A 72,089-nucleotide genomic window follows, 5' to 3' on the forward strand; every position below is an offset into this window, starting at 1 on the left:
TTTATTACTAAATGACTAAAATACCCTTCACTTAAAAATATCCTATTTCAGTTATCTCATGTCCATTTTTGCCCACAATTTAACCAATGGTCTAATTCCATTTAAGGACCTCCAATTTAAAATTTCATAACAATTGGACACCTCTAACATGTAGAACTCAACTTTTGCACTTTTTACAATTTTGTCCTTTTGACTAAACTGAGTGCCCAAACGTCAAAATTTTCGAACGAAATTTTCAAAGAATCATTCTGTGAAATTGTAGACCATAAAAATATAATAAAATAATTTTTTTCTCATCAGATATGTGGTCCGGAAACCACTATTTCGACTAGGCCCGAAATCGGGATGTTACATGTGATCTCCATGTCTAGCAAATGGGTAACCACATGAATACAGAAGGAAATGAGCCAGTTGCAGCAAGAAGTCAGTGTTGGAAAAAAAGGGTTTGAAAATCGGTTTTTTTGCATAGTGAAAAATAAAAATTTTGCAAACTAACATGGTTTGTGATATTTATAGCAATAAAATTTATACCGAAATCGTACCTGTGTTTTGGATAAGCGGATCCTTGATGGTTTCCAGTTTTCAACTAAACGATCTTCTCTGCTATTCTCGTACTATGAACTGCTTCGAGTGTGAAGTCGAACCTATTGAATCAAAACATGGAACTAGAAAGAAAATTTCTTTTGGGGTGAAAACAAAAATTCTCTCTTCTATATTAGAAATATGTAAAATTGTTATTCTGAAAAATATATTTATAAGTTGAGAATAAATTCTCTTTAATTTTCGACAGAATAACAATATCTCAAAAGTTGTCTAAATAGCTCTATCGGTGCCATCTATTTATAGGAAGAAAAGGTAGAACCCTTGTAAAGTTGTAGAAGTTTATTTCCACTAGAAAAACAATTTCCTAGTTTAGGGGGCGACAACCTTAGTTAATGATACTAGGGTTTTGCCATCCCACCTCCTTACATGAGAGGTTTTGGTTCTCTCTCAGATTGGGTCCAATTACGAGTACTTCTTAAATACTATTCATGTTCCCAGCTTAAAGTATGCACAACCCTAATAACAATATTCATGTTCATAACTTAAAAGTATGCACTACCATTGTATTCATACCCAATGGAAAAGTCCAAAATGTACCCAAACTCATATATATATATTCATTACATGGTCACGTAAAAATATGAAAAATATTAAATTTTATATTCATTGGATTACAACCACTTTCACCTTAGTGGCAAGATTCATATTAGTAAAACATGCTTATATGTATACTACTGTATTAATCTCAATGGTAGGGTCTAGAACTTTGCCAAAATAAAGAAACATTTAGCTATAGTTACTTTAACCCTAATGGCAAGGTCTATATTCATAAATAAACCTTACAGATGTTTACTCCAACGCAAGGATATACACCATGTATTCATCTCCAATGGTAGGGTCTAGAATGTAGTTGAGTCAAGTTTAAAACCAATAATCATTCATACATAATTCATATATAAAATTTTCGAACCATATCACAAATATTTCGCACAATCATAGCTAGATTCAATGTATTCCCATTGAAAACCTAAATACAAGTTCAAGTAATTAAGCTAGTTGTTTTAGGCAAAATCTACAAATATATTGAAACATATGTATTCATGCTCGTACGTTGATGGAATAATTAGAGATACGAAAAATCACTTATCTTTCAATTTCCATCTACTAGCAAACTTGAAATCTAGTTAAAGTTTACTTCAATAACTTAAAATCCAGATAAACCAAAATTTCTATTATTCTAGCCAATCTAACATATATGTAATGTAAATGCACTTAATGATTTCGTACAATTAATCAACAAACTTGGACTTATCAAAATCACTCACGTACTAAAATATATCCAACTTTAGTTATACAACTATCTTTTAATACTAAAAGTATTTAAATCAATTGATTGTTTGAAATAAAGCCTTCAGTTTTTTTTTTGAAAAATTAAATAAAATATATAATGATATTCTAAAATTTTAGTAAAAATCTATTGAAGTATTAGTATAATACATTTTAAACACTTAAAAGTATGAATTTTAAATGTTTTCAAATTTTCAATTTCGTGTTGATCTAACCTACTTCTATCCCTTCTAACCCACGTTATGCAAGGCTCTAGGTGTGCCCTTTATACCAAAATGAAGATCACATATCATGACTGAAATTGGAATACTATGTATATAAGGGATGGATTTTGTAATGATCCGAAAGTTAGTGGTGTTGGAAAATGTGGTTTCAGAACTCTGTTTCTATAAATCGAACTCGTAAATATTTTTATTAAATATTTACGGAGTGATATATGAAGTGAATTGGATTTCAATCAGGTAATTTTTTCGAATTAGTGTTTAATTACGGTTCAGGGACTATATTCTTAAATTCGTCAAAAATTCAATTAATAAGAAATCTTTGATTAGAATTTAAGTAACGAGGCTTATATAATAATTATACCCCTTAAGAGTTATAATGACCGGTTGGTAAACTATTATATGTATAAAATGTTATAAAATTTTAACTTAAAACTAATAATATAATAAAACATAAACTAAGTTAAGAATTATAAAACATGAGTGGGAGGAAAGAGAGTATTTTCTCTTAAACACCATTAATAATTCGAAACAAAGAATAAGAAAGGGGGACGAACGGCCTAGGATTTTGATACTTTTGAAGCTTAATTGGTATGTTGAATTTAGTCTTTTTCTTATAATTTTTATATTTTTGAAATCTCGGAATTTTTTCTAACTTTTCTGAGATTTTTATGAGCAGTCTTTTTAATTTCATTGTAAAAAATTATTAGTTTTGACAGGTTGCCTCTAGTCATAAACCAAAAGAACCTGTAAGAATCAAATAAAAGAAAAATTAAAATGTAACAAATAAATTAAAACAAAAATATAAAAATAAAATAAAAATAAATAAATTAATAGAAATAAAGTTTTCCTAATATTCTAGTCTTGGCAACCGCGTAAAAAATTTGATGCGTTGCGAAACTGACTAAAAATTTGACTATGACAAGTGCACCTATCAATTAGTAGTATAGCTATAGTGAACAAAGATATTGTTTCCATGAAAACTAAAAATACTAGTAATTACCGTCTTTTTATTATTTAACCAATAAATTTGAGTGATTGATTAAAACTAAAATTACCTAATTTAATTGCTAACGAACACGAAAAAAAACAAATTGGGAAAATAATCAAATAATAACCAAGAAGTGAAACAATACGTAGGAAAGAATTCACCTCGATTTCATCAGTCACTATCAATCTAAATTACGAAATTTCTTTTTCTTAGTAACTGATCCATTGAAATATCTAAAGTATACTAATATTTCTTTCGAGAGTAAGAGCAACTGACTGTAGGTTGATTAATTGAAATGTCTTTCTAATTAAAACCCCTATTATCACATTAACTTGTGCTATGGATTGCCCTATTAGATTTGACTCTATTCCTATAACACCCCTTACCCGAGACCGTTTCCGGAGTCGAGCATGAGGCGTTACTTGACTTAACTTAAAAGTTCGAGGCATAAAATTTTACTTTTGAAATTAATTTCACTATTCACAAGAAATCTGTCCACCTGCGCAGCAGTTACTAAATTAATTATAACTCGAGCTACGAAACTCGAAATTTAGATCTGTAAATTTTCCCTAAAACTAAACTCATATATATTTTTACCATAAATGTTTCAGAAATTTTTGGTTTAGCAAATTAGTAGAGTTTATTAGTTAAAGTATCCCCTGTTTCATTGATCGACTGTCCTGACCTCTTGTCACTAAAATTTAATTATCTCATTGTACAGACTTCATATGGTGTTCTCACTTCTTTCTACAGAAAATAGACTCAATAAAAAATCTAGACATATAAATTACAATTCATAAGTATTTTTTTACAATTTTTAATTATTTTACAAAGTCAGAACTAGGGATTCCGAAAATCACTTTGACCTTGTCTAACTAAAATGCAAATATCTCAGAATACATAATTCCTTTGTCTACATATTATTTTTCTATGAAAATAGACTCAATAAGCTTTAATTATATATCTCATACACCCTCTAATTCATTTTCTACTATCCTTGGTGATTTTTCAAAATCACGTCACCACTGCTGCCTCAAAACTGATTCACTACCAATTTTTACTTTTTCAAGTTTTCTAGGCATAATTTATCACCTAGACTTTTATAACAACAAACACCTTCATACTTAGCCATTTTAATAACTATTCATCATCAAATATTTACATATCATCTTTTGGTCATAATTTAAGAATATACAGTCGAAATGACTAAGTCCCTATACATGCCATAGCTCGAAACATTTATCGTCTTAAAATACCGAGTTGTGGTGGTTGATAGTGTGAACGCTCTCCGACGTCTTCAAGATCCTGACTATGCTTGATAATAGTATGTGAAAGAAAAAAAAATAAAAGAAGTAAGCATAAAGTTTAGTAAACTTACAAGTAAATAAATAAGACCATTTATCATAAACCATCATACTCATAAATTTTCATCAAGCACTAGGATCATTACTTTCTTCTTTACTTACTCATTTACTTGTTTACTTACTTGCTTGCTTAAATAACTCACGATTATAACTTACTCTTCACTTACTGAAATTCTTTTTCTGAACTGATAACTGAGATATTTTAAATCCTTTATAACTCACCTGAATCTAGTTATCATGGTTTTGCTTGAACTTTCATGTAACTTAATTCATTTCCTAGCCCGTTGAATCACTTGGAACACTAAGGATACTCGGGTCTCTTGTCTGAATATAACATGCCAAAGCTATGTCCCAGACATAGTCTTACATGGGATGTTTCCAGTATTGCCAATGCCATATCCCAGATATGGTCTTACATGGGAGTTCTCATATCGGTGCCCATGCCATGTCCAAGACATGGTCTTACGGGGGACCTCTCATCTCGGTGCCAATGCCATGTCCCAGACATGATCTTACATGAGACCTCTCATCTCGGTGCCAACGCCATGACCCCGACATGGTCTTACATGAGATCTCTTTACCCAAATGTCATGACATTTGTATCCGATACATTCCTTATGTTTCAACGGGGCTTTTTAACACCGATTCTCTATCATCTCATACTTGAGTCAACATTAAATAAATTCATAAAATAAATGCATAATTTCTGGAAAATAACAATATTAATAATAATTATTGAAATATTGTATTTATTTACCGTAAACTTACCTCGGTACAAAATTTGACCAAATCTAGCAACTTAGTCCTCTATCTTTTTCTTTCCTCAGTCTAACTCCGAATTTCATTCTTCTTGATCTATAACAACAAATTTAGCTTATTTAATACTCACATTCATCAAAACAATCCTTGACTCAAACTTTGGAAAAATTACGATTTTACCGCTAAACTTTTGCAGAATTACACTTTTTCCCCAAAGCTCGGAAATTAAACTTCATCTCTTATTCTTATGTTTTATGACATGCTGAACATTTTTCCCTTCTATGACAACATCAAATTCCCACTCTAGCATGTACTTATGAACATTAGGTATTTTTACCGATTTTGTCGTTTTACTTGTTTTCACTTAAAATCGCTTAGCAAAAGTTGTTTAACATAATTTCAAGCTTCGTATAATACCGTAAAACATCAAAATAAACACATTTCAGCTATGGGTATTTTTCCAAATATAAACTCTAGGTGAAATTATTGCTAGAATAAGCTAAATCTAGTTACCGAGACTACAAAAAACGTAAAGAACATTAAAAACGGGGCTTGGAATCACTTACCATGGAGCTTGGAAGCTTGAAAAACCTAACCATGGCTTCCCCTTGCTATTTTCGTTTATCATGGAGAAGATGAGCACATTTTGCCATCTTTTTCCCTTTTAATTATTTTTATTACTAAATTACCAAATTGTCCCTAACTTATAAATTTCCTATTTCACTTATCTCATGTCCAATTTTGTCTACCAACTTAACCAATGGTCTAATTATCATATAAGGACCTCCAATTTAAAGTTTCATAAAAATTGGACACCTCTAACATGTAGAATCCAACTTTTGCACTTTTTACAATTTAGTCCTTTTGACTAAATTGAGTGCCCAAACGTCAAAATTTTTGAAAGAAAATTTCACAAAATCATTCCGTGAAATCATAGACCATAAAAATATAAGAAAAATAAATTTTTCCTCATCATATTTGTGGTCCCAAAGCCACTGTTCTGACTAGGCCCAAAATCGGGATGTTACATTTCTCCCCCATGATAGGGATTTTCATCCCCGAAAATCTTACCTGTGAAGAGATTTGGGTACTATTTTCTCATAGCCTCTTCAGGCTTCCATTTAGCCTCATCAACTCTATGCCTATTCTATAATACTTTCACAAGTGCAATACTCTTGTTCCTTAGTTGCTTAATCTCTCTATCTAGAATTTTTACCGGTTCTTCAACATAAGTTATGTCTGGCTGAATCTCAACCTCTGTCGGTAAGATCACATGTGACGGATCAGAACGGTAACGACGTAACATAGACACATGGAATACATTATGAATCTTCTCTAACTCAGTTTGCAAAGTTAACCGATATGCTAGGGGCCCAATTCTTTCAGTCACCTCGAACGGTCCAATGAAACGTGGACTTAGTTTGCCTTTCTTGCCAAATCTGAAAATTTTCTTCCACGAGGATACTTTCAAAAACACTTTGTCACCAACTTGATACTCGATCTCTTTTCTTTTTAAATTTGCATAAGACTTTTGTCTATCTGAAGCTGCTTTTAAACAATCTCTGATAACTTTTACTTTCTTTTCCGTTTCTTTGACTAAATCAACCCCGTAAATCTGATTTTCCTTAAGTTCTGTCCAATATAAAGGCATACAAAATTTACGTCCATACAAAGCTTCATAAGGTGCCATCTTCAAACTCGACTGATAATTATTATGATAGACAAACTCTACCAACGGCAAATATTTCTCCCAACTACCTTGAAATTCTAAAACACAACATCTGAGCATATCTTCAAGTAACTAAATAGCTCTCTCTAACTGACCATCGGTTTGAGGATGAAAAGTTGTACTAAAATTTAACTTTGTACCCAAAGCTTCCTGCAATTTCCTCCAAAATCGCGATGTAAATCTCGGATCTCTGTCTTAGATAATCGATAACGGTACTCCATGTAGTCTAACTATCTCTGAAACATACAAGTCAAGCAACTTTTCAAGTGAATAATCCATACGAGCCGGAATAAAATGAGCTGACTTCGTTAGCTTATCAATTACAACCCATACTGCATTTTTCTTTTTCGGTGTCAACGGTAACCCTGTTACAAAATTCATGGTAACTCGGTCCCATTTCCACTCAGGAACTAACACAGGCTGCAATAAACCTGAAGGTATCTGATGTTCAGCCTTTACCTGTTGGTAGATCAAACATCTAGAAACAAATTCTGAAATATCTCTTTTCATTCCTGCCCACCAGTACACTTTCTTTAAATCGTTATACATCTTTGTACTACATGGATGAATAGACAAAGAACTGATATGTGCTTCCTGTAAGATCTTCTGAATAAGCTCATCATTCTTTGGTACACATACTTTGTCTCTGAACATCAAACAACCATCAAAACCGATCTGAAAATCAGACTCTATTCCTGACTCGCATTGAGCTCTTTTAGCTTACAACTCACTGTCATTTTTCTGAGCTTCATAGATTTCTTCGAGAAACATCGGTTTAGTCATCAACTCAGCTAAAATGGAACCATCATCAGATAAAGTCAAACTAGTATTCAAAGCTCTCAATATAAATAAAGACTTTCTACTCAAGGCATCAACAACAATATTTGCCTTACCCGGGTGATAATTGATCACTAGCTCATAATCTTTAATCAAATCTAGCCATCTTCTTTGCCTCAAGTTCAAATATTTCTGATTCATCAAGTATTTCAAACTTTTATGGTCAGTGAATATTCGACACTTCTCATTATACAAGTGATGTCTCCAAATCTTCAACGCAAATACAATGGCAGCTAGCTCATGTAGCTTTTCTCATGTAGCTTTAACTGTCTGGAAGCATATGCTATTACTTTACCTTCCTGCATAAGTACACAACCCAATCCATTCAAGGATGCATCACTGTAAATCACAAATTCTTTACCCGGTTCTAGTTCTACTAAAACAGGAGCTTCATTCAACAATACCTTTAACTTGTCAAAACTCTGCTGACACTTCTCAGTCCATTCAAACTTGACATCTTTTTGCAACAATCTTGTCAATGTGGTAACTATCATGGAAATTCCCTTCACAAACCGTCTGTAATAACCAACTAATCCAAGAAAACTTCTAACCTCTAATACATTCCTGGGTTGTTTCCACTCAAGAATTGCTGAAATTTTACTCGGATCAACTGTAATACCATCACCTGAGACAGTGTGCCCAAGGAATCCGACTTCTTGAAGCTAGAACTCACTTTTGCTAAACTTGGCATACAACTGATTATCCCTCAAAATCTGTAAAATTGTTCTCAAATGTTCGGCATGTTCAGTCTCATCAGGAGAATAAATCAGAATATCATCAATAAACACAACTACAAACTTGTCCAAGTACGGTCGAAAGGTTCGGTTCATTAAATCCATGAATATGGCAGGAGCATTAGTCAAACCAAATGACATAACAAGAAACTCATAGTGACCATACCTAGTCCGGAAAGCAGTCTTCGGAACATTTGGTTCTTTAAACCGCAACTGATAGTAACCGGATTTCAAATCTATCTTAGAGAACACAGTGGCTCCCTTCAATTGGTCAAACAGATAATCAATTCTAGGCAGTGGATATTTATTTTTTTATTGTCACTTTGTTTAGCTGCCGATAATCTATACACAACCTCATCGTACAGTCTTTCTTTTTCACAAAAAGCACTGGTGCACCCCACGGAGAACAACTAGGCCTTACAAAACCTTTATCAGTTAATTCTTGCAACTGAGCTTTCAATTCTTTCAATTCCATCGGAGCCATTCTATAAGGAGCAATAAAAATGGGAGTGGTACCTGGAATCAACTCCATACCAAACTCAACTTCTCTAATAGGAAACAAACCTGGCAATTCTTCCGGAAACACATCGAAAAACTCTCAAACTACTGGCACTAATTCAATTTTCAAATTTGGATCTTTAGTATTCAATACAAAAGCAAGATAAGCTTCATACCCTTTTCTCAAACATTTCTGAGCAGACATAACAGAAATCATGACAAGAGAACTATCTGACTCATCTGCATTTTCTTCGAGTCCTAAACTTCAATTTCAGCTTTGCCTTTTTCTTTTTTTTAACAACTCCTCTGCCTTACAAGCTCTCTCAACTAGAACAACAAACTCTTTTATCTTTAGAACACCAATGACAGTCAGATATCATCATTGAGCCCATCCTCAAATCTTTTATAGATAATAGCTTCTGTAGATACACACTCTCGAGCATACTTGTAGAGTTTGACAAATTCATGTTCATACTTAGTAACAGTCATCTTACCCTGCTTTAACTCAAGGAATTCTTTTCTTTTCTGATCAATAAACCTCTGACTGATATACTTTTTACGAAACTCCTCCTGGAAGAAATCCCAAGTAACTCTCTCACTCAGTACAACTGACACAAGAGTCTTCCACCAATGATAGGCCGAATCTCTAAGGAGTGAGACAACACACTTCAACATTTCTCAGGTGTACAGGATAACTCATCAAATACTCTGATAGTATTCTCAAGCCAAAATTCTGCTCTCTCTGCATCATCATCTTTAGTAGCCTAAAACTCTTCTGCCCTTTGTTTTCTGATCTTATCAACTGGTGGCCTTTCTCTTATAACTGTACATGTAACTGTAACTGGAGGAGCTACATGGGGAATCTGAAAATCATGAGGGTTTGGAGGTCTAACAGCCAGATTCGTATGAACGAACTCGGCAAACCAATCATTCATAGCTTGGAAGAAGGCTTCTCGAGCCCCTCCTCCTAACTAACTAATACGGGCCTTTCACTTCTATCATGTGGCACCGTCCCTTCTATGGGAGCAGGCGTATTACTCTCTACATCATCTACACCAGCTCGTTCGGGATCCATAACTATAAAAGAAAACATTTTAAAATCGTTAGGAGTCGTCACACTATCAAAATATAAGTATGGCATGTATAGCTAGACTCTTATTCACACTGAATGTTCCGAGAACCGACTAAACCTGCTCTGATACCAATAAATGTAACACCTCTTACCCAAGACCATTTCTAGATTCGAGCATGAGGCGTTACTTGACTTAACTTAAAAGTTTGGGGCATAAAATTTCACTATTCACAACAAATTTGTCCACCTGTGCAACAGTTACTAAATTAATTATAAATCGAGCTAAGAAACTCAAAATTTAGATCCATAATTTTTTCTTGAAACTAGACTAATATATATTTTTACCATAAAATTTCAGAATTTTTGGTTTAGCCAATTAGTACAGTTTATTAGTTAAAGTCTCCCCTATTTCACTGGCCGACTGTCCTGACCTCTTGTCACTAAAATTTAATTATCTCATTGTACAGACTTCATATGGTGTTCTCACTTGTTTCTATAGAAAATAAACTCAATAAGAAATCTATAAATATAAAATACAACTCATAACTATTTTTTTACAATTTTTAATTATTTTCCAAAGTCAGAACAGGGGATTCCAAAAACCACTTTGACCTTGTCTAACTAAAATGCAAATATCTCAGAATACATAATTCCTTTGTCTACACTGTTATTTTTCTATAAAAATTGACTCGAAAAGCTTTAATTCTATATCTCATCCACCCTCTAATTCGTTTTCTACTATCCTAGGTGATTTTTCAAAATCATGTCACTACTGTTGTCTCAAAACTGATTCACTACCAATTTTTACTTTTTCATGATATCTAGGCATAATTTATCACCTAGACTTTTATAACAACAAACACCTTCATACTTAGCCATTTTAATAACTATTCATCATCAAATATTTACATATCATCTTTTGGTCATAATTTAAAAATATACAATCGAAATGACTAAGTCCCTATACATGCCATTGCTCGAAACATTTATCGTCTTAAAATACCGAGTTGTGGTGGTTGATAGTGTGAACACTCTCCGATGTCTTCAAGATCCCGACTATGCTTGATAATACTATGTGAAAGAATAAGAAATAAACGAAGTAAGCATAAATTTTAGTAAGTTTACAAGTAAATAAATAACAACATTTATCATAAAACATCATACTCATAAATTTTCATCAAGCACTAGGATCTTTACTTTCTTCTTTACTTACTCACTTACTTGTTTACTTACTTGCTTGCTTAAATAACTCACGATTATAACTTACTCTTCACTTACTAAAATTTTTTTTCTCAACTGATAACTGAGATATTTTCAATCCTTTATAACTCATCTGAATCTAGTTATCATGCTTTTGCTTGAACTTTCATGTAACTTAATTCATTTCCTAGCCCGTTGAATCACTTGGAATCCTAAGGATACTCGGGTCTCTTGTCTGAATATAACATGCCAAAGCTATGTCCCAGACATAGTCTTACATGGGATGTTTCCAGTATTGCCAATGCCAGATCCTAGATATGGTCTTACATGGGAGTTCTCATATCGGTGCCCATGCCATGTCCAAGACATGGTCTTACGGGGGAGCTCTCATCTCGGTGCCAACGCCATGTCCCAAACATGGTCTTACATGGGACCTCTCATGCCAACGCCATGTCTCAGACATGGTCTTACATAGGACCTCTCATATCGGTACCAACGCCATGTCCCAGACATGGTCTTACATGAGATCTCTTTACCCAAATGTCATGACTTTGTATCTGATACATTCCTCATGTTTCAACAGGGCTTTTTAACACCGATTCTCTGTCATCTCATACTTGAGTCAACATTAAATAAATTTATAAAATAAATGCTGGAAAATAACAATATTAATAATAATTATTGAAATATTGTATTTATTTACCGTAAACTTACCTCGGTACAAAATTTGACCAAATCTAGCAACTTAGTCCTCTACTTGTTTCTTTCCTCGGTCTAACTCTGAATTTCATTCTTCTTGATCTATAATAGCAAATTTAGGTTATTTAATACTCACATTCATCAAAACAATCCTTGACTCAAACTTTTGAAAAATTATGATTTTGCCCCTAAACTTTTGCATAATTACACTTTTGCCCCAAAGCTCGGAAATTAAACTTCATCTCTTATTTTTATGTTTTATGAAATGCCGAACATTTTTCCCTTCTATGACAACATCAAATTACCACTCTAGCATGTACTTATGAACATTAGGTATTTTTACCGATTAGGTCGTTTTACTCGTTTTTACTTAAAATCGCTTAGCAAAAGTTGTTTAACATAATTTCAAGCTTCATATTCTACCATAAAACATCGAAATAAACACATGTCACTGATGGGTATTTTTTGAAATATAAACCCTAGGTTAAATTATTTCTAGAATAAGCTAAATCAAGTTACCGGGACTACAAAAACGTAAAGAACATTAAAAACGGGGCTTGGAATCACTTACTATGGAGCTTGGAAGCTTGAAAACCCAAACCACGGCTTCCCCCTTGCTATTTTTGTTTATCATGGAGAAGATGAGCACATTTTGCCATCTTTTTCCCTTTTTAATTATTTTTATTACTACATTACCATATTGTCCCTAACTTAAAATTTTCGTATTTCACTTATCTCATGTCCATTTTTGTCTACCAACTTAACCAATGGTCTAATTATTATATAAGGACCTCCAATTTAAAGTTTCGTAATAGTTTGACACCTCTAACATGAAAAACTCAACTTTTGCACTTTTACAATTTAGTCCTTTTTACTAAATTGAGTGCCCAAACGTCGAAATTTTTGAACAAAATTTTCACAAAATCATTTTGTGAAATCATAGACCATAAAAATATAAGAAAAATAAATTTTTTTCATCGAATTGGTGGTCACAAAACCACTGTTCTGACTAGGCCCAAAATCGGAATGTTACAATTCCGGTAGATTTATGTCGCCCTATTTCTAGGATTGCATGTAACTCCACTCAATTATGCAAGATCTACTCTTAAACAACGTCTATTCCTCCTCTGATTTGAGCACATCAAATATGGACAAATAATCTAGAAATATCAAACCAAAAATTAAGCACACATAATTGAGAACAAGAAACTAAGTATTTATTGCATAAAATAAAAATCAAACTTGTGAATCCATCATAGGGTTCATATCCCCTAGGTTTTTATAAAATTAGTTTATGCTTAAAAATAAAAACATCCAAGATACAGTATAACTAAAAGAAATAAAATAACTCATGATATCTCCTAAGAGATCAATTGGGAGTCTTCAATCTTAACGAAAATCTGCTCCATAATCGGCCTGAATGGTGTTTTTCGAGTTGTTTTCTTGAATATTCTATGACGGCTCCCTCACATCTTTTTTGTGTCATATATGTCTTAGAATACCCTCAAAACCTAAAAAAATGACGATTTTTTTGTTCAAAGTGAAAATCCGTGCAATCGACACAACTAGCCATATGGTGTGGGTCACACGGTCGTGTGGAATGAGTCAGCCTGTGTGGCTCCTATAGTTGGCTCTGATTTTTTGATTTTTACTCATTTTTCACTCATTTTTCTCCTAAATTTTCTATTAAGTATCAAAACATGAATGTAAAAGATTAGGAGCATAAAATTCAAAATTAACAACGAATAATCACCCAAAAGCATATTAAGAATGGAATTAAAATATGTTACTTTTAACATTTATCAATTGTTATGGTGAAAAAGGAGGATGGGAGTTGGCATTTATGTGTAAACTACATATAATTAAATCAGCTTACAATCAAGGATAAGTTTCCTATACCTGTGATCGAAGAACTACTCAATGAGCTTGGTGAGGCAACCTTTTTCTTCAAGATGGACCTGAGATCTGGCTATCACTAGATCAGAATGAAGGAGGGAGACATACACAAAACTACATTTAGGACACATGAGGGCCATTAAGAGTTTCTGGTCATGCCCTTTGGCCTCACGAACGCACCCTCGTGTTTTTAGTGTTTGATGAATATCTTCAAAACACTTATCAAAAAATCGGTGCTTATTTTATTTTTATGACATCCTAGTGTATCCAATGGACTGGTCAGCTCATTTGGTACATTTAAAGGAGGTCTTTTAGTTACTTTGAGAGCATCAATTATTTGCCAAAAAAAAAGCAAATGTACTATTGGTACGACTAAGATATTGTACCTGGGACACATCATTTCCAAAGGCTTAGTATCTATAGATGTTACTAAGGTGGATAGTGTGTTGAACTGGCCAACACCAAATTCAGCAAAGGAATTAAGAGTTTTTTTGGGTCTGTCTGGCTATTATAAACGGTTCATTCAACATTATGGGAAAATGGCTAAGCCACTTACAACATTGTTAAAGAAGAAAGTCAGATTGGAGTGGACCAAAACAACCAATGATGCTTTTTTATAGCTCAAGTAAGCCATATGTACAACACCTGTTCTTACACTACTAATTTCAATTTAAAATTTTGCCTAGACACTAATGCTAGTGGTCATGGCATTGAAGTTGTAATGCAACAACATGAAAAGCCAATTGCCTTCTTTAGCAAGGCTTTAGGAGTGAAGCATCAAGCACTATCCGTTTACGAAAAGAAAATGATTGCTGTCCTTCTGGTAGTAAAAAAATGTCACTCCTATTTGGTTGGTAGAAGATTTCAGATTAGACCCGCCTATCAAAGTCTGATGTTCCTATTTGATAAGCAAACCGTTACTCCCTATCAACAGAAATGAGTTTAAAAAAGCTTGGGTATGATTATGTTGTGACTTACAGAAAAGGCATTCATGACCTAGTTGTAGATGCCTTATCTAGGAGGCCATAGGAGGAAGAGGATCAGTTCTTTCAATGTCTTGGCAGTTTCAATTAGTCTTATCTTCAGACAATGGTACTAGATTCTTTTGTAAATGATCCTGAAATGCAAAAATTGTGTGCCAAAGTTCAACAACAGCCCCATTTGCATCCTAAATACTCTTGGGATGATAGAGTTTTAAGAAGAAAAGGAAAGACTATTGTGAGAGATAGTGACACTCTAAGAGAGACTTGTTTCAGTATTTTCATGTGGAGCTATTGGTGGCTACTCGAGGGTACAAACCACCAGACACAAAATGGCTAGTTTTTTTTTCTATTGGAAGGGACTTTCCAAGGATGTTCGACAGTAGGTGCATGAATGTATGACATGTCAATAGTGCAACGTTGATAATTCGCCATATCTTTGCCTTCTACAACCTTTACCAATCCCTGCTCAAGCCTAGTCATTAGTTATTATGGACTTTATAGAGGGATTGCCAGCTTCAAGGGGCAAGAACACCATTTTTGTGGTTGTAGACCATTTGACCAAGTATGTACATTTCTTGGCCTTAATTCACCTCTTCTGTAACATCTCATTTTTTAGTGGTGTTGGGACCACAACTCTAGCTAGTAAGTTAGTATATTATTGACTATTTAATATCTATAAGAATTATATAGTGTCGTAATAGAGTTTGAATAAGAAATTTTAATGTTTAGTTAGGTAATTAAGTAAAAAGGACTAAATCAGTAACAATGCAAAAGTTAGTGGTTATTAGTTAAAATTATTAAACGGTTTTAAAACTTGATTTGATGGCCTTATTTGATGATTAGATCATCATTTATTTTAGTGAATGGTCTTGGGGTCAATTACATGAAGAAAATGGATAACGAATGAAGGGTAATTTAGTAAATTAATTAATAAGTAATATTAGAATAAACAAAAGATGAATTTAGTGTCATCTATTTCTTTGGAATTGAAGCAAGAACCGAAACCCCATAGCTTAAGGTAGCAAGCTTTTGGCCAATCTTTCCTCTTTTGCATGGTATGATTTTTAAGTTTGTTTTTTGTAATTTTTATGCTTTCGGCATCATCTTAGCTTAATTTAGCTAACCCGAGGTTTAATTTGTGAAATAGTTAAACATTTGTGATCATACCATTGATGAACTTGATATGTTTGTGGAGTTTGATGTTAGATTATTTAACTTGGTTGTTAATTAGAACTATTTTGTAAAGTGAATTCTTGTGATTTTGATGTTTAGGGATTTAATTGCTAAATTATATAAGTACATGAATTTTTGAGGAAATGGTGAATTTTGTGGGCTAATATGGAATTATAAGAAAATTTTGGTTAACTTGATTTAACTTTAATTATGCTTAATTTAATATTTTTGAAGGATTAAACTATTTAAAAGTAAATTATTGAGGATTAATGTGTACAAAATATTTAAAGGGTGTGTGATATGAATTAAAGTATTATTTGGTGTTGGAATCAGTTAATTGAATTAATTTATTACGTTTAGATCAAGAGACGAGTGCAACGATTGTTAATCGTGGGAAATGGAAGGTTGTCCAGTAATCGTCTTTGGTTTTGGTAAATATCACAGTTTAGTAAGTTTCTACTGATGTCTAGGTTATAATTTGATATTAATATTATTAACTATACTTATATATATATTCAGTTTTCACTATGATGAATAATTTGATTTGTAAGAATGTAGAAATGAATTTTTGAAAAGATTTCAATGGATCGAGTAAAAGCTTCATACATGAAATTTGTATTTGAATATATGTTCTAGATTGAGCTCCTATATGTGTTGCGAACTCACGTTAACATGAGACTCAGAGTTAGCCTGATTTAGCTATCTGTTGTCATTTAACATGCTTACTTAGCTCTGGCCAAGCTAGTTTATCTATGCTATCATTGGTTTAACCCAAAATGGTAACCTAAAGCAACCCATCTATACCTAATTGGCTCTTATGAGCTTTATATGTTTCTGGACTTACATGTTGAATACTTTTACAAATATCCATCGGAATAATAAAACTGATCTAATATGGAATTGTTTCAACGAAGGATAACAAGTTACGAATTCTGAGTATCTGTATGTTTAAATGTTACTGACTTTGAAATTCTTAATCATGTTGAGAAAAGGTTAAAGTTCAATTGATTATATGCTCGTAGCTATTTAATGAACATAGTAAGTAGAGTATTGATTTTTGTGGAAGCTTACTAAGTACTTATACTTACTTTGGTTATTATCTTCTTATGTAGACTTTGAACTTTTGGATCATGTTGTTTAGATCGTCGGAGCACACACATATCTTCCTTAACCATTTTACGGTAGATTTTGAAGTCATGACTTTTGGTTAAACATTGCATGTAATTAGGGTGTTGTTATGCAAATGTGTGAACATGATTTAGGATCTTGTTTGTTTATAATCTTAATACTAGTTTAGTGTTTATACTAACATTATAATTGGTCTTTTGATAATATTTGAAGTAGCTCATGATGGTTTAGTTTTGGTGTGATGGATAATATGAAGATATATTGTATAGTTTAGTAGAAATTAATGGTTGAATGAATGCTTAGATAAGTTTAGTAAAATTATCATGGATGAATGTGATTTGTGTAGTTTTTGAGATGTGGTGTCAATGAGGGTACATTGGTTAGTTATTTAGGTGATTAGATGGATAAATTATTGTCTTTTGTGGTAAAGTGACTTTTTGGCATGAATTAAATATGCTAAGATAAGATTTTTACCAGTTTTGAGATAAGTATCGATACTTTGGCATTTGGTATCAATACTTGACCAAATGAACAGTATCTAAATAAAATAGAATGCCAAAATGGTATCGATTTTTAGTTGAGCATTGATACTTTTCATAAAATATCGATACCACCAACTAATTATTGATACCATTGCTTTCCAAAGTAAAAAAAATTGAAATTTGGTATTGATTTTCTAAAAGGTATCGATTAGGTATCGATAACAACCACGGGACTTTCATTTTTAGCTTTAAAACTTATTTTTTTAAGATTTAATTCTATTATATGATTGAAGTTTGCAAATAGATCCTCTTGGAGTTCTAAAATTAAATTATATATATTAGTTTACATGTAATTGATGTTCTAAACTGTTTTGTAACCTTAATCTGATTGAAGTAGGTCATTCTAGTAATATCATTAAAGGTAGATATCATAAAGTGGTTTAATTCTTAGATGTTTATAATTGAAATGATCTTGTTATGTATCCAACTACTAGCTTTCAAGAGGGGATAAATAGTGATAATTGTTATTGTTTGAAAATGTAAAAGTTCTGAATTATACTGTAATGCCCGTAACTCTAATCCGATGATGTAGGCGGGTTAGGGGGTGTTACACCTTCACTTCATTGGTTATTGCTTAAGAGTACCTTAACCAGGTCTATATGCTTTATGGCCTTCTTGATTCAGTAGTGTCTAATAGATATCAGATTTTTACAAGCAAATTTTGGCAAGAATTGTTTAAAAGTTTAGGCACGAACTTGCACTTGTCAACACCCTACCATCTAGAGATTGATGGGTAGAAAGAGGTTCTAAATAGGTGCCTTGAGGGATACCTCGGTGCATGACAGGCAAAAGGCCAAGTGACTGTGTGTTATGGCTACCATTGGTAAAGTAGTGGTACAACACCACCCATCACACTGCCATCTAGTGCACCCGTTATGAGGCATTATATGGTTAGGAAAATCCTAACCATTTACCTTACTTAACCAGATCTTCACTTATAGAAACCGTGGACAAAATTTTACAACACCGAGAGGTAGCCATACAATTGCTTAAGTTCCACCTTAAAAGAGCATAAGGTAGAATGAAACAGATAGAAAATTGGAAAAAAAGTGACCAAAAATTTCAGGAAGGGGACTTGGTGTATCTGAAATTGCAGCCCTATGGACAACACTTTATGAGACGAGTCATGAACCAGAAGCTCTCACCAAGGTATTTTGTCTTCTACATAGTAGAAGCACGAATTGGGAAAATGTCCTATCTGTTAAAGCTGCCACCTAACTCCAAAATCCACTCGACCTTACATGTATCTCAGTTAAAAAATCATGTGGGGAAGGCTCTAAGCCAAATCAGTCTGCCACTAGTTGACAATGATGGAGCTTTGTCCAAAGAGCCATTGAGAGTACTCCAGCTGAGGTTTTAGTTCAGTGGGCCAATACCTTCCCTAAGGACTCAACTAAGGAGGTGCTCCATGACTTGTATAAAAAATGACCCCATTTTGATCCTTGAGAACAAGGATCTTTCGAGGAACGCAGTACTTTTATGGCATGAAAATATTTTTGTTATTTTCTATTATTTTCTGTTTTATTTTTCTTTTATTGCTCGTTGGTGCTGCATACCGTTTCGGTTAGTAGGACTTAAGTGAAACGATGTTGTTTGATGATGTTATAGAGTAGCCAGAAACGCTGCGTTTTGGGCCACATTATTAGTTAATTGAAACAGTGCAGTTTGAGGGAAGGTTACAGCTATTAATAACAGCTCGTGGCAACCAACCCCTTGGCCATTATGCAGTTCTATTTCTAGTGGAAAGGGTATAAAGGGATGGATATGGAATATTATGAATTTCTCTTATTTTCCTCTCAACTCTCTGCTTCTTTCTTCTCTCATCTCTGTCAGTTTTCTCATTCACTAAATATCACACATCACTTTTTTGCATTTTTTTATGTTTTTTTTAGTTTTTAAAGAATTTTGAGTTTTTACATGTAGCAACTTTTGATTGGATGAAGTACTCTATTTAATGAAAATTATAAATAGGGAACGATGATTATAGAATAAATGTACAAGGACCAAACTAATAAAAAAATTAATACATATATTAGAGTGATAATTTACCTATTGTATAAATAAACCTGATAATGGGCTGGGCAACCCGACCCGACCGAAAGACCCACCCGAAAAGTGAGATGGTTTGGACAAAAATATAGGCCCGAAAAATTAGTTTAGGAAAAAAATGAGGCCTGTTTTTTAAATGAGTTGGGCCTCTGGTAAAAGATTTTCAACTCGAGCCTGGCCCAAATAAATTTACTAAATTTTAAATAAATAATTTATATTATTAGGGTGTAATAATATTTTTTTTAGATGTTGGTTTAGTTGTTTTACACCACACGTGATATGACCACAAGAGTGTAAACCCTTTAGGCCTTTATCGTATCCCTTATTCAGTTGATCAGTTCCCCAGGTCCCCCATTTTTCAAATCAGTTCCTTTTTTCTAAAAAAAAGAAAACCCTAAGTGCCCAGTACCACCTCCACATGTCTAGCGCCACTACCTGTTGACAACCATCTCCACTTCAGTAGCCACTCTGTCTCTTGCTTCCTCTATCTTCGGTGCTTATTATTGTTGCGTCATCCCACTCATTCTTTCACCAAGACACTATCGTTGTTCCAGTCAAGCTGGTGCTTCTTCTATCACTGACGTTCACCACTATCGTCGCCTTCTCTACTCTAGCCTTCAGTCCTGGCTGTCACGTTATGCCGCCAGTCAATCTCATCTAATCCCAAGTAAACTCAATTTCTGAAGAAATTTCAATTCTTTGAACTCCAAGTATTATATTCAAGAACACCAACTTTGTTCTTCATATGCCATTGTGGAAGACAAGTGGTTTCATTTGACTTTGTTGGTTTTGTTTCCTGGTATGGGCAGTTTAAAAAACATGAAGCAAAGAAGAGGAAGGGTACTTACAAGCTTTTGAGTTTGAGAAAGAATAATACTAAAAAAACAAGTGTTTTTGGATTATTCATGGATGAACTAAACTTTTTTCTTTTCTTACAATCAATGGAAATGTTAGTCACTGAGAGAGATTGAAGAAGAGAAGCTTTGTTATGCCCTTATATTTATATTTATTATTAGGGATAAATATCAAAATTATACATGAACTATGGTTTCTTGTGTAATTGTATACATGAATTTTGATTTTGTGCAATTTCATACATGAAAATTTGATTTGATCCAATTCTTGTAAATTATTAACACAATTATTGATATAACATCATTTTATGTTTATATATATTGCATACATAAATAAATATATTTATCCAATATAAAAAAATTGATATATTTATTTCTTTAAATATGTATGATTAAATCAAAATTAAAGTTTTAAGTATACATTTGAACCACAATTAAAGTTTCACGTGTATAATTACACCAAATTAAAATTCAAATACACAATTATACATTAAATCAATATTCATAGACTATTTTACTAAAAAAAGGCTCATTTCCAACTTTATTTATGGAAATGGACCACTTTAAACTTTATTTACCAGAATGGGCCAAAAAACCAAAAACGCTTCCACGTAGGCACATTTTAAGGAGAAATTTTAGAAAAGTGCATCCTTAGGGGAGCGCTTTTGCCATGTTAGCATAAAATGCACTAATGTTGACATGGAAAAAGCGATCCCTTAGGGACGCACTTTAGCCTGTGTTTTTTCTAGGGTTTAGGGTTATTTACATGTTTAAGGTTTTTGTTAAAACAAATTAGGGTTTTATTTTTTTAGGGTTTATGGTTTTGGAGAAAACAAATTTGTGTTTAGGGTTTTAGGGTTTTTGTAATAGGTTTAGGGATGAGTTCTGAAAAAATTACTTTGACGAGATGGATTTTTTTTATTCATTCAGCCAAAGTATTGAAAAAAACTTCCAGCTAGACGCTCTTTTTCTAGAGTAGTTTCTGAAAAAATAATTTTGAGCAGATGATTCTGAAAAAATAGGGTCAAAAACGCTTCAAGCAGGATGCACTGTCAGCAAAAGTACTGAAAAAAGCTCCCACCTCGATGCTCTCTTTCCATAGTAGTTTCTTTAAAAATAATTTTGAGAAGATTGTTCTAAAAAAATAGGGTAGAAAAAGCTTCAAACAGGATGCACTGTCAACAAAAGTACTGAAAAAAGCTCCCACTTGGACGCTCTTTTTCTACAATACATCCTGCTTGACCTTAGGCTATAAATGAGCCAAATTTTATTCTCATGTTGCATAAGTTACAACAAGAGAAATTAGAGAAGTTTAGAAGAATAGAAATTGAAGAAGTTCAGAAAAATATAAATTGAAGAAGTTGAAAAGGTATAAGTTGGTTTATTGTATTAATATTTATATGAATCATTATATTTTTGCATAATGTTTTTTGTTTTGAATTTCTTTTGACAAATCATTTAGTTGAAAATGAGTGAACGTATTAGTGCTATTATTTACTACGATGGTGAGGTCCATGACACTGAGAACGGCGTTGTTTTTTAATCGGAGCACACAGCGCGACTGGTTTTTAACCAGAACCTAGATTTGACAGAACTTCGTAAAAGAATTAGGTGCAAAATCTTCGGATCAATGCCAATGAGAGTTTCGACTATTAAGTATCGATTTTGTGCTTCGATTGATCCTGTGACATATGACTCATCTAATATCAAAGGTGGTCGTATCTTGGAGGCGATGGTGCAGACTCATCTCGCTAGTGGATCACCTTGAGTTATATGTACAATCCAAATGAAGCACTTGTGACTTCAACATCTACTGCTGTTCGAGAGGAATACATGACCCTTGCCCGACACTCTGTTAGTGGGAGTTAGAACACGGAAGCACCTGTGTTTGGTGGCAGTATGGAATACACACCCCTGCACGACACTCCGTTAGTGGATGGGACATACGCCTTGGTGGGTCGATGTTCAATGCTAGAAATACTTACTGGGGAATGGCATCAACTTCTAGTGGTTGGCAATCCACAGTTGATTGGGGACGTTATGAAATGTGCATGATAAGCGATAATGTACTCCCTACGACATCTACTGGCGAGGGGACCTTGTACGTTACAATTGATGGTGGGTCAGATGATGAGTCTGATATGGATCCACGTCGAGAGCCCAACCCCGATGATACAAAAGTTGCATTATTTTTTGAACCAGAGCCTGTTCCAATCAAACCTGAAGACAGTGAAAGGGGTTTATATGAAGAAGAAGATCCACGATTCACGGCATACTCTCACCTCCAGCCCACATGCAAAATATTGATCTATCGGTAGATGATTTTTTGGAGTTTCTAAATCTACCACACAGAAGGCATGACCATACAAGTTTGTCATTGGATTCGGGTGAATTGGAAGTTGGTAAGGAGTTTTCCAGTAAGGATCGTTTTCTAGGTGCATTGAAACAATATAGCATCATGAATAGGGTTAACTACCACGTGGTTAAATCCAAATCTAGAAAGTTCAAGGCTAAGTGTGCAGTGCGAGACGATACATGTTCATGGAAAATCATGACTTCGATTAAGAAAAGGACAGGGTTGTGGGAGATAAAGAAGTTCACAGGTCCACATATGTTGTTTTGCCGGTACAATATCACTGGGTGTTTAGGGTTTTTGAATATTATTGTTATTATTTAATGTTGCATTATTTAACGTACTCATGAGTTGACAGGTGTTTCACAAGATCATCCAAGACGGATTCAGATATGATAGCGGGCTTAATACTACCGATGGTGAAGGTGGATCCTAAGACTTTTGTGTCGGTCTTAATTGCCAATATTCATAGCCAATTCAAGTACACACTTTTATACCGCAAGGCTGGATAGCCAAGCAGAAAGCGTTGGATAAGATGCACAGTGGGTGGGACGCTTCATATAATGAGGTGTGGCAGTGGTGTCAGGTGCTAGAGAGGTACGTCTCAGGTTGCGTAACAGACCTTGAAACGGGCAGTGCATACTACAACGAATGCTTGCTTCGTGGATGCCAAGTGTTCAAGCATTTGTTTTGGAGCTTTAAGCAATGCTGCGACGCATTTTTGTACTGCAATCCATTGGTACAAATTGACGGTACTTTTATGTATAGTAGATATACCCATCGACTATTCCTAGCTATGGCACAGGATGGTGGTGGGAGAATCCTTCCAATTGCGTTTGCAATAACACCGGGGGAGTTAGGTGACGATTGGGATTTCTTTCTTTCTAGGTTGGGGAGGCATGTCTGCCCCAACCTGAAATCTGCATTATATCGGATCAGGGCACTAGAATACTAGTCGTAATTGAGCGATAGCACACCATCAATATTGTCTAAGGCACGTTGCGTCCAAGTACTATAGGAAATATCGATTTACCACTGAAAGAACGACAAGTGACCAACAAAGGTATTTAATCGCCACTAATATTATTTCATTTGTAATATTCAATTTGTTCTGAATGGAAGAGTGGTATGTAATTATCGCTATCCACTTATATTGACAGATTACGAGATCAATAAGGACCGTCTTCATGAGACGTTGGTGCTTTCGCGGTCAATTAACAATCAAGGTCTACCTCTGTAACATAACTTTCGATCAGTGGACACAAGCATACGATGACAGTCTACGATATGGTCATATGACCTCAAACTTGGTGAAATGTATAAATTCTGTTCTAAAAGGAACACACTATTTGCCTATAATCTCCATTGTGCGGGAGACATACTTTTATTTGGTGACACTATTTCCAAAGTGATTAGCGAGTTATAAAGGCCAAATGCAGGAAGGTATGGTGCCGGAAGGTAGTGTAAGAAATTAACAGGCGTATGTCTTAGCCCCTGCAGTTTGAAAATTTTTTTATCTTTTTTCGAAAAATTCTATATGTTTCCGATTTAGTCCCAACTTGTTTCTAATGTGTTTTTAGGGCCTCGAGGGCTTGTATAAGGGACAATATGTATGTTATTGATTGACTTTGCTATGATTGATGTTGTGATATTAAATGTTTAAAATTTTTAATAATTTTGAAATGTAAACTTCGGTAATGCTTCGTAACCCTATTGTAACGACGAATACGGGTTAAGGGAGTTACAATGTCAACTATCTTATACGAAGATAATGCAGCATGTATAGCTCAATTGAATAGAGGTTATATCAAAGGTGACAAAATGAAACATATTTCACCAAAATTATTCTTCACCCATGATCTTGAGAAAATAGGTGATATAAATGTTCAACAAATTCGTTCTAGTGAGAATTTAGCAGATCTTTTTACTAAGGCATTACAAACTTCAACATTTGAAAGACTACTACAGAAGATTGGAATGCGTCGACTCAAAGATGTAATGTATTGTTGCCATAAGGGGGATTCTATAAACAAGTTTACTCTTTTCCTTTAACCAATTTTTTGTCCCATTGGGTTTTCCTGGTAAAGGTTTTTAACGAGGCAGCTTGTAATAGAAGATTGTGCACTCTTTTTCCTTCATTAGGTTTTTTATCCCACCGAGTTTTTCCTAATAAAGTTTTAACAAGGCACATTATCTAACAATAGACATCCAACGGGGAGTGTTATGAATATCTTATTAAGTGGATGTCCATCGTGATTAAGATAAAGTTTTGATGTATTTTAAATTTTAATAGTTATTAGGATTAGATCTCTACTTCTTTTATACTTTTATACCTATAAATACGCACTACGATGAAGTATTGTAATCATCCCTTTCATATTTTTTTTGTTATTTGTTCTTTATTCTCTCCATCTCTCTTTATTTTATAACAGATAATTATTATATAATTATTTTGGCTAGTTAGTTAATTTAAATGTAATTGATTATAAATTAATTATTTAGTTTTATAAGGACTAAAACTGATGATATAACTTAATTGTAATCGGTTAAAATTTTCAACTTTTAGCTACTAATCAACTGGTTCAATTTATTTTATATATATATATACACACACTTGCGTAATGAAGATTATGATTGCAGACGATGCCAAAATTAGAATTGGCCGACATCTTATCATCTTTTTCCTTTTCCGTTATATAAGTCAAAATCTGACATCTCCCATATGACATTGATGAACTTAACATAATAATAAAAAGAAAAAAAAAACACAGTTCCTGGTTAGCATTATCTGCAAACGATGAATTCCATGGCAAACGTATCTGTCCTTGTTGTAGGCGTTGTTTGCCTCTCTCTGGTTATAGCTCTAATCAAAGTCCTACACAAATATTGGTGGAAGCCACTTCGGATCCAAAGTTTACTGAGTAGGCAAGGAATCAATGGACCCCCTTACAGATTCATCCATGGAAACAACAAAGAGACCATCAAAATGAAACAGGAAGCCTTGAGAAACCCCATGCCTACTTTATCACATGATATACTGCCCAGGGTTCAACCTCAAATTTGGTCAAGGATCAAGTTATATGGTGAGCTTTAAACACCTTTTTTTTTTTTTTCCGTATGTCGTTTTCTTTTTATTTGGGGAAATAAGTTAACCTTCTTTTACTACTGTGGGGTTAGGGAAAAACTATCTAAGTTGGACAGGTTCTAGAGCTATGCTTGTTATTACAGAACCGGAGCTTATCAAAGAGTTACTTAAAAATAGTGAAAGAGCTTTCCCAAAGAGGACTAGCAGAGAAAGGAAGAAAGAAGACGATTTCGTTCTTAAGATACTAGGGGATGGGCTTGTGACATCAGAAGGTGAGAAATGGGCAAAGAAAAGGAAATTGGCAAATCATGCTTTTCATGGGGAGACCTTGAAAGTATACTTCTAAAACAATTTCTGGAATTATCTCTTCTTATAAATTGTTTATTGAAGATACTTTATTTAACTTTATTGTGTGAATGATGGTTTTGGCAGAGCATGACCCCTGCAGTGATTGCTAGTGTTGAGACGATGCTGGAGAGGTGGAAACTATTAGAAGGCAAAGAAATTGAGGTGTTTGGAGAATTTAGATTGCTGACATCAGAAGTGATATCCAGAACTGCTTTTGGTAGCAGTTATTTGGATGGGGAAAAGATTTTTGACATGTTGATGAAGTTGTCTGTCATAACAAACAGAAACATGTTTAAGGCTAGATTTCTTGTCATCAGGTAATAATTTCCTCTTTTAAGTTAATCTCAAATTAACTAGGAAATTAGTATGTATATTTAGCTCATTTTTTATGTTATTTTATTTTATTTTTGCAGCAAGTTCTGGAAAAGTGCTGATCAAATTGAAGCAGACAAACTTGAGAAAGAGATACACAATTGTGTGATGAAGATAGTGAAGAAAAGAGAAGAGAAAGTAGCTAATGGAGATGCCAACAGCTTCGGCACTGATTTTCTTGGATTACTTTTAAATGCTTACCATGATACAGACAAGAAAAACAGGATTTCACAGCAAGATCTGGTTGATGAATGCAAGACATTTTACTTTGCTGGACAAGAAACAACTAATTCTTCACTTGCATGGACTGTCTTGCTTCTTGCAATCCATCCAGAATGGCAAGAGAAAGCGAGGCAAGAAGTGATCAAGATCTTCGGTAATCAAAATCCGAATCCTGAAGGCATTGGCAAACTCAAGATTGTAAGCAAATATAATCTTCTACCACGTTTAGTTGAATGAATGTCGTGTTCTGACATGTTTATTTTTCCTTGTTTGCATACAGATGACTATGATCATTAATGAAACACTAAGATTATATCCTCCAGTAAGTTCCATGGTAAGGAAGGTAGCAACTGGCGTTCAATTGGGAAAGCTGATTCTACCAGCTGATTTGGAGTTGCTTGTCCCAAATCTTGTACTTCACCATGACCCTCACTTATGGGGAGATGATGTAAATGTTTTCAAACCCGAGAGGTTTGCAGAAGGGATTGCCAATGCTACGAAACATAATTCAGCTGCATTTATTCCGTTCGGGTTGGGACCTCGATCTTGTGTGGGAATGAGCTTTGCGTTGATGGAAATGAAGATGGCTCTTTCGATGATTCTACAACGCTTCACCATTTTTCTTTCTCCTACCTACAGCCACTCACCATTTACCCTTCTTTTGCTTCAACCACAACATGGAATTCAGGTAATGCTTCATTCTCTGTGAATTAAAGCCTAGACATGTGAATAGAATAGTGCTTAAAAAATAAATGAAAATGATATGTAGTTTCTATTTTATAGTTATGTTCATTAAAAACTCAATGGAACAATGCACTATCACTAATATGTCCTGGCAAAAGATTTCTAACATGCAGTGTTTAAAAAAGAAAGAAAAAAGTGAAACCCTGGTTGCCAATAAAACAACAGCAAACAGCATTGTAGTAACAAAATTGGAACCTTTGATAGCATTCAGTGTCATGAAATCACTAAAAATTCCCCCTTCATGCGAGAAATAGGCTTAAAGTTTTCCTCTGCCTCATCCTGCTGCCTGATATCAGTTTTTGATGCTCTATCAGGATGAAATCTTAGCAATGCTCATTTATAAGCTGCTTGCACCTGAGATGACCATTAATCTTTGTTAGAAGAATTTGATATTTTAAGATGGAATAAAATTGATCCCCTCACGATCTCACAGCATAAGAACTATATCCAGAAGTTAATGAAACAATAATGTGATTATTAATTTAACTGCTGAAACAAAATGAGGCAGACCACCTGATTTGATAATCGATGCAATTTGTTAGATTGATAACAAGATATATATAAATCAATCAAAATCCTTCTTTGGATCACTGAAAAGAAAACATACTAATGTCGATAGGATATAAACAAATTCCAGTTTCACTCACCTCATTACCCGAGCTACAAAGTAATGTGGCCATATCGATGCATGAGTTGTCCAATTAAGTAAGCTACTTTCTTACTTTGTCCAATTAAGTAAGCTACTTTCTTACTTCAATCCGTAGTTGCTCTTTGAAGTTCATATCTTCCTCATTGTGAAGCATAAATCATTTAAAAAGTGAAGACATGATTAGTCAAATATAAGGAAAAACAAATGAAGTTTCAGCAAGTTGCAAAGGGAGAACAAGATATATATTTATGTACCTTCTTTTGAGCCTCCCTTCATTTCTTCCAGGGTGTTGCTTTTGCTGTCTCTCCATATTTAATAGACACATTTCAGCCTTTTTTTTGTTGGAAATGTGATGAGGGAAAGGTTGAAACAGAAGCAAAAAATGATCAAAAATGGAGAAGAATAAGTTTAGATGAGCTTGTTTCGTTAAAAAAGTGATACAAAATTTACATGAAGGATTAAGCTTAAATAAGCTGAAAATAATAATAAAATATTACAACTTGGCTTAATTAGTGACTAGATTCATATAACTTCTTTTTTATTGGCTAGTTTCTGTCTAATCACCTGTCAAAATGTCTAATCAAAATTTATCACAAGTTTAGTGCAAGTTGGCAAGTTGACAACTTGCTGAGTGAAGAGCTCGCAAGTGAGCTCTCAAGTTTGGTGAGTTCGCAGTGCTGGTGAGCTCGCACTTTTCTAGTGAGCTCATAGTTTTGTAGAGCTTGTATATTTGGTGACCTCGTGGTTTTGGTGAGCTCGCAGTTCGTAGTTTATAGCTCGCAATTCACATGGATGGTCATTTCGCAACACTCCTCCTTGACCTCTATACTTTGAACTCCAATATCATAACATAGCTTTTCAAACCTCATTTTCCCAAGAGGTTTTGTTAAAATGTCAGCCAACTGATCTTGTGAATTGTAGTGAACTAATGTGACTTCCTTGGCTTGCTCCACTTCTCTCACAAAATGATACTTGATTTTGAAGTGTTTTGTTATACCATGGAACACCAGATTTTTTACAATTGCAACAGTACATTGGTTATCACACTTGATCTCTATTGCTTCTTCTTGCTTCAAATTTAAATCATTCAGCAGTTTTCTCAACCAAATAGCTTGATTTACAACTACTGCAGTTGCAACATACTCAGCTTCTACAGTTGACTGTGCTACTGTTTCTTACTTCTTCAAGCTCCAACAAAACACACTCGATCCTAGAGTGAAGAAATAGCCTGAAGTACTCTGCATATCTTTAGAAGATTCAACCCAATCATTATCTGAATATCCAAGTAGCTTGACCTTTTCTGTCCTCATAAACTTTACTCCATGATCTAAAGTTCTACTTATGTAACGTAAAACTCTTTTTGCTGCTTTGTAGTTTTTCATATTACAACAATGCATGAACTTTGATAACAGACTTACAGTAAACATGATGTTAGATCTGAATGCTGTCAAGTAAAGCATACATCACAATAAGCTACTATAGCTTGTTTTATCAACCTTTTCAACATCTTCTTGTTGGTGAGCTTCTCACCTTGAGCGATGAGAGTGCTCGCAGGTTTGCAATTCTCCATACCATATCTCCGCAGGATTTTTATCGCGAACCCCTTCTAGTTTATGAAGATTGCATTTTGAGCTTGGTTCACCTCTAGACTGAGGAAGTATGTCATTTGACCTAAGTCTGACATTTCAAACTTATCTTGCATCTGGTCCTTGAATACAATCACCAATTTGTTGTTGCTGCCAATCACAAGTAAATCATCAATATATAATAAAATAATGAGGAGTGTTTCATTACCAATTTTATTTACATATAATGTGGGTTCACTGATGGTTCTTTCAAAACCCATCTTTGTAAGATGCCTGTTAATTTTTTCATACCACGCTTTTGGTGCTTGCTTAAAACCATACAAGACTCTATGCAGTTTGTACACCTTGGCCTCGCAACCAGGTATTGTGAACCCTTGTGGTTGTTCGACATAAATCTCTTCCTTCAGAAAACCATTTAGGAAGGCTGACTTCACATCCATCTGATGTATTCTCCAACCTTTTTGAGCAGCAAAATTCAATAGTAGCCTTATAGTGTCTAACCTTGCAATAGGGGCAAAGGTTTCAGTGAAGTCCACTCCATAGTACTCGCTAAACCCCTTCACAACCAACCTCACATTATATTTGTTGACTAATCCATCAGGATTCATCTTGATTCTGAACAACCACTTAACTCCAATCACTTTCTTGTGAATTGGTTTATCCACAAGCTTCCAAGTTTCATTTTTGTTGATCATGGTGATATAATCTTTTATAGTTGTTCCCTATTCAGCTTCTTGAGTAGCTTCTTCAAAAGTGACTGGTTCTAGCTTTGCCAAATTACACTGTTGATAGATTTCAATGATGGACCTGGTTCCTTGTACTGGTTGTTAATAAACTTCATCATTTTCAGTTTGGTTCCTAATGGTTTGCAGATTAGGTCTTGGACTCCCTTGTCCACACATCTCTTCCTCTACTGTAGTCCAATTCTAGATTTTTGTTTTATCAAACTTCACATCTCTTCTTATGATCATTTTCTTGGTGAAAGGATTATAGATTTTGTATCATTTCTTAACATTGGAATATCCAACAAATATCCTTGGCTGCGATCTACTTTCTAGCTTGCTTCTTTTCTATTCTAGAACATGAACAAAACATGTGCAACCAAATACTTTTAAATGTGAAACAGAAGGTTTAAAATCATACCAGGCTTCGAATGGTGTTTTCCCTTCAACCACTTTTGTAGGTAGTCTATTTAGTAGATAAACAATAGTGTTTACTGCCTCTGCCCAGAAATCATTTGGCAATTTACTTTCAAACAGTAAGTAGCAAGCCATGTTCATCATAGTTCTATTTTTTCTTTCACTTACACCATTATGTTGTGGAGTGTGCATATTGCTTAGTTGATGATAGGAACCAGTTTCTTTGCATAATTTTTCAAACTTTTATGAGGTGTATTCTACCCTATTGTCTGATCTTACCATTTTGAGCTTGTAGTCACTTTGGTTTTCAACCATGGCTTTAAACTTGAAGAAGATTTTAGCTACATTAGACTTGTTCTTCATAAAGTACACCCAATAAAACCTTGTACTGTCATCTATAAATAACACAAAGTATCTACTTCTATTTAGCAAACTTGTTTTCATGGGTCCACAAGTGTTAGTATGTACTAAGTGCAATTTTTCAGTGGCTCACCATACTGTGTTTGCGGAAAATAGAGACCTCCCCTATTTTCCAAGCTAGCATACCTCACATAATCTTCATGTTCCACTATATTTGATAAGTTTTCAACCAAGTTATTCTTGGACATTTAAGGTAAGGATTTGTAGTCAACATGTCCCATTCTTCTGTGCCACAATTTTGTTTCATCCAGCGAGCTAGTATATGCTGTTGAAGTTGCTAAGTTCCAGTTCACAGCAAAACTTCTGTCTATCATCTTTGTTGATATGAGCTCGCATCCACTTGGATCAAGAATTAAACATTTGTATTCCTTGAGAACAACAGAATAGTTTTTCTCAAGTAGCTATCCTACACTTAACAGATTTTAATCTATGTCAAGAACTAAAAGAACATCTGTGACAAGTTTAGTACCTGATGCAGTTTTGATCAAAACATCTCCCTTTCCAACTACTTCAATATACTGGTCGTTTCCAACTTTCACCTTGGAATATAACCTTTTGTCCACATTCTTAAAGATGCTCACATCTCCTGTCATGGTGTTGCGAGCTGGGCTTCATAGGAAACTATGAACATGAGTTCTTCTACTTCTACTGTCTAAGATTCAACATTTTGTTGTTGAGTATGCCCTTTGTTTTTGCATACTTTCTCTATATAGGCAAACTGCTTGCAATTTTTGAATTGAGCGTTAGGCCTGAACTAGCAAAACTTCTCAAAATGCCCTAACTTTTTACAGTGTAAGCATGGTTGATATTTTTTCTTTCCACCTTCTTTCTTTGACTTCTCTTTCTTATCTGACCAGTTTTTTTCTTTCTGACTTGAGAAGCTCACATTTTATTTTTGGCTTGAAAAGCTCCTTCAACATGTCCTTCTTTGCTTGCCCTTCTTTGTTCTAGAGCATATAGAACATTGATTAGCTCTAAGAGTGAGATGGTTGATAGATACCTTGAATCTTCCAGTGAGGATATTTTTGATTCGTATCTCTCAGGAAGTGTGAAAATGACCTTTTCAACTACTCGACTATCCACAACTGGTCACTTAACAGTCTTATCTGGTTCACCACTACCATGATTCAATCTGAATATTGCTTCATAGTCTCAACTTCCTTCATCTTGAGGTTTTCAAAATCTAGTCTGAGATTGATCATCTGTTGTTTCCTTGTCTTCTGTGATCCCTGGAACTCCCCCTTGAGCTTATCCCAAGCTTTTTTGGAAGTTTCACAAGCCATAATTCTTGTAAAGATCACGCCTGAAACATCATTTTGTAGACAGGACATCGTGTTGTGTTTTTGGCACATTCCTCATTGCGATGTTTCATTTGAGCGAGTCTGAGAGTCGGCCTCAACACTGGTGGTTCTATTTAAGCATTTACAACCTCCCAAAAATCAAAGGCTTAAAGATAAGTTTTCATTTTTACTACCCAAATGTGGTAGTTTTCTCCTAAAAAAATAGAGGTTGGTGGTGGTGTAAAGTTTGCTACGTTTTCATGAAAACAAACCCTCAAAGTTAAAATGACTCTTGATACCAATTGTTGGTAATTTGTTGAAGGAAAGGTTGAAATAGAAGCAAAAATTGATCAAAAATAGAGAAGAATAAGTTTAAGATGAATTTGTTTCGTTAAAAAGTGATACAAAATTTACATGAAGGATTAAGCTTAAATAAGCTGAAAATAATAATAAAATATTACAACTTGGCTTAATTAAATGACTAGATTCATATAACTTTCTTTTTTATTGGTTGGTTTTGTCTAATCACCTGCCAAAATATCTAATTAAAATTTATTACAATTTCAGTGCAAGTTGGCAAGCTGGCAGCTTGCAGAAGAGCTCGCAGGTCTAGTGAGCTTGCACTTTTTTGGTGTGCTCATAGTTTTGTAGAGTTTGCATATTTGGTGAGCTTGTGGTTCTGGTCAACTCGTAGGTCACAGTTCGCAGTTTGCAACTCGCAGTTCGCATGGATGGTCATTTTGCAACATTTTTCCTTTTTCCACAATCTTTGAGACACTTCTGTCTAGAAAAGAACTTAGTTAAATCTATCTTAAGCAAGCAATTATTCCTTATATTGCAACAAGAACAACCAAAAAGATTGCATTTCATGCAACATTAAAAATCTTTCTATTTAAAAGGTACTATAGAAGCCCAAATTCACCCGGGCCCATAAAATTAAACAAACCTAATCCATTACCCCAGGGCCCGATAAGCCCAAAACACTTAAAATTTTTAGAAAATCCTAGCCCCTAGCAACCCTTCTGGCGCTGCTCCTTTGTCCTCCACGTGAATGGACACATCTCCCGAGGTTTGACGCGTCTTTGCCGCCGGTCACTTGCAAAAGAGAACAGTGCACAACAGTAACAAAGTTATATAAAAATATAGTGTAAAATCGGCTATAAATGGCCTGAAAAATATTGAAAAAAGGGGGATTTTGTATGAAAAGAGATTAAAAAATAGAATACAAAAAGAGTTGGTTTTTCGTTTCTTACGATTCTGTTCTTATTTTTTTTTGAGATCTACTTTTTTTATTTATTTTGTTTTAAGAAAGTAAAAATAAAAAAGGAGAAAAGGAAAAGCTTACCTGAATCGGCCCTTTGCTGCCGATGGTTTCAGATTTAGGGAAGGGCTAAGACCTTTTTTCCTCCTTGTTTCCCCGTTCTAAAATTTTGGTCTTCGAATGCGTTTCAAAACCCTGATCGGGAATGCCCTCGTGTGACGACCGAACGTCTGTTACGGCGGCTCAAGCAATGGCATTGTTGGCCAGACTTTGAGAGAACGAGAGAGAGTTTTCAAACTCTCTGTTTCTTTTTCAAAAGGGGTGGCTAAACTGATTTGTTTCCTCTGTTTTTTTGGTTTTTTATATGGGGTAAATACGACGCCGTTTTGAGCCCTTGATCAGTGGCCAAAACGACGCCGTTTTGTCTTAGACCCGAGATTGATCCCACCCACTCCAGGATCCGCGTGTTTTTAGCGGAAGGGCTAATTCGCTTTCAGCCCTTCCGTTTTTTAATGATTTTAAAATTAGGTATTCATAGTTTTTTTAATTTTGCCCCATGATTTGTTTTACATTTTCAAGTTAATCCTTGCTCGAACTACAGCGCTTTGGGGAAGGGAAAATTCCCATTTTGATCCCCCTTGTCATGCACGTGTTTAGAGTAGTCCCTCCTCTTAATTATTTACGGATTTCTTCCCCGAAGTTCTGTCTTAAGTTCAAATTAGTCCCCTTTTTGTATATTATTGCTATTAATTAATTTTAATAATGTTATCATTATTTGTACTATTATTATTATGTTTAATACTGTTATTACTATTACCTTTTTATTTATATATTTTTACTATTATTATTTATCTATTTAATATTATTGTTCATTTATTAATGCATGATTATTTATTGTATTTCTTATTTATTATTATCACCATGTATTTATATGTACTTTTGATCCCAAGCTTCATTATATATACATGTACATACAAACATGTTTGTCTTTTATGTTTTATATATGTGTATATATATATACGCATACGTATGTTACCACCCATACATATATCTTTTGCATTTTTTCTTTATAATTTGAAATACATATATACATATATTTTTAATATACGTTCATATGAGTATTTTATATTTCATATGTTTTACCTATTTTGTAGCTTCAAAATACATTTATATACATACTAGTATATTTTCATACATTTCATAATTTTATACATACACATGCATTTTTATAAAATATATATCTATATATAAACATATACATATTTTTATAATTTAATTTTATATATATACGCATACTTATATATTTTTATATATGTATATATTCACACATTTTATCATTTATAATTTAAATGTATTGATATACATACATAAATATTTTATCTTTGATAATTAGTATTGTCATCGTTGTTTTATTTGTCATTTATTCATTCATTTATTTATATATTTGTCATTACTTTTAAGAAGTTCTTTAATTCCCTTATTTATTTATTTATTATTTCATGTATATTTGGTTTGTTTATTATGCATTGTTGCTCATATTAGTTATGCTCGTTGTCATGTTCATTATCATTTTGTTACACATATTAATATTGTGTTTAGTCCTACCGTTTTATGTTAAATTAATTTTATTCAATGAAAATCATGGCTTTAAAATAAGTAAAATTTCGTATTTTGGGATTCGAAAAGTCGTATCCTAACTTACGGGGTTTTGACTTTCTCGATAAATCCAAACACGAGACTTTCCAAACCTAAGCTTTTAAATGATCTCGGGAATTAATAAAAAATCATATTTTAACTTACGAGACATGATTTCTTTTCAAAACTGAGATAATTGATTATCTTTTAAATAAATAAATTTTTGGGTATTCATTTTCGTATCGGGAATTCTAGACATTGCGTCCTAACTTACGGGACGTAATTCTCTTTCTCGATCAACATAAAATATGTCTATTTCTCTTTTTTTTTAGCATTTCAATAAAGGATCGTATTTTTAAATCACTTTAAAGTTTCCAATCTTCGACGATATGACACTAATTAATTAATTAGGTACCAATTTTGGACGTTACGAGGGTGCTAATCCTTTCTCGCACGTAACCGACTCCCGAACCCATTTTTTTTATTTCATGGACCAAAATTGTTGTTTTAATAAAATCAAATTATTTATTAGAAACAATCACTTTTCGAGGTGACTCGATCACACCTCTTCAAAAAAGATTGGTGGCGACTCCCACATTTGTTTTATTTTCAAAATCCAAGTCGACCCCGTTTTCTCCAAAAATTGGTGTCAACAGCTTGGCGACTCCACTGGGGAAAATACGAGAGTCAAGAGACCGAAAACCTGATTTAAATATATGATCCTTTTGTTTCATTTCATCTGTCTTCATTATGATATTCTTCATTGTGGTTTATAATTGCTATGTTAGTTTAAGTTTTGGTATCTTCCTGCACATTGCATTGCATGACCATTGGTCACACCCTCCTAAGTGGGAGTGAGAAACTAAGCCTTCGTGAGGTTTTCACCTCCGCATGGGATAGTGAATTACTTCCGGGATACATCTGTACCTATGTCTTCGTGAGATTTTCATCTCCTCATGGCCATAGGGAAATGTATTCCCCTGAACTGAACTCGGTCTATATGAGCCTATAATGGGTGAGGATCGAGGAATCTGCTGGTTCAGGTACCCTTTACTTTAGAGCTGAACCGTATGTAGTGAAACCTAAGAGCCTACACTAGGTAGAACCACTCTGAACCATTAGTGGTCACCCAAATAGGTGTTCTTTTCTTTCTTGCTTACTTTTGTTTTATACTAACCCGTTTTGTTTTGTTCTATTTATGATTGCTTTGCATTTTCATTAAAGAAAAGAGGTGTTGATTCAAATTTGATTGCTAAATAGAAGAGCTTGTCATGGAAAACGAATTTCTTGATAAAGTGGAATATAATGCGACTGTCTGAATATGGGCTGATCAAACACAATGAGAGAAGGCTGAAAGTTCAAGGAGGAATATACGACTATACTTCGATACCTGAGGATTCAAACTGACAAAGATTATTCGAGAGTTGTCACGTCTCAAAGAAGCTAATGAACATCACGAAGAGGAGTGAGCAACGAGTCGCGGCCTGGATCAAGCAAAAAGGAAATAGAAGAAACATCCCTTTTGAAGAATTCGTGAAATTTATCTTCACACTCGAATGAAGAATATGATCGAATGTCTCCGCATATGAGGGAAAAGCCGTATATATATCCATTTTATGTAAAGAGATTTGTTTCCTAGTAAAGTTGATCTAATAGAATTGAACCAAGAATCAACGTCTCTTTTTGCATTCATTCCATTCATCTACATTACATTTTATTGCATCATTAGCATTAAATTTCATGAAAAAACCCTAATTAAACGAGATTATTTCAGCTAATCTTGAAACCAACAAGAATCCACCAACCAAATATCACTATGGTACCCGCCGCAAAACGAAAGTAATGGATCAAAGGTTAGAAAGATTGGAACAATTGCAAAAGGAGATGCAAGATCAGATGCAGGAACGACTGGATAAAATTCAACAAGACATGGAATAGTCCCAAAGAAATTTATTGAGCAAATTGACGCAGTTAATGGCTGGGGGGCATGATAAGGAGAAAAGCCTTGTAGTCAATTCTGGGGTTGATCATGAGGACCCTGTTTATCCTCTAGGTTTCACCCCGACGAGCACCCCGGCGTAACCTGAGATGTGCCCGCAAAGAATACCTGTCACTATCAGACCTCAATACCAAGTTGGTGCCTCGGCACCAATGAACTTTCAAACAGGCTCGGGTTCTAATCTGGGAGATAATCCAATCAACCCCATTGTTTCTGATCTTGACGAGATGGAAGAAGGGGAAAAAGTAAGAGTGGATCTACCGAAGCAACTTGAGGACCGATGTAGATGGCTAGAGGAGAAATTTAGATCCATGGAGAACATCGACTACTTTTGTGGAGTTGACACCAAGGATTTGAGTTTGGTCCCATATCTAGTACTCCTGCCGAAATTCAAGGCTCCAGAATTCGAAAAATATAATGGGACTAGTTGTCCTGAAGCTCACATCACGATGTTCTGTCGAAGAATGACAGGATACATTAATAATGATCAACTGTTAATTCATTGCTTCCAAGATAGTCTTATCGGGTCGGTTACCAAATGTTACAACTAGTTGAGCCGTGCCAATATCCACTCATGAAAAGACTTGGCACAGGCTTTCATGAAGCAATATGGTCACGTGGCAGACATGTCACCTGATAGAATCACACTGCAAAACTTGGTAAAGAAGCAAAGTGAGAGCTTCAGGCAATATGCCCAAAAATGGAGAGAGGTAGCGACACAAGTCCAACCACCTCTTTTGGAAAAAGAAACCACGGTACTTTTCGTCAACACTCTGAAAGCCCCATTCATTAACCACATGTTGGGAAGCGCTACCATGAGCTTCTCAGATATGGTAATGTCTGGCGTGATGATTGAAAATGCCATAAGAAGTGGGAAAATAGATACGGGAGAAAGCGTCAAAGGATCAACCCCAAAGAACAAAGAAAATGAAGTAAGCAACCTGAGCATGTATAATGAAGGATATCCCAAATCGGTCACTATGGGCCAACCGAGGGTCATAACCACCAGCCACCAAAGTATTAACATCGTATCCAAAAAAGAGGTTGGTGAGGAGAGCACACTTGGAAGTGTTTTGAATAGTGGGACTGCGGAAGAGATCCCTGTATTTTTTAGAGCTAATTCAGAGTAATGTCCAAAACACGCTTATTGCTCTAAGCCTAGGGGCAATAAGAATCATTTTCTGAGATAGGCTTATGTCCAACATCATTATTTCAATAAAATGCATCTTTTTTTTTCACTTCGAGCAAATATTCTTTTATTGTTTTCATTTCATTCATAATCATACTATACAGATAAATATTCTTAGATTCTTTCATCCTATAACAGGTCTCCAGATATCAATGATATGAGTGACACTCCTATTGACTCAGAACCTCCTTTTGAGCAGGATATGTGTCTAGATTAAACCTCAGGACTTTGGAGATAATTCAGACTGTAGCTTATCTCCTGATTTGTTAAAGACGGGAAAACAAGGTTCTACCTTACACAAAATCAATGGAAGCCATGGCCTTTCTCTATGTGGGGCATAGATGTCATAGGGCCGATCTCACCTAAGGTTTTGACGGTTATCTTTATGGTCATCAATTACCTCACTAAGTAGGCAGAAGTTACTTCATATGCCAATGTCGCAAAGTCAACAGCCTGCGAATTATTGAAAAATCATATGTCGGTATGAAATGTCAAAAAGGAGCATATCTGACAATGCGCTAAAATTGAACAACAGCACGATGTCAGAAGTTTGCAGTCTGTTCAAGGTTAACACATTTTGCCCCAAAATACACGGTGCAGTGGGAGCAAAAACAAAACAAAAAATAGAGCAAAAACTGCTACCGGGGTAACACATTGGCTTATTGTAGTTTTACTCATTGAGGTCAAGATTCCTTCTCTCCGAGTGTTGGATCAGATCTCGATTGAAGAGAAATGTTCAAAGTTATTTGTCTTGGTCGAATGCACCAAAAAAAAAGACGTGAGCTCGCCAAAGAAGGTTCGCCCTAGAGAGTTCCAGGAAAGGGGCCTAACATTGAAAAAAATCCTCTCCATACAAAAAGGACTTTAGAAGAAAGAGGATATCAAACTGAAAAGAACCTTATGTGGAAGGTTTTATCTGGAGAAGTGTTGATTTGGACCAAAAAGGATAGCAAGGACTTACCTAATCCTACGAGTGCGAATTCAATCAAAGAATGTTAAAAAAAAAACAAACAAACAAACAAAAAAAAGAAGAAAAAGAAAAAGAAAAGAAAAAAAAAGAAAAGAAGAAAAATAAAAGAAAAAGAAAAAGAAAAAGGAGAGGCCAAGGTGAAAACCCACAAAGGGCATCTTGAGACCAAATGGGTTTTGAATTGAAAACCCAGGATTGGGCAGTTCAAATTTTGATCAAAGGTAGGGCATGCAGTGGCCTTGTCCTCTCTGAATTAATAAGAAGGAGAGATGCTACATCTTGGGGCATAAACAAAGTCTTCTAGGACTTCTAAAAACATATCAAGTTCAAAAGGGTCCTCAAGAAGTTCGCGCGGAGAAGCTCATGCTACGATATCTGGGGCACCTGTTTTCATCTTATTCATTTTTGTATCTTAGCAAAATTTGCTATCTTGATTTATTCATTTCGAGCTGTGCTCTCAATAAAATTTCATCTTATCCATTGGGATAATCTTTTTCATCTTATCTTAGCAAAATTTGCTATCTTGATTAATTTATTCATTTCGAGCTTTGTTCTCAATAAAATTTCATCTTGTACATTGTGATAATCTTTTTTAAGCATTTTTCATTGAAATAACGATTAATGGACTGAATATTCAAGAAAAAGGAGTTTTGCATATTTCTCTAAAAACTTTTAAATAATATAGGAATATGAAACAGGACTATTGTTTAGAACACACCAAGTTTAAAGGTCAAAATGTCTAAAGAGAAAAGTCCAAATCAGGACTATCCTTTCGGATTTTGTTGACCAAACATGGATTGAACAAAATGACAAAATGTCGTGCTGGTGACAAAGCTTCAATAAACAAACAAGCAATGATCACCGAGTGATAAGAAGAGGTTTCTCGGAAGAGAAAGTCCTACAATTGTACATAAACATTTGGTACGACACATTGAGAATGGTGTAAGGCCAAAAAGATTCACATCCTGTATCCTTGAATTGCGGTAGGAGAGGATTGAGAAAGAGCCAGATCTTATACTCCTAAATTATAAGTGGGAGGAAGATATTTCAAATTTTATATCCCAAAATTATCGTGGACTTAACCTTAAAGATTACAATGGATTGAACTTTGAAGATTACAGTGGGGGGCAATTCGGCTAAGTAAGAGATAAGTGTTACCAGTCGTGCAAGATATCATTCTGACGTGTTGGCTATAAAACCTTATTGAATAACGAGTAATGACAACCTAAGCATTAAAAGGGGATCATTCTCGAAAAATGACATTCTGCATTCATGCAAATATCATTCAATTCAAATATCATTCATACGCACCTAGTTAGGAGCATTTGATTCGTTGTGATCATAACATCCTAATCACTAGGCATAATAGGTCCATGAAATGGATTCTACAGGTCATGTTCCCCAGAGAAAAGATCAATGAAGTTACCCATACCCCTGAAGTTGTAGTGGGATGGATTGAAGTCATCATATCAAGCCTTATCTCCCTGAGCAGCAGTGGAGTAGGTTGAAGATTGTATATCTTATCTCCCTAAGCAGTAGTGGAGCAGATCGAAGACGGCGAATCTTATCTTCCTAAGGTAGTAGGAAGCAGATTTAAGCCACCAGCCTTATCTCCCTGAGCAGCAGTGGAGTAGGTTGAAGATTGCAGATCTTATCTCCCTAAGAAGTAGTGGAGCAGATCGAGGACGGCGAATCTTATCTTCCTAAGGTAGTAGGAAGCAGATTTAAGGCACCAGCCTTATCTCCCTGAGTAGCAGTGGAGTAGATTGAAGATTGCAGATCTTATCTCCCTAACCAGTAGTGGAGCAGATCAAAGACGGCGAATCTTATCTCCCTAAGGTAGTAGGAAGCAGATTTAAGGCACCAGCCTTATCTCCCTGAGCAGCAGTGGAGTAGGTTGAAGATTGCAGATCTTATCTCTCTAAGCAGTAGTGGAACAGATCGAAGACGGTGAATCTTATCTTCCTAAGGTAGTAGGAAGCAGATTTAAGCCACATGTCCTATCCCCTTGAGCAACAGTGGAGTAGGTTGAAGATTAAAGATCCTGTCTCCCTAAGCAGTAGTGGAGCAGATCGAAGACAGCGAATCTTATCTTCCCAAGGTAGAAGGGAAGTAGATTTAAGCCACTAGCCTTACCTCCCTGAGTAGCAGTGGAGTAGGTCGAAGATTGTAGATCTTGTCTTCCTGTACTGGCAGTGAAGTAGATTAAAAACACCAGCCTTATCTCCCTGAGCAGCAGTGGAGTAGGGTGAAGATTGTAGATCTTGTCTTCCTGTACTGGCAGTGAAGCAGATAAAATAAAAAATAAAATAAAAACTAATCCTATCTCCCTAAAGTTGCAGTGGAGCGGATTAAAACGATGAATCTTATACCTTTGAAGTTACAGAGGGTCGGATTAAATCTAATCGTATCAAACCTTATCTCACTGAGGTCGCAGTGGAGCAGGTTGAAGATACAAGTCTTATCTTCCTGAAGTTACAGTGAAGTAGGCTAAAGCGACTAATCTTATCTCCCTAAAGTTGCAGTGGAGAGGATTAAAACGACGAATCCTATACCTTTGAAATTGTAGAGGGTCGGATTAAACCTTATCATATCAAACATTACCTCCCTGAGGTCGCAGTGGAGCAGGTTGAGGCAACAAGTCTTATCTCCCTAACATTGTAGTGGAGCAGACTAGAACCACAAACATCGTTCCCCTGAAGTTGCTACGAAGAAGATTGAAGATACAAGTCATATCTTTCTGAAGCGCGATGGAGCGTGTCGAAGTAACAAGACACAGTGGACTGGAATGAAGCTACTAGAAAAAGAGAAGCATCGAAGAAGTCAAGATTTGGCGAGACCGAGCAAAATTGTTATTTCTTAGTCTTTGCTCTGTTCTCGTTACACGACAACGAGCAAAGAGGGGCAGCTGTAGAAGCCCAATTTCACCGAGGCCCATTACAAAATTAAACAAACCTAATCCATTACCCCAGGGCCCGATAAGCCAAAAACACTTAAAATTTTTAGAAAACCCTAGCCCCTAAAAACCCTTCTGGCGCCGCTCTTTTGTCCTCCACGTGAATGGACACATCGCCCAAGGTTTGACGCGTCTTTGTTGCCGGTCACCTGCAAAAGAGAACAGTGCACAACAATAGCAAAGTTATATAAAAATATAGTGTAAAATCGGCTATAAATGGCCTGAAAAATATTGTAAAAGGGGGATTTTGTATGAAAAGAGATTAAAAAATAGAATACAAAAAGAGGTGATTTTTCGTTTCTTATGATTCTGTTCTTATTTTTTTTGAGATATACTTTTTTATTTATTTTGTTTTAAGAAAGTAAAAATAGAAAAGGAGAAAAGGAAAAGCTTACCTGAATCGACCCTTCGCCGCCAACGGATTCGGGTTTAGGGAAGGACTAAGACATTTTTTTCTCCTTGTTTCCCCGTTCTAAAATTTTGGTCTTCGAATGCGTTTCAAAATGCTGATCGGGAACGCCCTCATGTGATGACCGACCGTCGATCACGGCGGCTCAAGAAACGGCATTGTTTGCCGGACTTGGAGAGAACGAGAGAGAGTTTTCAAACTCTCTATTTCTTTTTTAAAAGGGGTGGCTAAATTGATTTGTTTCCTCTGTTTTTTTGGTTTTTTATACGGGGTAAATACGACACCATTTTGAGCCCTTGATCAGTGGCCAAAACGACGTCGTTTTGTCTTAGACCCAAAATTGATCCGACCCACTCCAAGATCTACGTGTTTTTAGGGGAAGGGCTAATTCGCTTTCAGCCCTTCCGCTTTTTAATGATTTTAAAATCAGGTATTCTTAGTTTTTTTAATTTTGCCCCATGATTTGTTTTACATTTTCAAGTTAATCCTTGCTCAAACTGCAGCTCTTTGGGGAAGGGAAAATTCCCATTTTGATCCCCCTTGTCATGCACGTGTTTAGAGTAGTCCCTCCCCTTAATTATTTACGGATTTCTTCCCCGAAGTTCTGTCTTAAGTTCAAATTAGTCCCCTTTTTGTATATTGTTGCTATTAATTAATTTTAATAATGTTATCATTATTTTTACTATTATTATTATGTTTAATACTGTTATTACTATTACCTTTTTATTTATATATTTTTACTATTATTATTATTATTTATCTATTTAATATTATTGTTCATTTATTAATGCATGATTATTTATTGTATTTCTTATTTATTATTATCACCATGTATTTATATGTACTTTTGATCCCAAGCTTCATTATATATGCATGTACATACAAACATGTTTGTCTTTTATGTTTTATATATGTATATATATATACATACGTATGTTACCACCCATACATATATCTTTTGCATTTTTTCTTTATAATTTGAAATATATATATACATATATTTTTAATATACGTTCATATGAGTATTTTATATTTCATATGTTTTACCTATTTTGTAGCTTCAAAATACATTTATATACATACTGTATATTTTCATACATTTCATAATTTTATATATACACATGCATTTTTATAAAATATATATCTATATATAAACATATACATATTTTATAATTTATTTATATATATATACGCATACTTATATATATTTTATATTTATACATAATTTAAATATATATACATATTTTTATTTATATGTACATACCCTTTTTAAATCTCTGTAATTTATATATTATGCCTATTTGTTTTTATATATGTATATATTCACACATTTTATCATTTATAATTTAAATGTATTGATATACATACATAAATATTTTATCTTTAATAATTGTATTGTCATCGTTGTTTTATTTGTCATTTATTCATTCATTCATTTATATATTTGTCATTACTTTTAAGAAGTGCTTTAATTCCCTTATTTATTTATTTATTATTTCATGTGTATTTGGTTTGTTTATTATGAATTGTTGCTCATATTAGTTATGCTTGTTGTCATGTTCATTATCATTTTGTTACACATATGAATATTGTGTTTATTCCTACTATTTTATGTTAAATTAATTTTATTCAATGAAAATGATGGCTTTAAAATAAGTAAAATTTCGTATTTTGGGATTCGAAAAGTCATATCCTAACTTACGGGGTTTCGACTTTCTCGATAAATCCAAACACGAGACTTTCCAAACCTAAGCTTTTAAATGATCTTGGGAATTAATAAAAAATCGTGTTTTAACCCACGGGACATGATTTCTTTTCAAAACCGAGATAATTGATTATCTTTTAAATAAATAAATTTTTGGGTATTCATTTTTGTATCAGGAATTCTAGACATTGCGTCCTAACTTACAGGACGTAATTCTCTTTCTCGATCAACACAAAATATGTCTAGTTCTCGATTTTTTAGCATTTCAATAAAGGATCGTATTTTTAAATCACTTTAATGTTTCCAATCTTCGACGCTAAGACACTAATTAATCAATTAGGTACCAATTTTGGGCGTTACGAGGGTGGTAATCCTTTCTCATACGTAACCGACTCCTGAACCCGTTTTTTTATTTCATGGACCAAAATCGTTGTTTTAATAAAATCAAATTATTTATTAGAAACAATCACTTTTCGAGGTGACCCGATCACACCTCTTCAAAAAAGATTGGTGGCGACTCCCACATTCGTTTTATTTTCAAAATCCAAGTCGACCCTGTTTTCTCCAAAAAATGGTGTCAACAGGTACAATTTTCAAAATCAATGTATTAAAACTTAAACCACTTGAAGAACAAATTTTGTAGTCCAGCTTATTAAGCTAATGTAAAACAGGTAAACATAAGACTATTAATGAAGTTCGTTACTTCGTTTAGCAAAGTATTTATAGCTTATAACACAACAAAACAACTGATATGTTGTTTACGTGTAAAATTTCCAATTTAACATTGTACGTTAGAAGATGACCAACAGACTCCAAAAAAGACCTGTCTTGAAGTTAAAAAGAGTGATGAAGAAGCACCAATGTATCAGCGCACACTTTCTGACATGACAACTAAAAATCTAGCCAGAATTTTAAATCAGAGCATTCAAACTTGTGATAGAACGCATATTAATTCACTCGAGAAACAGCTTAAGGAATTATAGATTACCTGTTCCCTCCTAGCAATGTACTGAAATAACTTCCAATCAAAGAGAAGAGTTTTGGTGCCAAACCTGATTTTTTAACTCTTGGTGCCTAGATGCCCGTGCTTCTTTTGCAGCTCATTTGTGTTTACCAGTCTCATTAAGACTCTCAGTCAATAATTAGAAAATTTTCACCGTACGCTGTAGCATCAACACCTTGAACATGTAATGTATCCCATTCATCCTCCTTTTTATAGTTGGCGACAGAATTAATACTTGATATCCCTGGGCCAGTACGAGATTTGCTTAATTTGAGTAACATCATAGTGAGAACTCTTCCCAGTTATTGCCTTCTCTTTGTTACAATAATCCTTACTGCTGACCACCAGCATCCCTCCTAATTGAGTCTTAACAGAAGAGTATTTGTCAACAACAGTTCCCGCTTCAACATCATAACGGATCACACCATCACCAACCTATTTTTCTTCTGATAATTTAGGAATTGTGTTGAAAGGTGGCAACAACAGCAGCAACATGCAAGAAACCATGCAAGGTAGACGTTGTATGCAGAGAACCAGGAACACAGCTGAAGCATGCTAATGTCCATGGTGTAATTTGACAGTAGAGTGTTTTACTCAGTTGACTTTTTGCTAGTTGATGTTGTAATCATTTTTTGCTTTAATCAGCTAAGGTTAATTGTGTGCTTAGCTGATTTAGTAGTCATTTAGGTTGTCATTATGTTGATGCAAGCCTGTTGAAGCAATGGTCAGCATGCAGCAACCAAGACTGTCGAGGGCACTACATGCAGAAGCTGCTAGTTTATCAAGCCAGCAAGCTGTTTTCTACTTATTTTGTATTTTTAAGTTAATGTAATGTGACTTAGTTGTATTTCAACTATGTTAGGCTTATTTTTGATGTAAAACTGGTGGTGATTGAGCTGATTAATCAGCTTTGTTGATTTGTACAAGTTAATTAGCTTAAGTTACTAAGTTTGTTAGTTGTAGTAGGTAGTGTTTAGGTTAACCTACTGTTTTGTCAAGTTGTAAGCTTGTTTTATGTATTGGCTTTATGCCATTTTCAGTTTTTTGAATGAATTCAACAAGTTTTCATCCATATGCTCTCTATTTTAGCTTTGCTTCAAAATCTTTTTGTTTTTCTGCTTTGTTTCTTCTGCAAGTCACGATTCTTGCTCGACAAGTTTCTTGTCGAACTTGCTGTTTGTTGCTCTCGGCTCCAACAATTGGTATCTAGAGCCATATTCTTAGAGGACCTGTTGTAGTTCAGTAACAAAACCATGGCATCATCAGGTTTTTCACCAGCTTTACCACCTGTCTTCAATGGAGAGGGCTTCAACATTTGGGCAGTTAAGATGAGGACTTACCTGTAGGCATTCGACCTATGGGAAGTTGTTAACTCAGATGTTGAGCCAGCACCTCTTCGAGCTAATCCAACAGTTACTCAAATAAGGCAAAACACTGATGAAAGAACAAAAAGGCACAAGGCCATGTCATGCATACAGAATTGTGTGACAGATGTGATCTTCATGAGGATCATGGCCTGTGAAACACCAAAGGAGGCTTGGGACAAATTGAAAGAAGAATTTCAGGGGACTGAGAGAACAAGGCAACAACAGCTGCTCAACTTGAGGAGGGATTTTGAAAATCTCAAAATGAAAGAGGAAGAAATAGTCAAGCAGTATTCAGATCAAATTATGGCTGTTGTAAACAGTATAAGGCTCCTTGGAGAGCAATTCAGTGAAGCTAGAATAGTTGAGAAGGTCATGACCACTCTACCAAAGAGGTATGAAGCTAAAATTTCATCCCTCAAAGACTTAAGGGACTTGACAACTATCTCCTTAACTGAGCTAATCAATGCCTTGTATGCACAAGAGCAAAGAAGAGCCAACAGATAAGAGGAGTACCAAGAAGGGGCTTTTCAAGCCAAAGTAAAATAAGCCTCGAGCATCAAAGCTCACAAAGGCAAGAAGTTCTGGAAAAATAGGCCTAAGCCCGATGCTGCTAGGAGCAGTGACCAACTCTGCAGACATTGTAAAAAAGCTGGTCATCCAGAAGATAGATGCTGGTTTAGACCAGATGCAGTATGCCAACACTGCAAGAAAAAGGGCCATGTTGAGAAGGTTTGCAAGAACAGAAGCAAACCAAGGTAGATTCAATTTTAGCAACAAAAGGAAAAAGCTAGAGTGGTTGAAGAGAGCAGTGATCAAGAAGAACAGGTTTTTGCTATGTCATGTGCAGCAAATCAGAAGAAGGGTTCAAAGCGCTGACTTCTAGACAGTGGTTGCACAAACCACATGTCACCAGATGAAACTATTTTCAAAACCTTAGACAGAACCTGCAAAACCAAGGTGAAAATTGGAAATGGTCAGTTCATAAATGTTGAAGGAAGAGGAGATGTGCTGATCTATACTCCAACAGGTGCCAAAATCATTTCAAATGTACTCTTGGTACCTGAAATTGATAGGAACCTTCTCAGTATAACTCAACTACTTGAGTAAGGTTACTCAGTTGTGTTCAAGGAGAAAGAATGCCAAATTTTTGATCCAAGTGGACCAAACCTCATAACAGTCACCATGACTGACAAATGTTTTGAAGTAGACTGGCCAAATGACTTGCACTCAGCCTGCATAGCCTCCACTGTTGACTCTAGACTTTGGCACTAGAGGCTTGGACATGCAAACTACAAATCCATAGCTCGAACTTCATCGATTTAGTAAAGAATGATGAGCTTTGTGAAATATTTCAACAAGGAAAATTGGCAAGATTGCCATTTCCTACAAGCACAACAAGGAGAGCATCAGAGAAGCTGCAACTTGTGCACACTGATGTGTGTGGACCAATGAAGACTGACTCTATCAAAGGAAACGGGTACTTTATTCTCTTTGTTGATGATTATACAAGATACTGCTGGATTTATTTCCTAAAACAGAAATCAGAAGTTGCATCTGTGTTCTTAAAGTATAAAGCTGCTGTAGAAACTGAGTCTTGTTGTAAACTTAAAGCACTGAGGTCAGATAATGGAACTGAGTATACCTCATCTCAGTTCCAAGCCTACTGTAAAGAAGCAGGCATCAAACACCAGTTGACTAATGTGTATACACCCGAACAGAATGGGGTCAGTGAAAGGAAAAACAGAAGCTTGATGAATATGGCAAGATGCCTTCTGTTTGAGAAGAATTTACCCAAAACTCTATGGGCTGAAGCAGTTAATACATCAGTTTACCTCCAAAACAGGCTCCCAACCAAGGCTCTAGCTCAAAAGACTCCATTTGAAGCCTGGTTTGGGTTCAAGCCATCTCTGGCTCATCTCAGAACATTTGGTTGTCTGTGCTACACTCAAGTTCCAGCTGAGAAGAGAAACAAGCTAGATAAAAGGGCTCAAGCAGGGATCCTAATCGGCTATAGTATGGTTAAAAAGGGCTACAGAATCCTAGAACCTGCTACAAACAAGATACTGGTAAGCAGAGATGTTGTGTTCAATGAAAAAGGATGCTGGAATTGGGAGAAGGCTGAACCAGAGGCAGTAACTGAAGACCTGGCATTGGACCAACCTGAAATTGATTAAAACACATCTGAAATGGATATATATGATGTTCCAGTTAGAGACACTCGATCATTGACTGATGTCTATGAAAGAGCACAAGTGGCCATTGCTGAACCAAATTGTTTTGAAGAGGCAGAAAGCCAGGAGGGCTGGAAATAGGCAATGATTGAAGAAATCAAAATGATTGAAAAGAATTAGACCTGGAGTCTGGTTAAAAAACCAACAAACAGGAAGATTATTGGTGTAAAGTGGGTCTATCGAGTCAAAAACAATGCTGATGGTAGCCTAAACAAGTTAAAGGCTAGATTGGTTGTGAAAGGCTTTAGTCAGAGGTATGGATCAGACTATCTAGAGACCTTTGCACCAGTGGCCAGGCTTGATACCATCAGACTGCTAGTTGCCTTAGCAGCACAAAGGCAGTGGATAATACATCAACTTGATGTAAAATCAGCATTTCTAAATGGATACATTGAAGAGGAGATTTATGTGGAGCAACCTCAAGGTTTCAAGGTGTCTGGAAAGGAAGAAATGGTGTACAAGCTCAAAAAAGTCTTGTATGGCTTGAAATAGGCTCCAAGGGCTTGGTATAGCAGAATAGATGGCTATCTGACAAGTCAAGGATTTGAAAGAAGTCTCAGCGAGCCAAATTTGTATGTTAAATCAACTAGTGTTGAAACTCAGCTCATCGTCTCAATATATGTCGATGACTTACTGGTGACAGGAGGAGATCGAGAGATGCTAAGCAACTTTAAAGCCAAAATGCAGCAGCACTTTGAGATGTCAGACTTGGGATTGATGTCTTACTTCTTAGGCATGGAAGTAACTCAAGCTGAAACTGGAATTTGGCTAAGTCAAAAGACCTTTGCTATGAAGGTTCTCAACAAATTCTCAATGGAGAATTGCAAAGCAACCAGCACACCAGTTGCTGTTGGAGAAAAGCTACCGAGCCAAGATAAGCATGAAAAGGTTTGTGAAACAACCTATCGAAGTCTAGTTGGATGTTTGTTGTATTTGACTGCTACTAGAGCTGACATAATGTATGCTGTGAGCCTACTCTCGAGGTTTATGCATTGTTCAAATGAAAGTCACTTTAGAGCTGTAAAAAGGGTTCTAAGATACATCAAAGGAACCTTGTCCTATGGAATGCAGTTTACCAAGGCTGAGAACTTGAAACTGGTTGGCTACTTTGACAGTGATTGGGCAGGTTCTTTAGATGATATGAAGAGCACTACGGGTTATGCATTCAACATAGGCTCCGTTATGATTTGCTAGAGTTCAAAGAAGTAGGGAGTAGTGGATCAGTCGACTGCAGAGGCAGAATATGTGGCTGCTGCTGCAGCAGTCAATCAAGCCATATGGCTTAGAAAAATTTTGAAAGACATTAACCATGAGCAAAATGAAGCAACTAAGATAATGTGTGATAACCAATCTGCAGTTGCTATTGCAAATAATCCTATTTTTCATGGAAAGACCAAGCACTTCAATATCAAGCTCCATGCAGTTCGAGAAATGGAACAAGCTTAGGTTATTAAACTGGTTCATTGCAGTTCTGAAGAGCAAATTGCTGATATCTTTGACAAAGGCACTCAGTGTTTCAAAGTTTCAACATTTGAGAGCTAAGATGAGAGTTTGCAACATGCTAACCAAGGAGGAGTGTTGAAGTAATGGTCAGCATGCAGCAACCAAGATTGTCGAGGGCACTACATGCAGAAGCTGCTAGTTCATCAAGCCAGTAAGCTGTTTTTTACTTATTTTGTATTTTTAAGTTAATGTAATGTAACTTAGTTGTATTTCAACTATGTTAGGTTTATGTTTGATGTAAAACTGATGGTGATTGAGCTGATTAATCAGCTTTGTTGATTTGTACAAGTTAATTAGCTCAAGTTACTAAGTTTGTTAGTGGTAGTAGGTAGTGTTTAGGTTAACCTACTGTTTTGTCAAGTTGTAAGCTTGTTTTATGTATTAGCTTTATGCCATTTTTAATTTTTTGAATGAATTCAACAAGTTTTCATCCATATGCTCTCTATTTTAGCTTTGCTTCAAAGTCTGTTTTGTTTTTCTGCTTTGTTTCTTCTGCAAGTCACGATTCTTGCTTGACAAGTTTCTTGTTGAACTTGCTGTTTGTTGCTCTCGGCTCCAACAAAGCCTTTAGGTACTTGCACATGCAGACTTTGTTTTCTTTCAATGTATTTTTAACTATTTATGTATGTAACAAAGTTCTTATTCAAGTAATGAAGAAAACACTTTGTTCATTCACTTTTTATCAGTTTTGCTTCTGTTTTAATCTTTCAAAACACTATCACAATCGTTTTGGTTATTTTTGACTTTGCTGTTAATCAAAATCCAACAAATTGGCATTGATGGTTCTTTGGATTGTAGCTTCTCGTTTCCATTTGAACCCATTCTGCCATGTTGCAAGTAACTTAGGTATGGGTCACAGTTTGAGGAAGCCCAAGAAAACTCTTGATCCCTATTCCTTAAAGGATAACCTTTCATAGATGTTCCTCTTCCAAATATAGCATCAGCCTAAACATGTGAAAATCGTACTTCAGCAGTTGGCCCTTAGCTTGGAGGTGAAAAGCTTTCATTGTTAAGTTTCTTATCAGACTCTACAAAAGGACTTTCTGTCCCACAATTACGATAAGTACCACCCGAGTAATTATCACTAGTGTCAATAGTAGAAGAGTTCTGTTTCTGAATATTTGAATCACCAGAAACTGAGGATGCGGGGATTTGAGCACTTTGTTGGGCCCTATTTTCTTCTTCAAGTTCTGTTGGAATATCATTAACTGATCCTAAGGCATTAGTATGATCCTCTAAACCAGATTGACCATTTCTAACGTTATATTTCTTTCTTTCATACGCTTTTTCCCACCATTTATGGAGTTTTCAAACAGAATCTTTCATTAGTTCATAATCAGAACAACCATTTTCAGATGAGCTATCCAAGGACTCGAGATTAAACCAAAACATTTTCCGCAAGAAGTCTTCCCAGTATAGGTTTTCTGAACCTTGTAAATCCCCTTCTCTAGACATTCAGGAGCATCAATGCCAATAACAATTTCATGTCTATCACCATCAACATCAATGAGAACAACATTCTCAAATTTCCCTTTCATGGTGCAGCTTTTCAGCGTTTTCTTCCTGGTACAAGAATTGGGCTGAGAAAGACCTCTCACTCCTTTCCCTCTTATTTTACTCACTCCTTGTGCATAAAAATACCATGATTAGTTTGATAATATCAGAAATGCACCAGCAAAGACAAAATACATAAAGATCATAGTAATCTCATATCAAGCTTTCATGAGCATATGTTACTCCCCATAAAGGTTGACACTATTACATTCACAATTTTACAGGATTGTATCAATAATTTTTATTCCAGTTAAGCAACATTTGTTTTAACATATTATAATGCGAAAAAAGACAGCCCACTAACAGCCATAATAAAAACACAGCTTTAGGATTCAAATGTATAAGAATTTAAACCCTTGACAAAGACTAAAACCTCAAATTTCTAAGAAATATAGCTGTTGACATAAAAATTTCACAGATTGGAAAACGAAATTCATGTAAAGTCAAATAACCCAATAAACTTAACTTCACTAAGTCCACCAATGAATAACACAAAATTGCCAAACATAAACCCCTGATTCCACCAAAAAACTGAGAAACAAAAATGAAGATAAATCGTGATATGCATAAGCAGAAAACTATTACCACATAAAATTTCATGTTGGACTATAAGAAACTACTAAAACACAAAGAAACGAACCTGCCTTAATGAAAAAGGAGATTTTTAAGGACAAAAGGCGTGGGCTAGTTTTGTAGGAGATTGAAACTGTAAGCATTGGCAGATTTGGGATTTTGAAAATTTGTAGAAAAATAAGAAATATATTCACTAAATTATCAGTCACTCAACTTTAAAAAGTTATAACATGATCAATGAATTATTTGAAAGTTTTCATCTAAGTTATCGAGCTGTTAAAATTATTCTTGGCCTTCTCTATTTATTTTTAACATCACGAATATGTGAATCAAAGTCCAAACAATTTTTTTTTCGATCTCCTACACTGGCTGTTAGATCGATTTGGATCTAAATTATATTATTCTACTCATTGATGGGTATTGATCTACCGTACTAATTGTCGAATCATTGCTTCGAGCTCACTAACTGAATTATATAAAAAAACTTAACAGTCTAATGACTTAAATAAAAACTTGAAAATAGTACAGTGATTTAAATGAAACGTTTCAAATAGTTCAATGACCATTTTGCAACTTTTTAAAATTGAATGAACAAAATGTAAACTTACTAATAGTTTAGCTAATCGTAGTTTACCCTAAAGTAAAAATAATAAATATATATCATATCATATATATACATATATGCACGTGGAAACCAAGTATTTATAACAAAGAGATGTGCTTGTAAATAATAAACAATAAATAGTGAAACTTATAGTTGAAAACTAATTAATAAATCGTATAAATAATATCGGATAAAGCTTTAGTTGAGTAGTAAATTCAAGGTATTACTAATCCAATTAGTGTGGGTCCAATCCCACCATATGCATATTGTTATTGGTTTTGTTAAAATAAAAATACTAAAATATCTTCAAACAATATAAATTACTTTAATTATGGAAGGATATTTTCAGAATTTTTTAACCTAGTTGGTGCTCTGTTGACTCATGACACCAACTCAATGAAGGATTGAGTCAAGGATGTTTTTATAATTATTTAACATATATAATTAATATTAGAAATCCTATCACATGTGTATGTTGTGGAAATATATTATTTAAAAACAAATATGTGCTTAAAAGTAAATAAAATAAAAAATGAAATGTATGGTTTGAAACTAAAATTACTAATAACACATGAAATGTGTACGATTTTGAAATAAAAAATTGTAATAAAGTGTACATAATAAAATTAAAATACATTTAAAATAATGTTTTTGTAACTCCCCACTTAATTTATTTATGTTTTTGTAAAGTCTAATATAAATGTGTATCTACTTTAGTAGTTAAGTGCTTTGGGTGTGTCTGAGAGGTTTTGGGTTCAAGTCTCACGTTTGAAATTTTTTTTATTTTTCTAATCCTAGCCTTATCCTTGGTGGGTTGGGTTTTATTTTATTTTTAGTAAACTTATATCAGAATGAGCTTGCTGGTTTGAGTGGTAATGAGTTATATTGTTGGAATTTTTGGGTTTGAATCCCTGTGTGAGCGACGGTGTTAATTTTTGCTCGGATGTTTGATAAAGTTTCGGTAGAGCTAAAATTATGGGGATAGTGGGTTAGTGGGGGGTTAGGATATTAGTAGAATTTTAGTAAATAAAACAATTTTTTTTATTTTTTCCCAAAAATCTCTCTTCTCTTTTTTTTTGACGTTTCTGCTCCCTCTTCTCCTCTGTTCAATTTTGTTTTCTTCCTCATCTCTTCGGGTTCAAATCTAAAGGGTGCTACTCTTGTTTTCTTTGGTGTTACTTTTCCAATTCGTCTCTTTTTGTGCAACTTTCGACTGCATTCGTTTCGGTAAGTCTTGTGACAGTATAATCTAAATGTTTCTTGGCAAGTGTTTTCATGGGGGGTTTTGTGGAATCAATGGGTGCTCCTGCAGTGACTTGAGCATTAGGGGTTTCCACTTTGTTGACGGTAAGTATACGAATGTGTTGTTTGTTATTGTAAGGCTTCGTTTGTGGAATAATTTCGTTTGAGTTTCGTAAGTGGCTACTGAAATTGGGTGTTGGAATGTTGTTTTTTAGGTTTCGGAGGTCTCGGGAGTACTGTAGCACAAAAAACAAACTAGGTGTGTTCCTCAAAAACGAGTTTCGGTGAAATTCAAAAAAGTGATTTGTCGACGCCGCATGGGCGTATGCCTGGCTATGTGGTTGGCCGTGTGCGAGACACGGCCGTGTGTCTGACAAAGGTGCGGCCATTGCACAAGACACAATCGTGCAATAGTGTGTGTGGCCGTGTGGGCCACACGGGCTAGACCATATTGGGTGTGTGGGCCACACGGGCGTATGAGTGCACACGGGCGTGTGGGTTTGGGCTAGGCCGTGTGGGTCACACGGGCAGGGCCAATTTGGAGGTGTAGGCCACACGGGCATGTGGGCCCACACGGGTATGTGAGCCGATAATTCTAAAATTTTCCCTAGGGTCGTATGGGTCGTTCCAATCGACTATGGGCCTACTGTAGGGTCGGTAAGGGCTAACAAAACCCTAAATTATGTGATCTGATATTCTAATAGTCTGCTCTGAGTAGGGCACCGTTATGCATGTTTGATTATTCTGTTAAATATATATGTTATCTGTATATGAGCATGTTAAGCATGATATTTCTGTATCTATCTTTTGTATATATGTTTGAGGTGGGAATCGTATATGTGGAGGAAGTGGTCTGTACGGTGACCTTTCGCCTATATTCTGGCAGTTCGACTGCATATTATCTGTGATGTGTCTATCGACACTACATAGTGTGTAGTGATGGGTGGGTGTTTTTAACCCCACATGATGTGATGGGATGGTCGAATTTGGTGTGTAGAGGTTGGGGGTAGGATTCTATATATCTGTTCTTCTTATCTGATTCTGTTATTCGTATCTGAAATGGACTGAAGTCTGATTTTGTATCTTACTGTATTTGAGATTTCTGTATGTATTGCATGTCTATTTCTGTTGGGTTAGACACTGAGTTTACGAAAACTCACATCTGTTTGTCTGTTCTATTCAGGTAGTCCACAGACTTAGGTGGATTAGTGCGACAGAGTCTCTCGGTGACCATGAGCTCGTGAACTATTTTTAATATTTGTTATTTATATATTTATTTTAAGTATTATTTTTCTGAGAGTTTTGTAATTTTTGGACTCTCTGGTCTGTTTGATTTTTATTCTAGTTTTGGACGTGTTTTAACCTTTATTGCGACGTTTGACTAAAATCATGGTTTTACAAAAACAATGGTTTTTCTAAAAATACGAACTGAATTTTTAAAATATAAACGGTTTCTAAAACTTCTGCTGTAAACAACGTTTTGGCAAATGGATTAATTAAATAACGCTTTTAGTAATAGTCATAAAACTTGGATGATTTATCGAACAACTTTACAATGCTTTGTTGAAATAACACTATTCTCAAAACCCTTCTTCGTAACATTACCAGATTCGACCATAACGTCTAGACCAGGTTTGGGGTGTTACAGTTTTAGTTAAATGGTAAATTTAAGGTTTTAGGCATTAGTGTGAGTTCAAATCCAATTATAAGCATTTTTTTTAAATAAAAGGCTAAAGTACCTTCGAATAATATAATTTATTTTAACGATAAAAATTATTTTTATAATTTTCCTAACCAAGTTAGTGTTCAGTTGACTCATGACATCAACTCGATCGGGGGCTTAAATAATAATATACATATACAATTAAAGGAGCTAATAAAATGTTCATAATAAAATTAAAATGTATAAGAATTCTAAACAAAGTTTTGGTTAGTGGTAAATTTGAAATTTTACTAATGCAATTGGTATGGGTTTAAGTCTCATTATGTGCATAAATATTTTTAGTTTTTTTTAAAAGACTAATCTGTCCTCCAATAATATAATTTTTTTAAATACGAAAGCAATTCAAAGTAATTTCCCTAACCGAGTTGGTAGTCGGTTAACTCATGACACTGGCTTAGTTAGAGACTTAATTAATAGTATATATATACAACTAATGGAGATAATAAATTGTGCATATTAAAATACAAATGTATAAAACACATTAAAATTAAGCTTTAGTTATATGGTAAATTTAAGGTTTTACCAATCTAATCATATGAATATTTTAATTTTATTGGTTTTGGTTAAAATGAAAAGACTAAAGTATTCTCAAATAATGTAATTTGATTTTTATGAAAGGACATTTTCGTAATTCTCTCTAACCGAGTGGATGCTTAGTTGACTCGTGACACAAACTCGCTTATGAGTTTAAATAATAATATAGATATACAACTGATAAATGTAATAAATCGTGCATAATAAAATAAAAACGTATGAAAAATATCAAAATTAAGTTTTTGTTGAGTGGTAAATTTAAGGTTTTACTATTTTAATTAGTGTGATTTCAAATCTCACTATATATATATTTTATTAGTTTTTGTTAAAATAAAATACTAAAATACCTTCAAATAATATACTTTATTTTAATTAAAAAATATTTTCGTAATTTTCTAACCGAATTAGTGCCCAATTAACTTATAACATCAACTTACTCAGAGACTTAAATAATATATATTACAAGGTTATAACCTTCAAGCTAACATAATGATTTAATATTTTGACATGTAGCATATCATTTTGTCAAAACGTGGCAACAATTCTTTATATATAATCATTTTGTTTTCAAAATTAATAGAATATAATGCACCGCAAAAATATCAGTTATATGTGTATAAGTATAATAATTTATATATTTCCAATTTTTAGGAGTATACGTGATAAGTTATGGGTCAGATTCGGGTTAGATCAATGCAAAATTTTAAGTCTGTTTTTAAATTCTAAATTGGTTTGAAAAATGAGCTTAAAATTTTATCTAAACTTAGCTTAGATAAAAAAAATTTAAACTTTATTGGTCTTGCTTGTTCAGATTAACTTTTTATAATATTTTTTATATAAAATAAATTTAAAAAATATAATACATCAAATATACTTAAAATATTAAAATAAATGTTTTCCAACAAATTAAAAATACATTACAAATACCTATAAAATAGTAGTAAAATTAATAATAAAATAAAAGTTATATAATATCTAAACAATAAAAACAAAACAATAATAATATAATAATAAAATAACAACAAAACAATATTAAAATAGCAGCAAAATAATGAAATTTTTTAAACAAATTCAGACCAAATCTGAACAAAAAATTTCACCCAAGATTGGACTGGTTTAGAAAAATAATTTTATTTTTTATTCAAACTTATGTTTTACGTTAAATTTTTTTTCGACTGAATCTCTCTCCTTTTCAAGTTCCATTATTAGTTCCAGTGATAATAATAACAATCACACAGTATATCGTATAAATTTAGGCTTCCAGCAGAAGTGATATTTATAACAATTACATGCGAATTTAAATATATATATTTTAATATATGTGATAAGTTAGGAAATTCTCAATTAAAAATAGTTTATTTTTTAAACATAATTTATTTGTTTGAAATTTCAGATTTGGGTTAATTGAAGGCCATTGACTTATGCTGGGTTTGGATGGGCGATTGGGTGCGGTGCGGTGCGTTTAGCTTACTTTTTGTCTCACGCTACAGTATCACAACAGTATCTAATCTCACCACTACCGCTATTTTTACACTAACCGCAGGTAAAAGCACTTCCCATCCAAACTCACTCTTAGTATAAAAGGGTAGATCTGGGATTTTTAAGGTTTGCTTCCAGTAGACCAAGCTGTAGAAGAAAATAAGAGAGGGAAGGCCTACAAAATCATGCAACTGAGAGGAAATGAACCTGTGCTACTGGTTACCGGGGTTCACGCATTCGAAATCTAGAGTGAAGACGATGGTGGCGAAGAGGGCCAAGGAGAAAAGGGTTTTGACGGATCGAGTTGAACTGTTGAGTGGGGATAGAGTAGGAATTTCGAGGGATTTGCAGGGGTTTGCCGGGGAGGAGAAATGGAAGCTAAAGGGAAAATTTAAGGGGCTTTGGAGACGGGCTTTGAGGGTGTAATGGGAGGAGAAAGGGGGATGAATATGAGTTTGGAGGTGAATAAGGTAAAGTTGGGGTTTCAGGGAGGAAGGTGGAGTAAGGGTCAGAGAAGGATGGAATTGAGTAAAGATTTTCATAAATTTTTTGAATTAATAATAAATTAACAAACATTTTCATTATTTAATTTTATATATTTTCTAATTTTAATTTCAATTTTTGTATTTTTTATAATTTTTTGGATTATTTTATACAAATAATGAATGGTATTGCTTAAGTGGCTTTTTTGCCATGGATAGATTGGGTGATTGGATCATATCATCATTGATCAAGGTTGACTAATGACTAATTAAATAGGATGTTTAACTATGGGTGATTAGTTCGTTTCAATAATCCTTATTAACTATCGCTTTGGGTTCCTCGTATATCAACTAATCGATATCTTAGCAGGATATTCTGATACGTCCACTAGAATAACGAGTCAGCAAGGACTATTTATCTTCTCACCTCATAGTCTAGACCGACTTGGGGTGAAGGTGTTCACGTATAGGCCATAGCAATTCTGGGTTAATTCTCACATTGATGACACTCTAGGGTTGTCAAGGTTAGGTTTTAGGTTCTTCCTTTCCCAAACAGTTGATCCATTGAGTAACACTGCAAAACAGTTAATAGATCATAGCTCCACTCACTAATCCCCCATAGGGGGATTAGTTCCTCATGGTATTTATAAACAGTATCGAGTCGATATAAAGTGTAAACACAATAAGTGAATCAAAAGTATAAAGTTTAAGAAAAAGCCTAATTTGTATTATCAATAAAGCGAATCCACAAGAGTTGATTGTATCCTCAAATTAGATCCCCCAAAATAAAACAAAGAACAAACTGAAAATAAATTTAAAACCTGAGAAAAGAGAAAAGCTAAATTGGAATTAAAAAAGAGATTCTAAGCTAAGTAATTGATATCCCTAATATGTGGCAAATGAGCCTATTTAAAAATTTAAGGTGGTCGTTATTCTTAACCCTAGGTTAGCTAATGTTTTGAAGATTTAAGTTTGATTGTGAGGATCAAAAAGCCCCCTAGCTAGTATTAATTACCATCCAAAGTCAATGTCGTGACACATCAGGACCTGTATCACGACATAGAGATTAGGATACTTTTTTTGGGATGTTTTCAGGGGTATGTCGTGACACCCTTAGGCTGTGTCGCGACTTTGAAAGCAGTCTCGAAATTTCTCCATTCTACTCCCTATCTTGCGACATCGAACCCTCTGTGTTACGACATAGTGGTCAGTATCGGTTTAGCATGCCTTTTAATGGTCTCCTGCACACTTACAAATCTCATTAGCTAACCCTTAGGCCTCATTCGGCCCATAAGGTCAATAAAAGACTCAATTTGCACATTTTATTGACTTTAGTTAAACTTACTAAAACATAATTAAAATCTAATGATAATGCTTGTTTTCAAGCTCCTAAAGTGCGAAAATTAGTTTAATCTGCTACACCGAATTACAATAGATCACCAAGCCGCAACAATAACGTCTTGACCTCTACGTAAGATATTACTCCATCAAGAGACCTAAGATATTGCTCCCATTATGCAGGAGGGATAAATCTTATCTTGATCAATCATATCCCTCTATATAGATTGCGACATACCCAACATCAATCTTTTATAGTATAACTTGTTATGGTAGACGTTTGACTATGTCAAAATACACAACTCATTATGTTAGGACAATGATGAACTCTAACACATAATAATCCAAGAACCATACTCATAGCGGGTCAGTCCAGTATGTTGTTCTTTAACACATACTTATATATCGATTTGACATCACTATGTCAATAACATCACTTTGTCATGAATCAACTACACATTAGTTTCAATACACTATCATTGTTCAAGCCCATAATAATACTTAACTAAGGCCCTTTTAAGTATAATCATATTATGTTCAGGATTTTATTAAACCAAATTATTTGTACATGAAGAAAAGGAAATTGAAATAATAATGACAATGTCTTATATTAACAAACAAGGTAAAATGAGTATGTGATTACAATAATCTCATTATTGGTCTTTGGGTATACTCTAACAATCTCCCACTAGCATTAAAACCAATCATATATCTAAAACCAAGTAACTTAGTGTCATGATCATGCTTCTGCTGTGTCAAAGGCTTCGCCAGTGGATCAACGATGTTTTCATCTATTAGTACTCTGTATATTTCTAAATCTCTTTGATCAATGATTTCTGAAATGAGATGAAAGTTTCTAAGTATATGTTTAGATCGCTGGTGAGATCTAGGTTCCTTTTCCTATGCAATAGCTTCGTTGTTGTCACAACAAATTTCTATAGCATCAGATATGCCAGGCACAACCCTTAGTTTAAATATGAACTTCTTGATCCAAACAGGCTCTTTTGCAACCTCACTAGCTGCAATGTACTCAGCCTCAGTTGTAGAATCAATGACTATATCTTACTTTGAACTTTTCCAACTCACATCGCCGCCATTAAGACAAAACTCAAAACCCGATTGTGATCGGGAATCATCCTTGTCGGTTTGGAAGCTAGCATCAGTGTAACCTTCTACACTAAGCTCTTTCTCACCTCCATATATAATGAATGCATCCTTAGTCCTTCTCAAGTACTTAAGGATATTTTTAACTGCGAGCCAATCACTTTCACCAGGATCAACTTGGTACCGACTCGTCATGCTTAAAGCATATGATACAACTGGGTGGGTACATATTATGTCATACATGATAGATCTATTAGTTGAAGCATATGGAATCTTACTCATACGTTCTCTCTCTTATGAAGTTGAAGGACACATTTCCCTCGGGAGTGAAATACCATGTCTCATAGGTAGGAATCCTCTCTTAGATTCTTCCATGCTAAACCTTTTTAGTACATTATCTATGTATGTACTTTGGCTTAGACCTAGGAGTCATCTTGATATATCTCTATAGATTTTGACTCCTAATATATATGTAGCCTTGCCCAAGTCCTCCATAGAAAAACAACTTCCAAACCAAGTCTTAATAGACTATAGGGTAGGTATGTCATTTCCTATGATAAGTATGCCACCTACATACAATACCAAGAATACAATAGTGCTCCCACTAATTTTCTTGTAAACACAAGGCTCATCTTTATTTTTCATAAAACCAAGCTCTTTGATTACATCATTAAAACAAAGATTCCAACTTTGAGAAGCTTGCTTCAATCCATAAATGGATCTTTGTAGCTTGCATATTTTACTAGCATATTTTGAATCGACAAAACCTTCAAGTTGTGTCATGTACACATCCTCTTCCAATTTCTCATGAAGGAAAGTTGTTTTGGCGTCCATCTGCCAAATTTCATAATCATGAAATGCAACTATTGCAAATAAGATTTGGATGGATTAAAACATAGCAACAGGATAAAAGGTTTCGTCATAGTCTACTCCATGAACTTATCAAAAACCTTTAGTGACTAATCACCCTTTTATGTTTGTACATTACCATCCATGTTGAGATTCTTTTCGGAAACCCACTTGCACCCTTTGGGTTTAACCCTTTTTCGTGGGTCAACGAAGATGAATACTTGGTTTTCTGACATGGAATCCATCTCAAACCTCATGGACTCAAGCCATTTCTCAAAATTTGGGCTCGCCACCGCTTCTTGAGAAGTCCCAGTCTCATCTTGATCCATAAGTAGAATATCACCTATGTTGTAATGAGAAATTCATATCTCCCAGGTACATGTCATTCTCTTAAAGATATTCGCGGTAGTTGTGTTTCCAAAATAGTTTATTATTCTGTAACAACTGGTGGAACCTGTTGTTTTTCAATCTCTGGTTCAATGATACGTTTTTTTCTCGAATTTCTATGGGTTCAGTTGTTCTACCACTTCCTTTTCAAAACACAAACTCTCTTTCAAGGAAGACTTCTGTCTAGGCAGCAAACACTTTGTTCTCAGTAGGATTGATGAAATAATATCCTTTAGTTTTCTTAGGATATCCTAAAAAGATGCACTTTTGAGATTTAGGTTCAACCTTAGTAGACGTCTGACGTTTAACATAAGATTCACAACCTCAAATCTTCATGAAAGGCATACTAGGATACTTTCCAATCCACATTTCATATGGTGTCATTTGAATCGATTTAGATACAACACGATTTAGTGTGAAAGCAGCTGTTTCAATTGCATGTCCCCAAAAGAAAGTAGGATGATCAACATGACTTATTATTGATTGAACCATGTCCAACAATGTTTGAATTTTCCTTTTAGCAACTCCATTCCATTGTGGAGTACCAGGACGTGTAGGTTGTAAGGCAATCCCACATTTCTTCAAAAGCAAATCAAACTCTAAGCTTAAGTATTCTCCTCCTCAATTTGATCGAAGTTCCTTTATACTTTCACCTAGTTGGTTTTGTACTTCATTTTTAATTCCTTAAACTTTTCAAGGGTTTCAAATTTATGGCACATAAGATAAATATACCAAAATCTATTGAAGTCATTAGTGAAAGTAATTAAGTATTGAGAACCTCCTCTCGCTTGCGTGTTCATTGGTTCACATACATCACTATGTATTAAGCCTAATAAATGAGATTTTATTATGAAAATAAAAGAATAAGAAGCAATACTCATATATATCCAGTTGTTCGAAAATAAAAGAATCCAAAATCTCATCTTTATGGAGCTTTGATATGCGCTTATCACTTATATGGCCCAATCCCCTATGCAAAAGATAAGTTTGATCAAAGTAATTTATTTTTGATATTTTAGTATTTCTATTATAAAGGACTCTATCTTGATCTAAAATGTAGAGGCCATTTACTAATTGTGTCGAACCATAGAAAACATTATCAAGATAAAATGAACAATAATTATTCTTAATAATTAGCTCAAACCCATTTTTTTCTAAACAAGAAATTGAAATAATGTTTCTAGTCAAACTTGGCACAAAATAAAAATCCTCCAAAATTAAATCAAGTCCACTAGGAAACGATAAAATGTGTGTTCCTACAGCTAAAGCAACAACTCTTGTTCCAATTCCAACTCGCAAGTCCACATATTCTTTAGCCAAATTCCTACTCCTTTGTAGTTCCTGTATAGAGGTACAAATATGAGAATCACAACCAATATGTAATACCTAAGAAGTAGATGTTGATAAATTAATATAAATAATCTAAATACTTGAAGTGGACGCTTCGCTTTCTTTTTGCCTTATTGACCTTTTCAAGATAAGCAGGGCAGTTCCTCTTTTAGTGTCTGGTCTTACCACAATGGAAACATTTTCCTTCCTTAGCAATTCCTCCTTTAGGTTTCAATGCAGTCTTTCCTTTGTTAGGTTTGGCCTTGCCTTAGCATTAATCTTTCCTTTGCCCTTGTCCTTGCAAACCATTAGAATGAGCTTAGGTCTAACCTTTTTTATGTTACTTTCAGCAATTTACAACATGCTAAGTAACTGTGACAAAGTCTTATTAATCTCATTCATGTTGAAATTAAGGAAAAATTGACTAAAACTATCAAACAATGATTGTAGGATGACATCGGTGGCCAAATCCACACCTAGAGGGAATTCTAGTTTTTCAAGGCTTTCAATATAACCTATCATCTTGGGAAAGTGAGTTCCCATCGGAGTTCCCTTTACCATTTTGCATCAAAAAAGAGATTTAGAGGTCTCGTTCCTCTCTTGACATGCTTGCCCCTCATATAATTCCTTGAGGTGTTGGATCATATCATAGGTAACCATATCCTCGTGTTGCTTTTGAAGCTCAAGAGTTATGGTGGCAAGCATTAGACATCCTATGTCTAACATGTCATCAAGATGCTTTTTATAAACATCATTGTTAGCTCTAAAGGCATTAGTTACTGGTTCATTAGGAACAGGTTCTTCAGTGACATATAATTTTCGTTCTTGTTTGAGGACAATCCTCAAGTTACACAACTAGTCAAGGAAGTTCAAGCCATTCAACATGTCCTTCTCAATGACATATCGCAATGATAAAGATTTTGTATTGTTTTTCATAATAAATCTACAAGAATAAAACAAGATTATGAGTAAATTTACCAAGTTTATTGTGAATATTTTAAATGACTTTATTAAAAGATGCTCCCACTATTTTTGTAACACCCTTAACCCTTATCCGTCACTAGAATAGGGTTATGAAGCATTACCGGACTTTACAAATTAAATACGAACATTTTACAACATTTAATATACATATCAGGAACCATTCACAAAACACTCATATTGTCCCTTGTATAAGCCCTCGAGGCCCAAAATACGAGTTAAAAATAAATCGAGACTAAATTGGAAACTCAGAGAATTTTTCGCAAAATATCAAAAAATTCCTTAGGTGCAAGGGACACGCGCCCGTGTGGCTAGGCCGTGTGAGCAGGAGACACGCCCGTGTCTTAGGCTGTGTGGGCATTTGATGTGAGGCACATGGCCGTGTCCCAACTCGTGTCCATGCCTATGTAACTCTCTAACTTGGATCACACGAGCAAACCACACACCTGTGTACTAGGACATGTGTAAGGTGCAACGGTCACAGGGCCAAGCACACAGGGCCAAGCCACATGCCCGTGTGCTAGGCTGTGTGCAAAAACCTGTGCATTCTGTGTCTCAATTTTAGGATGCAGGGGACACACGGCCGGACCACACCCATGAGTTAGGCCGTATGTCACACACGAATGAGACACACGCTTGTGTCTCTGCCCGTGTGGACGAAAATAGGCCATTTTAAGGCCACTTTCTCACCCATTTTGATATCAACCTATACAAAACATTTTAATACCTCAATACATCCCAAATAAGCAATCCACACAAACAAAAATCATGTTTTAAGTATGATATAACATCATAAATACTCAATTACTTAAACTTACCTAGTCAACCTATTTCATTGAATTATAAAAATCCACTACTAATCACATTCAAACATTTATTATTCACAACCACATTTCAAAATATTATATTGTTAATTCAACCCTATACATGCCATATAAACCAAAATATACGTTGCATAAAGTACCGAATTAAGTTGGATAGCGTGACTTGATGTGTTGGTCCAACCTTCCGACCTCGCTTTAATCTACAAGGACATTAAACAACACAAGTAAGCTTAAGGAAGTTTAGTAAGTTCGATGGCTTTAAATGTAAATCTTACCAAACCTACTTTAACACATCAACTAAAAATAAATTCATTCAATGTACTTTCCCTGTCAATCACAACTTCAATCAATGAATCCACTTAGTTCAGATCAAGACCAAAAATAATAATAATAATTCTCCCAATATTAATTTCACAATCATTTTGTAATTTTTTTGTGCTTATGCCGTTTCAGCTTCTTCACTTATGCCTAATTACTCATTAAGTCCTCCCTATTTAACATGTAATCCATTTAATCACTATTTCTTTAATTAATAAGTTTTGTACCTTTTCCAATTTATTCATTTTATTTAATTAACTATCAAAACGTTAAAATTTTCTAACTAAACTTTAATACTACCTTAATGACACTCCGTAAATATTTATAAAAATATTTATGGCTCTATTTATAAAATCGAGGTCTCGAATCCTCATTTTCTAAATCACTTAACTTAATAATTTCTCATAACACACTAATTACTATTTAAAAATTTCTCCTAAAATCACATTTGGCTTGTAAGTACTAAATAATAAAATTCACGAGTTTACTCATTGGATTTGGTGGTCTTGAACCACTATTTTTGACGCCACTAAAAATCAGGTTGTTACAACTCTCCCCTTTTAGGAAATTTTGTCTTCGAAATTTGTTACCTGAGAATAGATTCGAATATTGTGATCTCATCAATTCTTCTATTTCCCAAGTAGCCTCCTTCGAACCATGACGGTGCCACAATACTTTAACTAATGATACTAATTTATTTCGTAATTCTTTAACCTCTCGAGCTAAAATTCTTACCGGTTCTTCCAAATACGTCATGTCTGGTTATAGTTCAATTTCACTATGATGAATCACGTGTAAAGGATCAGATCTGTAAGTCTCAACATTGATACGTGAAACACATTATGAATCTTCTCAAGTTAAGGAGGCGAAGTTAATCTATAAGCTACTGGGCCGATTCTTTCGATAATTTCATACAGTCCAATAAATCTTGGGCTTAACTTTCCTTTCCTACCGAACCATAACACCTTCTTCCATGAAAAGACTTTTAAGAACACTTGATCACCAACCGCAAATTCTATATCTCTTCTTTCAAATCTGCATATGATTTCTGACGGTCAGAAGCTGCTTTCAAACTATCCCGGATAATTCAAACTTTATCTTCAGTTTCTCGGATCAAGTCGACTTCTACTAATTTAGATTTACTCAATTCGAACCAATACAATGACATCTTACATTTCCTTCCTTAAAAAGCTTCAAATGATGCCATTTTGATACTAGATTGATAACTGTTATATATGCAAATTTAGCCAATGGTAAATATTTTTCTCGGCTACCTCCAAACTCAAGTGTACAACATCTCGACATATCTTCTAGAATTTGAATCACTCGTTTTGATTGCCCGTCAGTCTGAGGATGAAATGCTGTGCTGAAATTTAGTTTTGTACCCAAATCCTCTTACAATTTTCTCCAAAATCTCGACGTGAATCTCGGATCTCAATAAAAAATAATGGATACCGGAACCCCATGTAACCTCACAATCTCTGCTATATACAATTCTGCTGGCTTCTCAAGTGAAAAATTTATTCTGACTGAGATAAAATGTGCCGATTTAGTTAGTCCCGATTTAGTTAGTCTGTCAACAATCACCCATATCAAATCTTTCTTTCTTTCTCGGAGTCACAGGTAAACTAGATACAAAATCCATCGTGACATGCTCCCACTTCCATTCAGGAATCATGACAGGTTGTAATAAACCCGTTGGTACTTGATGTTCGCTTGTACTTGCTGACAAATCAAAAACTTACCTACAAATTCACAAATTTCTCATTTCATACCCAGCCACCAATACATCCATTTCAAATCACAATACATTTTCTTACTACCCCAATGAATGGAGTATATGCTACTATGAGCTTCAGAAAGAATACCAGTTTTCAAATCCAAATTATTCAGAACAAAAATTCTATTACGATAACGTAACATACCACCATCATCGATGCTATAATTTCAACTCAGATTATCCTGAACCATCTTTCGCTTTAGCACCGATTCCGGATTCTCATCTTGTAATTCTCAAATCTGCTCAAGGAACAAGGGTTTCGTTTTTAACTCTGCTAATACAGAACCATCTTCGTTAAGTGATAAATGAGCGTTCAACACTCGGAGTGCAAACAATGACGATTTTTGACTAAGTGCATCCGTAACCACATTAACCTTTCCTAGGTGATATTCAATAACTAAATCATAATCTTTCAATAATTCTAACCACCGTCTTCGTCTCAAATTCAAATCTTTCTGAGTCATCAAGTATTTCAAACTTTTGTGATCAGTAAACACGTAACATTTCTCGTCGTATAAATAATGTCTCCAAATTTTCAAAGCAAATACGATTGTAGCCAATTCAAGATCATGTGTAGGATAATTCTTCTCATGTGGCTTTAACTGTCGAGTAGCATAGGCTACTACTTTTCCTGACGGGATTAGTACACTGCGCAATCCATTTAGAGATGCATCACTATAAACAACATATGGTACACCCGACTTCGGCTAAGTTAAAACCGGAGCTTCTATTAACATTTTCTTCAACTTATCAAATCTCTGCTGACACTCATCAGACCAAAAAAATTCAACATTTTTCTATAACAATCAAGTCAATGGCAAAGCAGTCATCGAAAAGTTTTTGAGAAAACGTCGGTAATAACCTGTTAAACCCAAAAAACTTCGTACTTCTTAAATATTTTTCGGAATCTTCCAATTTACTACTGTAGATACTTTACTTGGGTCGACTCGAATCCCATTGGCTAATACAATCTGACCTAGAAATCCAACCTCGTGAAGCCATAATTCATATTTGTTAAACTTTGCATACAACTGCTTCTTTCTTAAAGTCTGTAGCACAATCCTCAAGTGTTGCGCATGCTCAGATTCTGTCTTGGAATAGATCAGTATATCATCGATAAACACAACCACAAATCTATCCAAATAAGGTTGAAAAATCAATTCATTAAATCCATGAAAGCAGTAGGGGCATTAGTCAAGCCAAATGGCATTACTAAAAATTCATAATGGCCGTATCGAGTTTTGAAAGCAGTCTTTGGCACATCACACTCTTTGACCTTCAACTGATAATATCCAGATCTAAAGTCTATTTTCGAAAACACCACAACACCTTTCAGTTGGTCAAATAAGTCATCAATACGATATTGGAGCTGAGCCTTTAATTCCTTTAATTCAACTAGTGTTTACTGTATGGTGCTACTGATATTGGAGTTGTTCCCGGAACCATATCAATCACAAACTCAACTTCACGATCAGATGGTAAACCTAGCAATTCCTTAGGAAATACATCAGAAAAGTCACTAACAACCAGTAACTGTTCTAGCTTCGATTTTGAACCCCGAATATCAAGAGTGTAAGCTAGAAATGCCTCATTACCTTTTCGTATCAATCTTTATACTGAAAAAGCGGAAATAATTCTAGCAATTTCTTTCAGATTCTCAGACTCAACTGTAATTACCTCATCTTTCTAACATTTCAAATCAATCTGTTTTGTCTACAATTTACTACGCCATCATGCTTTGATAACCAATCCATTCCCAGAATAACATCAAATTCTCGAAAGGGTAGCAACATTAAGTCAGTAGGGCAATCACGACATATTAAATTAACTATCACACTTTGACCTAATGGATTAGTGACTTGAATATCATAATTGGTAAGTTCGACAGACAATTTCTTTTCTGTTACTAATGCAGTGCAAACATAAGAATGCGTGGACCCAGGGTCAATCAATGCATATATAGTAACATCAAAGAGATATAATGTACCAGCATTCACGTCTGAAGCCATAGCTTCTTCTTTTGCTCGGATGGCATAAGTACGTGCAGGTGCCCTAGCCTTTGATCGGGCAGTAAAATCTTTCATACCCGAACAAGTATTTCCCGTAGCATTGTTTTGGCCTGAATGTCTACTTCGTTGAGAACTGGTCAGCTATTTCTCTTTTTGCTATTCCTCCTCTATTTTCAATTGAGGACAATTTCGAATAAAATGATCAATTGCTCCGCATTTATAACAAGCCCCCGATTTACTTCTACATTCACCGGTGTGGTATTTCCTACAATCCTTGCATTTAGGCTTAGGAGCATTTTTCATACTACCCACACTTGCAGCGGGTCTAATAGATATCTCGTAATCAGGTTGAGTCACCTTATTTTTATTTGATATTTTAGTCATTCAAGTGGCTCGACTGAAATCATCTATAGACTTTTTAGCCGGCAATGCTGAAAATGATTTGGAGGAGCTTCTTTTGTAAGATTCTTTATTCCTTCTATCTCGTTTCCTTTTTCTATTGTACACCTCTTCCATCTTTTGAGCACGATCTGACAGAACGAAAAATTCCCGTGTTTCAGTACCTCCAATCATCATTTTGATTTCATTATTCAACCCTTCTTCAAACCGAATACACATTTCTTATTTGGTTAGAATAATTTCCTGGGCATATTTGTTGAGGTATACAAATTCTCTTTTGTACTCAGCTACCGATTTGTTTCCCTGACCCAAGTTAAGAAACTCCCTCTTTTCCTATCTAGATATCTCTTGCCAACGTATTTCTTTCTAAATTCATTCTGAAAGAATTCCCAAGTGATTTTCTCTTTCGGCACTACAGCCACTATAGTCGACCACCAATTATATACTTCCTCTTTCAGTAAGGAAGCATCACATCTCAGATGATTATCAGGAGAACAAGCTATTTCTTCAAAACCTCTTATTGTATTCTGAAGCCAATATTTAGCTTTGATTGGGTCATCATCTGACCTACCCCAAAATAATTCGGCCACACATTTTCTAAGTTTTTCTATCGGAGTACATTTACTGGATTCAGTCACTGGAAGAGGTGGAGGTGCAGCCGACGACTTTAGATGTGGTACAGTAGGGGGAGGAGGTTGTTCAACCATATTTCTCTCTTTTATAAATTCATTAAACCATTGATTCATAAAGCCAAAGAACATATTTTTAAGTTCTTGTTCTTGAGCCAGAGGAATTGGGACGTTCCTACTTGTCCCATATTCAGATGTCTGTACTCTACTATTGGCCTCATCATGTTCAGCATGTTCAGATCTATCTGACATCTTTACAATCTTTAAGAAAAACAAAAGTTATATCAGATCATACACATCACACTATCACAGATTTATATGACATGTATTTCTAGACATTTTACACACTATTTTCATTCTGAGAATCGGCTAAACCAAAGCTCTGATACCACTAAATGTAACACCCCTAACCCTTATCTGTTTCAGAATAGAGTCACAGAGCAGTACCAGACTTTACAGATTAAATACGAACATTTAACAACATTTAATATACATATCAGGAACCATTCACAAAACCTTCACATTGTCCCTTGTATGAGCCATCGAGGCCCAAAATACGAGTTAGAAATAAATTGGAACTAAACCAAAAACTCAAAGAATTTTTTGCAAAATTTTAAAAACTTCATTAGGTGTAGGGGGCACATGGTGGTGTCCCAGCTTGTGTCCATGCCCGTGTAACTCTCTGACTTGGATCACACGGCCAAGCCACACACTCGTGTATTAGGCCGTGCGTAAGTTGAAAGGGTCACACGACCAAGCCACACGCCTGTTTGCTAGGCCATGTGCAAAAACCTGGGCATTCTGTTCCTCAATTTTAAGATACAGGGGACACACGACCAGACTACACGCTAATGAGCTAGGCCGTGTGTCACACATGGCTGAGACAACGCCCATTCTCTGCTTGTG

The 72,089-nt window shown here is 34.7% G+C and overlaps 1 protein-coding gene across 9 annotated transcripts; it reads left to right on the forward strand.

The window, feature by feature from the left end:
* Positions 1 to 25,681: 25,681 nt before the first annotated feature.
* On the forward strand, positions 25,682 to 56,386 carry LOC105783622 (cytochrome P450 CYP749A22). Of its 9 annotated transcripts, none has more exons than XM_052626191.1 (6): positions 25,682 to 26,055; positions 26,150 to 26,391; positions 26,490 to 26,722; positions 26,819 to 27,197; positions 27,280 to 27,687; positions 36,974 to 43,129. In XM_052626191.1, the coding sequence occupies exons 1-6, from the start codon at positions 25,770 to 25,772 to the stop codon at positions 37,118 to 37,120; spliced, it is 1,695 nt and encodes a 564-aa protein (XP_052482151.1). In that variant the 5' UTR covers positions 25,682 to 25,769; the 3' UTR covers positions 37,121 to 43,129. The 9 variants fall into 9 exon arrangements, with proteins under 9 accessions (XP_052482151.1, XP_052482152.1, XP_052482155.1 ...); XM_052626192.1 differs by having other exon boundaries at positions 36,977 to 43,129; XM_052626195.1 differs by lacking the exon at positions 36,974 to 43,129 and adding an exon at positions 56,202 to 56,386 and having other exon boundaries at positions 25,683 to 26,055.
* The last annotated feature ends 15,703 nt before the right edge of the window (positions 56,387 to 72,089 follow it).

The sequence above is a fragment of the Gossypium raimondii genome, chromosome 13, assembly GCF_025698545.1.
Source record: "Gossypium raimondii isolate GPD5lz chromosome 13, ASM2569854v1, whole genome shotgun sequence".
NCBI lineage: Eukaryota > Viridiplantae > Streptophyta > Magnoliopsida > Malvales > Malvaceae > Gossypium > Gossypium raimondii.

Excerpts from the sequence above, each read along its gene's own strand:
- LOC105783622 (XM_052626191.1), top strand. The coding sequence starts at position 25,770 with ATGAATTCCATGGCAAACGTATCTGTCCTTGTTGTAGGCGTTGTTTGC. Across the intron at positions 26,723-26,818 it reads GCTAGATTTCTTGTCATCAG|CAAGTTCTGGAAAAGTGCTG; the intron begins GTAATAATTTCC and ends TTATTTTTGCAG. Across the intron at positions 27,688-36,973 it reads AACCACAACATGGAATTCAG|AAGAGCTTGTCATGGAAAAC; the intron begins GTAATGCTTCAT and ends ATTGCTAAATAG.